The 60,854-nt window shown below is 33.2% G+C and overlaps 6 protein-coding genes across 15 annotated transcripts; 3 read left to right on the top strand and 3 right to left on the bottom strand.

The window, feature by feature from the left end:
• Positions 1-9,707: 9,707 nt before the first annotated feature.
• LOC105783166 (ankyrin repeat domain-containing protein 2A) lies at positions 9,708-13,456 on the top strand. Of its 2 annotated transcripts, none has more exons than XM_012608448.2 (9): positions 9,708-9,729; positions 10,005-10,049; positions 10,382-10,584; positions 11,255-11,467; positions 11,587-11,735; positions 11,836-12,004; positions 12,080-12,172; positions 12,845-12,984; positions 13,073-13,456. In XM_012608448.2, exons 2-9 carry the CDS (start codon positions 10,016-10,018, stop codon positions 13,170-13,172), a joined length of 1,101 nt encoding a protein of 366 aa, XP_012463902.1. In that variant the 5' UTR covers positions 9,708-9,729; positions 10,005-10,015; the 3' UTR covers positions 13,173-13,456. The 2 variants fall into 2 exon arrangements, with proteins under 2 accessions (XP_012463902.1, XP_012463900.1); XM_012608446.2 differs by lacking the exon at positions 9,708-9,729 and adding an exon at positions 9,730-9,850.
• Positions 13,457-15,661: 2,205 nt separating this feature from the next.
• LOC105782241 (phototropin-2) lies at positions 15,662-23,710 on the top strand. Of its 7 annotated transcripts, XR_001129758.2 has the most exons (25): positions 15,667-15,948; positions 16,185-16,767; positions 17,159-17,341; positions 17,436-17,527; positions 17,599-17,875; positions 18,000-18,234; positions 18,422-18,492; positions 18,753-18,859; positions 18,953-19,002; positions 19,086-19,190; positions 19,272-19,331; positions 19,768-19,857; positions 19,962-20,038; positions 20,368-20,452; positions 20,805-20,885; positions 21,219-21,322; positions 21,618-21,667; positions 21,785-21,891; positions 21,997-22,116; positions 22,234-22,285; positions 22,395-22,507; positions 22,788-22,928; positions 23,057-23,178; positions 23,336-23,421; positions 23,500-23,710. XR_001129758.2 is itself a non-coding variant. In XM_052626259.1 (24 exons), exons 2-23 carry the CDS (start codon positions 16,217-16,219, stop codon positions 23,174-23,176), a joined length of 2,871 nt encoding a protein of 956 aa, XP_052482219.1. In that variant the 5' UTR covers positions 15,666-15,948; positions 16,206-16,216; the 3' UTR covers positions 23,177-23,178; positions 23,336-23,710. The 7 variants fall into 7 exon arrangements, 6 of the variants coding, with proteins under 6 accessions (XP_052482220.1, XP_052482219.1, XP_012462301.1 ...); XM_052626259.1 differs by having other exon boundaries at positions 15,666-15,948; positions 16,206-16,767; positions 23,336-23,710; XM_012606847.2 differs by having other exon boundaries at positions 23,336-23,710.
• A 1,160-nt stretch (positions 23,711-24,870) lies between these two features.
• Positions 24,871-26,203, bottom strand: LOC105782243 (pentatricopeptide repeat-containing protein At4g38150). 2 transcript variants are annotated; one of them, XM_012606857.2, is made up of 2 exons: positions 25,318-26,203; positions 24,871-25,215 (listed from the first exon to the last, which is right to left on the bottom strand). In XM_012606857.2, exons 1-2 carry the CDS (start codon positions 26,018-26,020, stop codon positions 24,995-24,997), a joined length of 924 nt encoding a protein of 307 aa, XP_012462311.1. In that variant the 5' UTR covers positions 26,021-26,203; the 3' UTR covers positions 24,871-24,994. The 2 variants fall into 2 exon arrangements, with proteins under 2 accessions (XP_012462311.1, XP_012462310.1); XM_012606856.2 differs by having other exon boundaries at positions 24,871-26,203.
• A 152-nt stretch (positions 26,204-26,355) lies between these two features.
• LOC105782244 (transcription termination factor MTERF6, chloroplastic/mitochondrial) lies at positions 26,356-29,262 on the top strand. 2 transcript variants are annotated; one of them, XM_012606859.2, is made up of 3 exons: positions 26,356-26,544; positions 26,977-27,978; positions 28,785-29,262. In XM_012606859.2, exon 2 carries the CDS (start codon positions 26,979-26,981, stop codon positions 27,975-27,977), a length of 999 nt encoding a protein of 332 aa, XP_012462313.1. In that variant the 5' UTR covers positions 26,356-26,544; positions 26,977-26,978; the 3' UTR covers position 27,978; positions 28,785-29,262. The 2 variants fall into 2 exon arrangements, with proteins under 2 accessions (XP_012462313.1, XP_012462314.1); XM_012606860.2 differs by lacking the exon at positions 28,785-29,262 and having other exon boundaries at positions 26,356-26,538; positions 26,977-28,137.
• LOC105782242 (protein FAR1-RELATED SEQUENCE 5) lies at positions 28,748-32,413 on the bottom strand. Its single transcript, XM_012606855.2, has 2 exons — positions 29,825-32,413; positions 28,748-29,196 (listed from the first exon to the last, which is right to left on the bottom strand). The coding sequence occupies exons 1-2, from the start codon at positions 32,033-32,035 to the stop codon at positions 29,023-29,025; spliced, it is 2,385 nt and encodes a 794-aa protein (XP_012462309.1). The 5' UTR covers positions 32,036-32,413; the 3' UTR covers positions 28,748-29,022.
• Positions 32,414-53,990: 21,577 nt separating this feature from the next.
• Positions 53,991-57,000, bottom strand: LOC105783325 (3-hydroxy-3-methylglutaryl-coenzyme A reductase 2). The gene is made up of 4 exons (XM_012608713.2): positions 55,749-57,000; positions 55,468-55,649; positions 54,988-55,334; positions 53,991-54,469 (listed from the first exon to the last, which is right to left on the bottom strand). The coding sequence occupies exons 1-4, from the start codon at positions 56,861-56,863 to the stop codon at positions 54,227-54,229; spliced, it is 1,887 nt and encodes a 628-aa protein (XP_012464167.1). The 5' UTR covers positions 56,864-57,000; the 3' UTR covers positions 53,991-54,226.
• Between the last annotated feature and the right edge of the window lie 3,854 nt (positions 57,001-60,854).

The following is a 60,854-nucleotide window of genomic DNA, read 5'->3' as shown; positions in this document are numbered from 1 at the left end:
AAATATTAATTTATATCAAGATTGGGTGGAAATTGAGGAAAATAGAAAATTATCAAAATATCCTTGAATTTTGGTATTTCTGCAATTTAGCCTGGTAAGTTCGTATGAACTATATTCTGTATAATTTTAAGTAAAGTGAATGTTATTTGGTGATGAATATTATATAATTATGTGTTTTATTATTGGAATTGAATTATTATTGGTAATATGTATAAGTATTAGATGCATTGAAATGATTATCGGAAGCTCGATTGGGTTGGAAGCTTGTCGGAGATATATCACACTCTATCCATTGGTTCTATCGGTAATTTTGGATGACTTGATTCTGGTTATAATGGCATGTATAAGTTAAATTGGCCAATGTTAGCTCATTAATGTTTTGATTTTGATTGGTTATAAATATGAATGCTTGATGAAATGAAATGTCTGTAAATTAATTTGTAAACTCTGGTAATGCTCTATAACCCTATTCTGGTGATTGATACGGGTTAGGGGTGTTACAATATCCTTGTTTGTTCGAACCAAGTAAATTTCGAGGACGAAATTTCTTTAAGAGGGAAGAGTTGTCACACCCTAAAATATAGGGTTTAATTGAAATAATTAACTAAGAAATGAATTAGACTTGTTGGTTAAGTAGTTAGTGTACTTCCTAGAGGTCTTAGGTTCAAGTCACTCATCTCCTATTTATTTTCTTTTTAGTTTCAACAAATTAGGATAAAAACCACACTAAAATATATATTGTTAGGAGTAGAAACTAAACAAAAAATAGGCCTAAGCCTAATGGTTATATGTTTACTTCTCCCTCATTGCATACCCTAGTTCAAGCTGCCCAAATTCTCTTTTATTTTCTGTAGCAAGGTAAATTACCATGCAACACCCTAAAGTTTGAAAACCCTAGCTATTTAGCCCTTTTCCTAATTACATTAAAGTCTTATTTTCTTTTCTAAACCAAACAGAATTGTACTTTCTTTTCCCTATTTCTTCGCCCTTTTCTTTTTCATCTTCTTATTTGCATAACATTTTTTTCCATTGCTGGAATTATTTTTGCCTTTCGAATTAAAATCAATTCCGTACAAATCATATTTCCTACCAGTTGTCAATTTCGCCATTGATAACATCTATTTCTTTTCTTCAAAGGTTCGGTAAGTACATTCATTTCAATTTGTAAAACTCGTAAATTCCACAATAACACTGATCCACAGTAATATTTTAATTTGATTACTAACTATTGTGATTCTTGTCAAAATCTTCTATTAATCTTGACTGACTCTTGATACCCAATGTTAACTCGTGTATAAATATCATTTGAAAGACCAATTTTAATTGCATCAGATCAAATGTAATCATGAGGGGACGTCGTTTAGGCCTTCGAAGAAAAGTATGTTTTCTTTTACAAGTGAATCAGGGCAAACCGTGTTTAGGAATAGAATCATATAGTCTCCTGCAAGGGCATGTGGACCACAAAGATGGACCACACAGCCCCTCACACAGCCATGTGCCTTGGAAACCCTAGGCTATTTCGAATCTCACATGACCAGGAACCCTCCACACGGTCATATCTCCCCTGTAGGTTAATTTTTACATTTTCGATATAGCGAGGGTCTGTTACACGGCCATGTGACCCTTGCTTTATAGTTTTGCCCATAACATTATGATTTGGTCAGTTTAGTCCTCCGAACTATTTTTGAAGTTTTATTTCTCTCAAATAAACCCCTGATAATATGAGTAATGGAATTCATGATTAGAATGTATGAAGTATTATTGCATATGCATGATATGTGAATAATATATGCATGTTGCATCTGTATTAAGGATTGTATGATCAACATGCCATATGTTACCGTTAAACCAAACGCATGATAAAACATGTCTCTTGCTACTGAATTGATTTATGATAAGCATATTAATTGCAACCATATTAAACTATTATAAACATATTAATTGTTATCTTATTGATTTGTTATAAGCATATTAATTGCTACCGAATTGATCTGCTATAAGCATGTCACATTGCATTGCATAGGATGGGAAGATATGTACGAAGGAAGATTGGCAGTTTATCTACAAATTTGTTGTGTATCCACAGCTAGAGGCAGATTCTATCTGCAGGATATTTGCTATGTTTTCACAGCTAGAGACAGATTTTATTTGCGAGATTTTTTGTGCATCTACAGCCAGACGCAAATTCTATCTGCGGGATTTTTTTTTCTATCCACAGTCATTGGCAGATTATCTACAAACCATTAATGGTTAAACCACAACCCTGTGTGTAGGTGTTTGGAGTTCAGGGGAACTCCCACTGTGGTGTGTAGCGAAGTTGGGTAGGACCTTTATTTTGATATATTGAAATTGCATTGCCATACACAAATACGTGCATACAAAAACAATGAACACTGAATTGATAATTATGGTGCTCACTCTATGTTTTGTTATTTAGTATGTTTTATCGACTATTTGTTTTCTTGTGATGGAACTCACACTAAGCTTCATAGTTCACTCCCTTTTTTATTTCCGTCTCTACAAATAACCACTAGGTTAGGACGCGGACAGGGCATTCGAAGGGTCTTGGCTCAGAACATTTTTTATTCATTATTTAATTAAAGTATTTTAGGTTTATAATCTGCATTTTTAGTGATTCGGAGACTGTACTAATTTATTATTGAACTGTGGCATGGGACTTGGCATTTGGGTTTTTTTATATAGCACACATGACATTTAATTTGATTTTAGGATATCTACATATGGATATAAATTAATTATGCATGAACTCCTATTTTTATTAAAACTAAATTAGATATCACTTTTTCCTCTGTTAGAATTTAAATAAAGTTTATGTAACGAATAAATCAAAAATTAACTAAGTTAAATAAAAAATTAACTAAGTTTTCTTTAAAAATTTGTGTAACGAATGGTTAAATTTGGTTGTTTTGTAAAACTTCAAAAGTACTAGGCCATTTCAGTGGCCGATGTAATCTCCCGAATTCGGGCTTAACATCTAGACCAGATTACGGAGGTTACATTTAGATTAGTTAAAATTTATAGAGATAAATTTTATCTTTTTGAAGTTTTTTTAAGTGTAAGTATTTAAAAAAATTAAATCACAATAATTAACGAAGAAAAACATCCATCATACTCTCACAAAAAGTTAATGTCTTTTATAATGATCACTGATCTGAGAAGTTGAACGTAACCCACATAACAATGTTGTAATGATATAGCAATTTAGCAATAGCAATAGAAAGGCCATTCATGTTCATAGTTTTTTTTAAAGGTAAATTCATTAATTCATTCAATGAATGGAACCATACAATTCAGAGAGAGAGAAAATAATAAAATTTCATCGTAGATGGTGAAGGACAAGCTCTATCAACACAACAAAGGCTTTAGCCTCAACATCAATAGAATATTATGACACGTTGACAAATGGCTTTGTCACAACTCAAGCACGACATATCTGGAGTGATTGCAAGCACTTAATACGATAATGAGATCAACCCTAGATGGTCCAAAGCGGTGACCCAAAATCGACAAAAGAATCGAGTATTCACCAAACTAGAGAGGACGACAACGAATCATCCCTAAAATCACTTGTAAAACTAAAATTACATGCATAAGCAAGACTAAAAAATGTGTTACAAAAGCAGATAAAAACTTCTAAAACTGAAGACTTATTAAACAAAGAAAAAATAAATAAATAAATTATAAAACTTAAGACAACACGGGTCCAAATCGACACGTGAAATCATTTATTATTTTGAAATACTCTCAAACCAGAAACAAATTAAGAATTTGACGAAGAGCCACCCACTTTCCAAGAAAAACTACTGGTGGCCGGTGGAGTTTTAGTGAACAACAAGCGTCGTCATTTGTCCATCACAACTTATGAAGACAATAAAGATATCCACAAAATAGATATGCAAATTGAAAAGAGAGAAGGCGTGTGTAGTACTAAGAAGAAGAAAGAAAGAAAGGGTTTATGGGAGAGAAAAAGGCGAGTGATAGCCAGCCCGGAGGCTGACACCGCCGCTAAGCAAAACAAAAGATAATAAGCAAATGACTTGGCGGAAAAAAAGAGAAACTTTTTTAGGTTTTTTCTTTTGTTCATGTTCATAGTTAAATGCTAAATGTTAAGCATATTGTTTTAATAATATTTAGTGAATTTAATGTTTTAATAATTGAATTATTGGTTTTTGTTCAACCAATTCGATTATCAATTCAACAATAATTAAATTTTAAAAAAATATTTAAAATCTTATTAATGGATTTAAAGATCGGTTTTCTGTCTTGATTCTCGATTTTTTATCAAATAATAATTTTAATATATAAAATTGATTTATATTGACTGTATCCTGGTCAGTATATCTATACTAGTTTTTAATCTCGTGTGATGCATGGTTAAGTTGTATATATTAATTTTTATATTTTATATTTATTTGCTAACTTTTTTTACAAAATTTGTAACATTTTCAATAATATCATGATTGAGAAAATAAAAAATAAAATAAATGTTTAATTTTAAAATTATGATAATTTGTATTATCATAGATATCAATTAAGAAAAAATTAATATTTAAAATAAAATTTAATTAATTACAATATTATTTAAAATAATATTTATTTAAAAATATATTTAATATTATTCATTGCAAAGTTTATTTACCAATTCCTACTTATGATGTGTATTTATTTACTTAATTATAATTAATTATTTAAATTAAGTTAAATATTTTAAATTAATTCATATTATTTTAATAAAATTATTAAATATTATTTTAATAAAAATAATTAATACAACATTTAATCTTTTATATAAATGCCATTACATTACATTTTCAGTATTGACTTACTATTTAAGTTTAACATTATTAGAATAATATTTAATGAAAAATTGAACACAATTTAAAATTTTAAATGTCAAAAATAAGAATTAAAAATATTTAATAAATTAATAATATTTTTCAATGTAATTATATATATATATGATAGAAAAATAAAGATATGGAAAACAATTAAAGATAAAAGTTTGTTGAGTAAATCTATTAATGCAATTGAAAGCTAATTTGAAAGACAACAAACAATAAGTCTGTTGAGTAATTTTACGTGTGTCCCATTAAAGGAAACATTCGGGTATTTATACATATTATCACTGTTCATGGTTTGACTCCACTGTTCATGACTTAACCCCACTATTCATAGGACTAACACTTTGAGTAGGCCTCGAGCATGTTGGACATATGTATCGTTCCAAGTCGCATGTTGGAGTTTGCGATCCCTTTTATGCTAACTCCTTGGATACTCCATTCAACTCCTACAAGCCGATACCACAAGCTCCCCAACTGTCCTCTCATTGTACGTCTCGTGTGCATCCATCTGGTAGGGTCTGGCCAAGTCACGGGTTGGCGACCCGAAGCTTATCTAGGTCTTGGGCCGGTGACTATTATTGTATGACAAAGTCATAAAACATAAGAACTTAATGTGACATAATTGTTAGATTACGGCATTTTAATCTCTTTCATAAGATATAAGTTACGTCTAGTCTCGTTTATACACTTGTATGAACATTGTACATATTCTTTACGATAGAAATTGAGTAGAGCTTTTGTGTCTCCGATATTCAAGCTCAATTTGGTTGTATTTATAACATCCAATTTGTGGTATGAATTTTAAAAAGCTATTCCATTACCGCGACAAACACACAATATTAATATAATTTTTCCATGCAATTGTTGTTTTTTCATATTTGACCTTAGTCTTGCATTATCAATAAAACAAAGTAGAATCAATATAATAAGAATGTGATGAATTTACAATAGAAGTAAAATAACCATCTTTAAATCATGTATATTGAACACAAAAGACTCAAAATAATAAGTTAAAATTATTTTTGAATATTATAAGTTATAGATCCACGTTTTATTACACCAAGTTATATTTTAATTATTGACTCAAATGTAATTTAATTAAACGGAATTTATGGAAATATGAATTATAAAGTTAATATATTTTTAAATGTTGAGGTCAAACAAAAGTGACAAAATAGATAAGTGTTCTTTTTTAAAATTAGTTACGTAATATATGCCTTCTTAATTAAATATATTATGATTGGATTATGTGTAAAACATATAAAAGACGAATAAATTATTATTATAAAAATTATTTTTATATGGTATTGAATTGATTCAAAAGATAATTTAATAATTTAGTTAGAAATTTTAAATAATAAAAGTTTATAAAAGTTACTTGTTTACAACGAAATTATCAAAAAGAAAGAAATTGTAGTATAAATACAGATTTTGTTGCATAAATATTTTTTAAATCAATTTATAATAATGTGAAAATGTTATATATAAAAATAATATAATAGCATTAACTAATTTATATTGTACAGACATTAAATGCAATTTAATGGGTATGTATTTCTTTAACCACATGTTACTTAAAATATATGTTATTAATTTATTAAAATGCCTAAAAGAGTGATAAAAAATTATCAGTATATCGAAATTTTCACGTTTGCACTCAAATTCTATGATAATTGTTTATCTCCTGCGATGTATTAATTTATTATATTTATTATTTTGAAATATATTTGAAATTTGTAATGTTTGAAAAATAATATGTTATTTCACACAAAAAAATATGTTAAAATTGTAACCAAAATCATATATTTCAGCACTGCACCACGCTTATTGTTAAATATAAATGAGTCAATATTTTAAAATCCTTGTTTTATAAACATGTAAAATATTAATATGCCCCCCTGATAGCAACAAGTGCACCCTTGCCGGCACGAATGGGACAGACATCAGCTTCTAAGGAAGGCAATCTTTGGTTGATCTCCTCTAACCTAGGTCCAGCCTTTTCAAGAGCAAATTTTAAGGTTCTCGATTTCTCTAAGCTAAGCTTCAATGAATTTCTAGGAGCTATCAATTTATCAATACAAAAATTGTTCTTGCACTCGTTACCAGATGCAAATTGATCTATTTTAACCCTCGAAGAAAAATCTTAATCAAGGATTACTTGCAACTTCTTCTTCTTCTTCTTCTTCTTTTCTCTGTCATTGTGTTCTTCTCTTCTCTTTTTTTATGGTAATTTTTCAAAACCCAACTATTGTTTCTTTTTAAACAGGAGATGATATGGGTTTTATGGTAAACTTTTGTATTCTATTCTCATAAAAAAATTAAAAATATATTTTCATCCCAGCTGGACATCTAAGTTGGCATTTAAAACTCATTTGGACTATCACGTAGGACTACCGTTAGGGAGGTAATGGAGCTTAACGACAGAGTGACTACTTCATAACAAAACGACAACGTAGATAATTAAAATGTAACATTTCAAACATAAATGACAAAAATATAATCTAAAGTAAATAAAAGCGACTATTTTTATAGTTTACTTTTTATTTTATTTTTTTAATATGTTCAAATGTTACGAAATCCTATAAATTTCAATGTAACCTTCGGTTTTGAATTTTAATTATGCTCAAAAATTTCAATATGTTTATGTTTGGTTTAAACAAAATGGAAATCTTTATGTAATTGCCTCTTTTGTATTTAATTCTATATAAAATTGAAGAAAAAAATCGTGAAAATTATGTGGGTCCGTTGAGCTTATGTGGCAAATAACCAATAATGCCACTTGTCAATCAGAGAAGTGGTCTAAAATTGAAATTTTTCATGTTAAAAACTATGCTATAATATATATATATATTAGATACCTATATATAGAAGGACCTTCCTGGTTTGACACGTGCCCAATCATTCATGATTTTTTTATATTATGTTAAGAATAGTTAAATTATAGTTATGGTCTCTATTTTTAGGTTATAATTTTTCCTTTCTTTTTTTCTCATTTAATTAAAATGGTTAAATTTTAGTTTTGGTCTGTCTAATATGTTTAAATTTAATATTTGATCTTTATATTTTGATTTTAATATAAATCAATCCCTATATTTTATATTGTTATTAATTAGTCTAAATAGTTAATAATTATATATAAAAGAAGGTCTTTCTTCTTACATTCGGCGCATCAAACCATGTTCTCTTTTATTATTATTATTATTATTATTATTATTATTATTATTATTTACTAAAATGGTTAAATTTTAATTTGGTCTCTCTAATATATTTAAATTTGAAATTTATTCCATATACTTTAATTTTAATATCATTTGGTGTATATATTTTATAATATTATTAATTAATCCAAATAGTTAATATTATTAACTTTTGATTAAAACATTATATGGTAATATGTAATTTGAATATTATAATATTTTTAATATTATATTTTTATAAGATAATAGTCAAATTTCAATTTTGGCCTCTAGGGTATGCTGAAATTTGAGATTTAATGTATATACTTTAATTTTTGACATAATTTAATACATCTACTTTCATAATGTAATTAGCTAGTCCAAATAGTTTATATTGTTAACTATTTCAATCGAAATACTAACACCATTTGTTTTAAATAGTATAATTTTCAATAGGAAATTTTTTTCTATAATGATGATTCGGATGAGAGCTTTCAAGGAAAAATTCTAATAAGTATTTTCAACGTTATCTTTACATGACTGTCAAGTGGTTTTTTAATTTCAAAATGTTACATCGATAATTTAATAGAAGAATTTCAACAATGGTAACAATTAGACCTAAATATTTAAATTTGAAAAGTAGAGGACTATAAAAGTAGATAGACTAAATTTCAAATGTACGAAGTGTATAGAGAGTTAGAGCATATTTTAACCTTTAAATTTACTCGATAATTTAATATAAATAAATAATTAACGCAACACGAAGCGTGAGCTAACAACCATACTAGTTAAAGAATTATTTTCATGTACATTAATATATGTTTTAAACAAATTGTAAGTAATTGTCGAACTTCATTTTACATATACTTCTCTAATAATTATATATATTTATAATTTAAAAAATTAAATAAATCCCATGTTTTAAAATAAATCTCAATTTTATTACTTAAACTATTTATAATCATTTTAAAATAGATCTAAACTAGAGGTGTTCATAGGTCGGGTTAGGTCTATGCAACGTATCTAGACAAATTTTTTAAGTTCAGACCCGACCTAAAATATGAGTTTGCTTTTTTGTTCAAGCCCGACTCAATTTAATAAAGGTAAACTCAAGCCCAACCTGCCCCAGAACCCTAAACCCCTTACATATTTGATTTTTTTTTAAATTAGCTTTTATTTAAAAATATTTTTAAAAAATATAATACATTAAATGCACTAAAAAAAGTTAAAATAAAAGTTTTCTAACAAATTAAAAATACATTAAAACATATTTACATTAAAAAACACTACCATAAATATAATAAATGTTTTATTGTATTAAATATAAGTTTTAAATTATATATTTTGGGTTGGGTTATTTAGTTGGATATTTTTTAGGCTCTACGTAACTGATTTAATTATTATTAAATTAGTGATATAATATAAATATAATATATATGTATAATTATTATTTAACTTATATAATTAATATAAATTTTCATAACCTAATATATTTCAGGTGGAGTTGAGTTGAGATCAAAATAATCTTGTACAAGACTCGAATCATATAAAAAACGTACTTTAAATTTTACTTAAATCTACTTTTTAAACCTTATATCTTTATTCATATCTTTCCATATTTCGAACCAGCCTTGGGACTTGACCAGGTGTCCATGACCAGCTAAAATCCGAGCCGAAGCATTACCACTTAGGTCTAATTTTTGCTTTAGTTATTATTTGAGTTTGGCTATATAAATTAAGCCCTTTGGTCCTTGGGTTCCTCATACTGCTGCTGTGCCTTACTTCATCTCAGAAAACAAAGAAAAGAAAAGGGTTTTCCTCGATTTTCTACTTATCTTTTTCATTTTTTCTTCATTTTAATTTTGAATTTAGGGAAAAAATGGCCACTTTCATCGAATTTCCAATCTAATTTCCCATTAATATTTTTTATTTTAAATTCTCGTTTCTAAATTTATTTTTTTTTCAGTCATTTCAACCATGGCTTCCAATTCGAAGAAGCCCGCTACTGCTGGTAAGCATAATCTCAGATTCCTATTCTTTACCGGTATTTGGAATTTGTTTCTGAGATCTACCTGAGCTCCTTATTCTTAATTTCTCAATCGTCGCTTGAATGAATTCACTGTTTTAGGTTATTTGTGCTTATTCATTTTTTATTACTTAGTTTAGGTCTTGAATTGATCTGATTTTTGAGATCCTATGTTGGGTTATAGCAATTGTGTTAGGATTTGAGTAATTTCAATTTGGTTGGGGTTAATGTGGATGAATCCAGATATGGGCTTGGTTTTGAAGTTAGTGAATTGATAAATTGATTATTATTTATGTTTTTTCTCCTGTATTTGTTAGATGAGAAATCGGCTTTGGAAACGGAGAGCAAAAGTTCAAAGCCTGAAACATCCACCACCGAGAAGAAAACTTCAACACCTGAGCCTTCAACTGGGGGTTCACAGCCAGCACAAGCAGGGGCCTTCCCTCCCAACGCTATGCCTGGTCCTGGGTTTGTCCCACCCAATCCATTTGATTTCTCAGCCATGAGTGGCCTTCTTAATGTAAACTTCTTGCCTTTTTATTTTGATTATTGTTTGGAACATGTGAACTTACTGATTCGGTCATCTTTTGATTGTCATAGCTCATCTTTTGCTACCTGCAGTGTTCTCAAGGCGGGTTTTTACCTTAGCACTAGACAACAGAAGCGCCTTAGAAACTTCCAGGCGAGGCCTATTCAATTAGGCGCATGCCTGGTGTGTCTAGGCGTGCTTTATTTGTCAGGCCATAGGCATAAAAGAGCATGCTTTATTTTTCACTTTTTCCATTAGATATACCCTTATTAGTAAGAAATGGATAGTATCAAAATCTGTATTTTCCTATATTTGAGTATTCAATGGCAGACATAGACCATAAGTAAATCATGCATATCGACCAATAGAAAAAAATTGCATGTTTGTAGATAAACTGGATTGCATTTTAGAGTTTATTACATATCTTAAACTATATACATATATATGTATATATGTACACACATACAAGAACTCAGACATGTACATATTGTGGTTTAGTTGGCTAGGTTTTTTGTGCCTTGTGCCCTTGACAACACTGGTAGTAGAACATTTAAGGCTTATGGTTAGTCTCTTTAATTGACTATTTCAGCGGTGAATGAAATTGCTGAGAACTGACAGTCAAATTTATATCTTATGGAAGTTAACCATCTTGGTTTGTTAGGATCCAAGCATCAAGGAACTAGCTGAGCAGATAGCCAAAGATCCTTCATTTAATCAAATGGCAGAGCAGCTCACTAAAACGTTTCAAGGGGCAGCAGCTGAAGAGACCACACCGCAGTTTGATCCACAGCAGTATTATTCTACTATGCAACAGGTTATGCAGAATCCCCAGTTTATGACCATGGCTGAGCGCCTTGGTAATGCATTAATGCAGGTATATGTGGGCCCAGTAGCTAATTTCAGTGGATTCATGATTCCTGTGGTCCTATTTTCTTATATTACATTACATGCATCACTTCTGGTAGATGAAATTTTAGTTTTGTCTTTCTTCAGGATCCAGCTATGTCTACCATGCTTGACAGTTTGGCTAATCCTCAACAAAAGGACCAGATTGAGGAAAGGATGGCACGTATTAAAGAAGATCCATCTTTGAAGCCTATTTTGGAAGAAATAGAAAGTGGTGGTCCCGCAGCAATGATGAGGTCAGTGATAAAAGCTTGTTGGGGCATAACATTTTCTTCTTTAGATTTTACATTCTATTATTTCTTCAGTAAATTAATCAAGAAAGGTTTTATCGTCCAGGTATTGGAATGATAAAGACGTCCTGCAGAAGTTGGGTGAAGCAATGGGTCTTGCAGTTACAGGAGATGCAGCCACTTCTGCTGGTAATTCTGCGGCAGATGAAGAGGATGAAGCAGGAAATGAGGATGAGTCAATTGTACATCATTGTGCTAGTGTTGGTGATGTTGAGGTATGGCAGAATGAATGTTTCGTACATGTGTTCTTCCCCTTTGACAGATAATCTTGAATGTTTTCATGGTTTTAGGGTCTGAAAACTGCACTATCCTCTGGTGCTGACAAGGATGAAGAAGATTCAGAGGGAAGGACAGCATTACATTTTGCATGTGGGTATGGCGAGGTAATAAACAATTTTAAATCTGAATCAGTCCTCTCTCTTTCTCTCTATGCAGTTGCATTATCTGACAAATGAATTAGTTTCATCTTACAAGGACAAAGTTGGTGTGGAAAGTCATTTAGTTTTAATCTATAACTGTCTACAAATATCCAACACCACCACAGTTGTTAATGCACTAAGGGCCTCTTAATAGCCTGGTTGAGTGTAAGATTTAGGACGCACAAATATTGAACCTGATAACAGACTGCCATAGCAGTTTGGGATGTAGTATTACTTGTATTAAAACATCCTTTTGTTTGTAGTGTCTCATCTTGGGATCTTTGCGACAGGGAAAACATTTCTATTGCTAGTACATATCCAGACACAAAAAAATCAGGCTTTGTTATTATTATCTGATCTTAGCGTATCATGTAATCTGTTGGCTACTAAGCAATGCTTGTTTCTTGTTTTAACAGTACTTATTGCCATGTAGTGGGCGTGTTTATTACATTTCCTTTAATAAATGATAGGTTTATTTCTTCTGAGAGACATTGGTTCTACCAAATCAGGACAATGAAGTGAATAACAGAACAAGAAAAAAAAAGATATAATCTAGCAGTTCACATGAGTTTGTCTGAGATTAAATTATTGGTTTCTTCGGCAAGCTTTAGGTTACGATTTTTGGTTTTATTTCAGGTGAAATGCACTCAAATCCTTCTTGAAGCTGGGGCAAAAGTGGATGCTCTGGACAAGAATAAGAACACTGCCCTCCATTATGCAGCTGGCTATGGAAGGAAAGACTGTGTGGCCCTTCTACTCGAGAATGGTGCTGCTGTGTAAGTAACGAAGTGTCTTGGTTTAACATCGATACCAACCTGACCTCTTATGAGTTCATAACTATATTTTCTTTCATATTGACTGCAGCACTCTCCAAAACATGGACGGCAAGACTCCCATCGAAGTTGCCAAGCTCAACAACCAGCACGAGGTACTAAAATTACTGGAGAAGGATGCGTTCCTTTGAAGCGTGAAGTGGTGGGGATGCGAATGGTATGTGTATGTTTGGGTCTTAGCATGTTTGTTATAGGCATCTGATTTTATTACCCAGCTATTGGACAAATTTGGTTGTAATCATGGCTGAACGGCATGATATGCTGTCTTTGCTTTTGCCTGGTTGCCTACGTTTTGCAAATTTTATTTAGTGGGTTTTTTTAAGAAAAAGAATCATTTCCTGAAATAGTTTCTGCATGGGAAATAATGGGAGTATGTGGACCAGAGAAATTTTATTTAAGAATTCTTTTTGAGTCCTGTAGGCGTTCAGTTGATTTGATTTTACTTCTCACAATTCCAAAATCCAATTTGATTTTAACTTTTCAAATCCGAAACAATTTAAATTGATGATTTTACTCCCAATTAACACCTCTGATTTATGTTTTTCAAAAACAAATTTGTGATGACCTTTGAAATTTGCATCAATATTTGTGCAATCCAAACACACTGGTGGGAGATTTCCTACAATATAAAACTTCATTTAGCAGTTTGCAATTCCTTTTTTCTTTATTTAATAGATAATTAAAAACATGTAAACACTTTTTAAGTGAAAGTTAAAAAAAATTTCCCTTGAAATATGTATAGTGAAGTTTATATTTGACACTAAATCATTTTAAATTATTATAAAATAAAAATATAATTACACTATTCTTTTTATGAATGCATAAAGTGATGCTTCAAAATTATTTAAATAAATCATACATTATTTTATCGTCAATAAAGTTTTCATTGTAAGTTATTAAATGTGTTTACAAAATTAAGTTTTTGAAAGTATCAATTTTAACACTTCGGTTAATTTATTTTTAATTTTTACTTAAAATAATAAATAAATTTATAAGTGATATAATTAGTTAATTTATTAAAATATTTAAACAAAATTTTAAATTGAAAAATATTATAATTTTAAATATTATTAAAATATATAAAACAATATAACAATACATCTTTAATTTTTTTAGGTATAATAATAAATCTTTATGGTAGTGTCTTAACAGTCATTTTCACTTCACCACGACTCTTGCGTTTACTTTTATCATTAATTTTAATTCTATCGTTACAATAATTAATCTCATTGTTATCTCTATTTTTAATCTTGCTGAGCTAATTTTATCGTCTATTCAAATGGAGCCTTAATGCTTTCAAGAGATTTAAGTTTACATTGAGTTTGAATTTTAGGTTTATGAATTGTATTTAAATAAAATTATTGTATTTATTTATAAATTTCTATTTTTTATTTCACAAATGATTAAAATGCATCATATATGTTACCAAAAAATATTGCATAATTTATTCATTTATTTTTATTTTATATCAATACGTGGCAATTCTTATTAGAGGGAAATATTTTTCTAGCGGAAGTAACGTCTTACAAATTAAATTATATTAACGATTAAAAATAATATTTATCTATACAATAGTGATTTAAACTTTATACCTTCTATCTTTTAGGACTTACATTGATTACCTTGATAGCTTTAGTTTTATTGAAATGTTTTACCGGACTACCAAGATTTTAAGTAGATGGATTTCTCTATAGGTTTTATAAATCGAGTCAATTCAAGTGAATCAAATTAGCTCTATTTAATTAATTAATCTCCATGTAACGTTTTGTGCACAATGGTCATGGACTTTAATTTGCGACCCATGACATAAATACTAATATAAGAGAGTGAGTATAGTTTAGGTGGCAATTTTTTCAATTAAGGCTTTTTGAAAATATAAATAAAGGGACAATTTTAAAAGCTATAAAAAATACAAGGATTTTGAAACATATTTTAACCTAAAAATTAACATGAAAACGATGATGATAGAGTTGTTCATAGGTCAGGTCGGGTCCTAACAAAATTTTAAGTTTGGGCTCGATGCGGCCCGAAAAATGGGCCTAATTTTTTGCCAAAGCCTGGATAAAAATGTTACAACTCGTCATCAACCAAACCTGACCGCCCATATTATTTTTTTTAATTTTTATTTTTTTATATAAAAATTTAAAAAAATATATAATACATCAAATACACTAAATATATTAAAATAAATATTTCTTAACAAATAGAAAATAAATTAAAAAATATTTATACTTAAATAATACTAAATTAAGTGCAATTTAATAAGTAAATATCTTTAAAATAGTAACAACTGTCTTATTTTTTTACTCAATTAACTTTTCAAGCCTATATTTTTATTCAAAATCTCATTTTTCAGGCAGAGGTCGTTCAGGGTGATGATGATGACGGGGTATAAAATGTGGATACTAAAAAAAACCATACCAATGTTTCATGCTGTGGTCCTAGATCTTGATATATTCATTTGGCTGTTTCATTTGATACCTACTAAAAACAAAATACAATTTTGCTCTTATTTGGCCCCAAAGGAACATAACAAAATTTCAGATAGTGAAAGTGAAAGTGAAATTTATCTTCATCAAGTTTCAACAATATGGGGTTGTTTGCATTGCAGCCTCACAAAATCTTGATTTACTGATTTCTTGCTAAAGTGATGATAAAAAATCTTCTTCCCTCAAGAAAACGAGACAAATTTTGGATAAAATTGATGGGAATTTGACAAATTTTGATCCTTTTGTAATAAATAGCCAATATGTAAATATCTGAAGGCCAATGGAGCTTGGAAATTCGTCTATATGAAAACATTATCCTGCTATCATATGGAACAGAAACCAGAACCAGAAACTTAAGAACCGATGTTTCAGTGAAGGGATTAGAGCGGTGTATCCACTGCCATTAAAGTTGCTACAGGTTTGAACTCGTTTAAAAGTAGGTAAAATTCTATGTACAGTTTCTATTGGTAGCTGTTTAATTCTATGTACATAGGGGTGCTTTTCTAGCACTGAATTTTAGTATGGGAGACGTTTGACTGTTTAATTCTATGTACATAGGGATACTTTTCTAGCGCTGAATTTTTGTATGGGAGATGTTTGATATAATGTTTGCTTGGACATGGTGATCAATTTTTACTTGGTTAATATTTGCAGTCTTACCTACATTCATTGTAGAGAAGTTGGAAATGGAGAAAAGAATGGCCATGGAGCTGCCGGGGTCATCTGTATCGGGTGCTCGAAATGTTGGACAATCTAGTGAACAAGCTTTGGAAGGAGAGGCAGCCAATAGTTGTGAGATTGTAAGCTTTGACGATGAGTCCATTGAAAAGTTGAATGGGGCTACCACTGCAGGGAAAGATTCGAATGGACAGTCCCCAACCGAAGCTAGCATAGTTGAAAGGACTGCAGAATGGGGTATTGCAGTAGAATCAGACGTTGGAGAAGGTAGTTTCAGAGTGATTGGTAAAGTAAAGCCAACTGGAGAAGGAAATCAGAGCAAAAACTCGTTAGGCAAATTTTCAGTGGACTCGACAAGGACATCAGGGGAGTCGGATTATGGATTGGGTCGAGGGGCCTTTCCTAGGGTGTCACAGGAGCTGAAGGATGCTTTAGAAACCCTGCAGCAAACTTTTGCTGTATCTGATGCTACCAAACCAGACTGCCCTATAGTGTATGCTAGCAGCGGATTTTTCACCATGACTGGTTATTCATCAAAGGAGACCGTAGGACGAAACTGGTAAGTTCAAGCTTTTAAATATGTAGAGGGGCAGTAGGGAGCTGTTCTAAAGGAATTGCAATCATTCTGCAGCTCAAAATTATTGCAATTTTCCATTGCTTGTCATACACGATAGTATGGAGCTTTAAACTTGTGTCTGAATTCAATCGGTAAAATACCCCATTCCCATTTGAATGGACAATTCTTTCCTTCATTGTGCTATTTGTACCTTGCAAACACCCATTCCTAGAGCAGGACCAATGAGACATTATGGTTTTCAACTGCAATAACTCTCTTGACATCCTATATATTGTATCGTAATCAATATATCCCCATATATATTGTTCTACTGTTTAATAAAGCTGTTTCTTTCCGATTACTACGAATTTGAGTGTTTGAGGATGTCATGCAGCCGGTTTCTACAAGGACCAGAAACAGACAGGAAAGAGGTTGCCAAGATTAGAGATGCAGTTAAAAATGGAAGAAGCTATTGTGGTAGGCTACTCAACTACAAGAAGGATGGAACTCCTTTCTGGAATCTTCTCACTCTCAATCCCATTAAAGATGATCAAGGGAAAACCATCAAATTCATTGGGTTGGTTTCCCTTTGCTTCTTTGTCTTTCATAATTAATTCATGCAATATTCAGAAAATGTATGCATAGCTATTCAATATTACTGTGTTGTGCAGAATGCAGGTGGAGGTCAGCAAATACACTGAAGGTGTCAATGAAAAGGCGCTGCGGCCTAATGGACTGCCCCAATCTTTAATTCGTTATGATGGTAAATTATTTGTAGTATTTTAAAGCATGTGTTCAATTCTAGTATGTAATATATCCTACATTTTCAAACAGCTCGTCAGAAGGAAAAGGCTTTAGATTCCATCACAGAGGTGGTTCATACTTTGAAACATCCTCAATCTCACATTCGAACAATAAGTAACGATGCCATTAGCAAGATTGAAGATCAGCATAAATTCAACCTTGATTTTCTTCTGCCTCAATCTGCCGAAACCAAAAACATTAGGACCCCTGGAAGATACACTCCCCAATCAGACATCAGCAGTACTACTACCCCAATGCACGAAACTAGCAAGAAAACTAGAAAATCAGAACGCTTTTCATTGATGGGGTGAGTCCTTTTGGTTAAGTTTTCATTAATTTGCTACTCAAAACACATTTAACAATAAGCTCAATTTCGACTGCAAAATGAGAGCATTTTGTTCCTTATCTGAAACATGATATCTTCCCCCCAGCTTTAAAGGCAGGCCTTTCAGCTTTGCAGCCAAGCATGAAAAACAACCACTTGTTGAACTGGAGGAGTTAATGACCAAAGACATTGAACGCATTGACAGTTTGGAACATGGTGAAAGGGAAACGGACATACGCCAAGGGATGGATCTAGCAACCACATTGGAACGTATTGAAAAGAATTTTGTGATCACAGATCCTAGACTCCCTGATAATCCGATTGTAAGGAAGAGCTTTCAAGTATTGTTCTTCTCACACAAAACATAAACTTTTTACACTAATAGAAAGTTCAGATTACAGCTTTCTTTTCCTTGAAAAGTGTACCCGTCTATGCTTTATTTGATACTTTACAAAGTTTTGCCAAATCATCCAAGTGCTTGCCAGAGAATGTATCTGAAAATTCACTGTAACGTTCAAATGTATGCAGATATTTGCATCTGATAGCTTTCTTGAATTGACTGAATATACAAGGGAGGAAATCTTGGGAAGGAACTGTAGGTATGTAAATTTTACTTCATATTTCAAAGTTATGGCTGCTATTCTGCAGTGTGGGTTATTTTCGCTATCAATATTCGTCATTAATATTCATCACAATTGACCATCAACCAATCATGGTATCTGTTACATTATAACACTGTTAAAAATGCATCTGCTGCTTCTATTTATGATTTCAATATCTAACTACTTCAATCAACTTTCTATGAGGTTTTCCAGATGATCATATACAACCAGCATAACTTTTTTTTTTTTTTGGACAGGTTTCTTCAAGGACCAGAAACTGATCAAGAAACTGTGTCGAAGATACGAGAAGCAATTACTGAACAGAGGGAAATCACAGTTCAGTTGATCAACTACACAAGAAGTGGTTGGTATTATGAAATAAAAGACAAAAAGAAAGAATATGCATGCTGACAGAAACATTATTTTCACTGAATTGTTACAAAATTATGAATTTCAGGCAAGAAATTCTGGAATTTATTTCACTTGCAACCTATGCGAGACCAAAAGGTACTTTAGAATTAACATTTTCATGAGATTATCCTGCAGCACATACTCCTTTTGACTACCCTTTTTCATAAATTCCTTTACAGGGTGAGCTTCAATATTTCATTGGTGTCCAACTTGATGGAAGTGATCATATTGTGCCTCTAAGAAGTCGCCTCTCTGATAACACAGAGCAACAAAGTGCTAAGTTGGTTTGTAACCTTTCCCTATCTCAATTCTAGTGAATATCAATTCATTTGATGTGTTGACAGTAACATCTCTTTTTATATCAGATCAAAGCCACTGCAGAAAATGTGGATGAAGCTGTTCGAGAACTTCCTGATGCCAATTTGGTAAGGTATTCTTTCTTTCTCTTAGGATTATTGATACATAGCAATGCCTTAAATCACTGATATGAGATAATAAAGTTGTTCAAGGTTTCTTGAATGCCTAATAATTTTTGTATGCATCTTATGATTTAATTTAAGCTAGGATTTATACAATCACCTTTAAAAAGAACATTATATTAATATTGGAATTTCAGTATTTGCAACCTTTTCGCTTATCCAAAACTGCAGTCTTTTATGCCAAAAAAAAGCACTTGCCGTTGAATTTGAGAACACAATTAGATCAGGTTACAATGATATGGTCGACCAAAGGACTTGATTTTTCAACTCTCCATTGTCTATGATTGCCTTTTAGCTCATTGTTATAACTTATAACCAAAGTATCATAGTTTATTTCTAGAAACCAAGGGATCTTAGTTGATCTGAACTTTATATTGTTCAGAGACCAGAAGATTTGTGGGCAGTCCATTCTCAGCCTGTCTTCCCACGGCCTCACAGAAGAGATACTTCTTCTTGGCTAGCAATTCAGAAGGTAACGTTTTCCAACCTGAGATTTATGTAGCGTATTTAGAATGGATGCATCCCAATGCCTCTCCCCCTCCTTTTCTAACTTGATCTTTTGGGGGCTTTTCTTAGATCACTTCTCGTGGTGAAAAAATTGGTTTGCATCATTTTAAGCCCATAAAACCCTTGGGCCGAGGTGATACCGGCAGGTATATTGCTATCCGAACTCTTTCCTTTTTTTTAAGTATCTATTGTATTTGATACATATTTGGACATGATTATAAGATACTTAAACATATATAAAAAAATTGAAAACATCCGAATCCAACAGTCATCTCTAAATCCGAGTAATATAGTCCGTCAATAAAACGAACTCATGCTTCCATGCCACTGTTTATTTTTTACTGTCTCACTTTTCACAAATGGTTTGCAGGTGCCAAGTTATTGCTTCTGTAATATTTTTGACCAATTAAAATCATTATGATATTATGAATTATTGGCTCCTTTTGATATCTAAATCATTTGGTGTTTCTTGCAGCGTTCATCTGGTGGAACTGAAAGGTACAGGAGAGTTATTTGCTATGAAGGCAATGGATAAGTCAGTAATGTTGAATCGTAACAAGGTCTGCTAATTGCTTAAATAGTTTTAATCAAAATGCAGGAGTTTACTTTTATGTGATTTCATTTGACCTACGAATTGCTATATACCTGCCTTAACTAACTCACTCTTCTCTTCTATTTACATTATGGATTACCGGATTATGTATATGAATTATAAGCTATGTCAGTCAGACTGAGTGTCAGGGTAAAATGTATGTTCAATTTTTCTAAATGTTCCCATGTATTTGGAGGGTTTAAATCTCCATAATCATATTTGAAAGGTCGATTATAAGCATTTGAATTTGTGATAGATATGCATTCCGATACTTCGAGTAGACATTTTGAGTCGGTGCCTTGACTTATTTCCCTTTACAGGTCCATCGAGCATGCGTTGAAAGGGAAATCATCTCGCTTCTTGATCATCCATTCCTTCCCTCACTATACTCTTCATTTCAGGTTTTTCTCATTTTCACCCTTTGTTCCTCCAATAACTTAATACAATGCTTTTACTAAAAAAAAAAACATTTATGAAATGCTTAAGTGAATACATAGGAGTCAGCTTATCTAGAATTGATTGATCAGTAGCTGCTATTATATTAAAGTAGCCATCTATAAGTTCATAGTCATAATTATATGTTCCTATTAACCATTTTATAATTGCTAATAATGGTATTTAACATGCTAACTGCTACGTTGATGCTAGAATCAAATCTTTCTTTCTAGTTTGGAACCTTGAATTATTGCTCAAAACAAATTGAAGTGCGTACTAATGTCTTCTTATCTCCTCAGATTCCCACACATGTTTGTTTGATAACAGACTTTTGCCCTGGTGGAGAGTTGTTTAACCTGCTCGATAAGCAACCTCTGAAATTTTTCAAGGAAGAATCTGCAAGGTAATGATCGCAACATAAACATAAAAATTTCCCTAACCATCACAACTTAAAAAGTGAGTATTTGGATAGCTTGGCTATAATATTTGATCACTTCACACTATAATTAGTTTGGGTCAGGAAATTTGATTTCACCGCCGGGTTCTTTTCTGACGATGGATTGATTCCTAGCAGTTTTCCTAGTGAATGTTCCTTTTCAAGTTTTAAATCTGAATTACTAAATGTCTAAATTATTATGGATATCTGAACAGATATTTCTTGTGCCTGCTATTCTTACCACTATGTCATTTGTTTCCAGGTTCTATGCAGCTGAGGTTGTCATTGTTTTAGAATATCTTCATTGTCTAGGTATCTTAATAAACTGAAAACAGATATATTTCCCTTTATTAAAACTTTTTTTCTCCTTCCATCTTTATGAACTCAAGTTGCAAGAATATGCTTTCATCTTTTTATGGTTTATAACAGGAATAATATATAGAGACCTGAAGCCAGAAAATATTTTACTTCAGAAGGATGGCCACATTGTATTAACAGACTTTGATTTATCTTTTATGACATCTAGTAAATCCCAAGTATGTCAAAATACAATTTTTTGATGTTTTACTTGATATTTGAGAAGACTGTTGATAAATAATGATAATTTTTTTCTTGAGATAAAAGTTTAAAATGATTTACAGGTTTTAAAGTATCCCGTGCCTAAGAGAAGAAGATCCAGGAGTCAACCACTTCCAACATTTATTGCAGAGCCATCTACACAGTCGAATTCATTTGTTGGAACTGAAGAATACATTGCTCCAGTATAATGACTCTATTCAATCCATGCCTAATGTTCATCAGTTCAATTGCATTCATTACAGATGCAACAAAGTAACATGTTTCCTTTACTGTAATCTGTTTGGATACCTATGTTTCAGGAAATTATTACTGGTGCGGGACACAGTAGTAGCATTGATTGGTGGGCTCTTGGTAAGTAGATGGTGATACTGTGTAGTTTTTTTCTTTGGTTCTATAGCATTGTTTATATTCTGTTAAGATGAGTTGAGATGACATACCTGGATTTATATTTGGAATTTAGGTATTTTGCTGTATGAGATGCTCTATGGCCGAACGCCTTTCCGAGGTAAAAACAGGCAGAAGACTTTCTCCAACATCTTGAACAAAGAACTCACCTTCCCAAGTAGCATTCCAGTACGTTTCTAATCCATCAATGACAAATAATTTACAACAGAAGATGACATAACTTCCACCATCTTTCCAAACATGACATGATAGAATTGCTCAGCATAATGATAGCGGAACTTATAATCCTTAGGGATTTTTAAACTACAATCAAGATGGTCTACTTCATGCAAATTTTAACTATTTAGATTCTCCATATGTTTTTATTGTTTTCTAGATCATCAGATGAAGTACAAGAACCAGCTTGTGTAATGTGATCATTTACCTCTGCTGCTGAAATGAAATGCAGGTTAGTCTTGCAGCTAGGCAGTTGATTAATGCATTGTTGAACCGAGACCCCTCCAGCCGTTTAGGGTCAAGAGCTGGTGCTGCTGAAATTAAACAACACCCTTTCTTCCACGGCATTAATTGGTCTCTTATACGCTGCACGGTAATAAAACTTCTACATTAGAGAACTGAAACCAAATCCAAATGGTCAGAAGTTGTTTTTAACTCTTTGGAAGCTACTTTGTCGCTGCTTCTTCTGATACATTGTAGTGGTTGCTGTTTTACTTGCAGAGCCCACCACCATTGGAGGTACCTCTTCAATTAATCAAGAAAGATACTACAAACACCAAAGATGTGAAGTGGGAAGATGATGGAATGCTTGTTAACTCTAATGACATGGATGTTTTCTAAAGGTTCATTAAAGAGTCTCTAAGCTCTAAAAACCATCAACATGCATTGTCATGCGTATTATGTAGCAATCTTCACAGTAGATTAACCTTGCCTGCAATATTTTCGGAAAGAATGATCCATAGATTCTACTCTTCTTACTCGTGTTCATTGACTAAACAGGTATAAGCTCTTACAATGGGGCATTGCACTACATCAGCAAACAAGATGCTTCCCAAGTGCCCAAGTGCTATTCAAGATGAAGCTAGGTAGGTAGCAGTACACTTGCTGATTACTAAAGATCGATAAATAGTCCCTATTAACATATAGACTGTTCCGGCTTGGAGACAAAAGTGATAGGTTGATCGATGCCATATCTTGAAGTCAGTTTACTTGGAGCCTCATGGCAAAACACTTCATATTGAAGCTTTCAGCATGAGTTTGACTTGGAACCAGAAGTTGTATACTGAATAAATAAAGTTTGACTAGACACCAGAGGATGTATACTGAATAAATGAAGTGCTGTGGAATTTCGCTTAATGAAAAAGAAATTGTTCATATGAGTTGCAATCAACCCCTTTTTCACTCTCTTTTACCCAAATCTTATACTCTTCACCAAAAAACGATGCATTAGCTTCCTATCTGATCATATTCAAGACCCGTACAGTTAAACATGAGAATCGATTAAAGAAAACAACATTAAACCATCTGCTAATAGCTAATTAACCATGAATCCTCAGAAAGTTCTTGTCATTTAAAAATATATATATGCTAATAGCTAAGCCATCTTCCATAGCTCCTGTTACCTCTAGCATTGCTGTCATTCTTGGCATTCTATCCACAAAACCTTAACATATGATATTGCAGAATAACGTAGATATTTGTTTAAAAAATGAATAATATGAGAAATTAGTTCACCTGAAATTATCAACAAAGATATTGAGGAATGCCCATTTGAAGACAGGAAGCTTGACTGAAAAAATTATGACTTGTGGCCAATAGTCAAGTGGTCAGTGGTCTATTGGTAGAGTGTAGGACTCTTGGTTCCCGTGGCAAGGGATCAAACCTTGACAACCTCGAATATCGTAAACAGAAACAATAACTTGTGAAAAACAAATTTCATCTAATTAGATCAACAGCACTTGCAAAAACTGTACCAGATGCCTATGCAGGTATAAGGTAGAAGTGCTATCATGAAGGAAGATAAGGACCAACAAATAGGATCTCCGTCCGCAATGGCCTCCATAGCTTAAACAGTGAACATAATTCCAAAGTGAATGTCCTTACTTAGACATTCCTATCAATGGAACAACTGATATGAAATGAAAAATCTACATAGAGATTTTCGATTCAAAAGAATCTGGCAAATTGCATCTGGAGAATGGTTCCATCTTTGTCAACTTCATTACATGCTAAAATAGCCAAAAACAAATCATGATGATTTCCATGTTCCCCTTTCCTTTTGTTTTCTCTTCTTGCAGTTTAAGGCTAACTCATTTATCAAATCATTTTGCCACATATATTCTAATCTAATTTTAGTAATGACACAACATAGCATCAGTTTTGTGTAGGAGCTACTCAAATAAGAAAAAAAAATGGCACCACCGCTAATTGTATTGATCTATCATGCACGTAACAGTTCAAAAACATACCAACCAACACATTCAGGCAGCAAAATACAAACATGAGAAGTTGTATAAAGAAAAGAAGAGGTAACATCCATTCATAAATTCTAAGAATCTTCCATATAATAGATGTAATTAAATAACAGTAAGCCAAGAAAAAAGGGGCAGGACAAAGAGACTTACAAATTTTAGAAGCCTAACAAAAAAAAAAAAAAACTTAGAATGCTTTCTGAGAGGTTTTCTTCCCAAATATTGCTTCCCAAACCAAAGGTGAAAAAGGAGCCCTCTTATCCAGAAACTGTCTAACAGCTTTATCATTAACCAGAAATCCCTTTTGTTTTAAGGTTCCAATAACATTCACTGCTTCTTCCACACCCTTCTCCTTGCACAATCCATCAACCAAGCCCACAAATGTGGTGACATTTGGAGAATGTCCAGCTTCAACCATTTCCAAACAAAACTCAATGGCATCATCCAAGTGCTTACATTTATACAATCCTTGAATCAAAACAGTATAACTAAAAGCATTGGGGATCACACCTTTTGATTGCATCTTCCTGAAAATTCTCTTTGCATCCTCAAGCTTGTGTGCTTTGCAGAAGCCATCAACAACAGCTGTGTATATTACAACTTCCGGGATTGTACCCTTTTCCCTCATTAATCCAAAAAGCTTCATTGCTTCTTGGATAAGCCCATCTTTACATAGACCATCAAGCATGGCTACAGCATTGGGGATAAGACCTGTCTCTTTCATTTTCTTGAAAATCTCATCAGCATCCTCTGGTGGGGAAAGCTTTTCTTCATGCTCTTTTCTATGCATTGCTTCTGACTCAGAGGGTACTCTTTCTCTCTTGTTTTCAAGCCCAAGCTTGAATTTTTCCAAGAAGTTAACATCAGATTGAGAATCTTCTCTCTTCTTTGTAGGATCAGAAGCAAATTTGGCATTGGGGGATTGAAACGAGGAACGATTACGATCAAAGCTGGCTCCTTCGGTTTCTCTAAAAGACGGATTGAAAGGCCTTCGACCCCTTAAGGGTCGTTTGGGAATATGTTCGGTAGCCCCATCATCATCCTCATTGCTCCTGATGGATTCATTTTCAGTGATGGGTCGTTTTATATCGCTGAAAAAGCGCGTTTGCAAGACACATGACGAAGGTGCTGCCCTTGAAACGGGGTGATGGGGCTTCAAAGTTAAAACCTTCATCAGCTTCGTTAAAACCCGCCGAGCTTGTGATGATTCCATATTGCAGCACTGGTTTCTAGTACCAAAGGCTGTTCTTTTTCTTCTTCAATGCAAGGAAAACTGCTATGGGTTTCACAGGGAATGTTAGGGTTTTGAGCCCCCAAAAAGTACCAAAGGCTGTTTTTTTCTACAATTCAAAGAAACAACAATGGGTTTGACAGGGAACGAGGGTTTAAGCTTAGGGAAGTTAGGTTTTTTTAGCCCAAAAGAAAACAAAGGGGAAAAGTTTAGACCTTTAGGGGTAAAACAGTACTTTAAATACAAGCATGAAGGGTAATAGCGGTAATATGGGGAGCAAAAGTGAGCAACTTCTTGTTTTTCTTTCAGCGGTAAACTAAGACCCCATTAGCGAAGGGGCACTGGATATTAAGATAAGGTTTTATAAAATACCCAGAGTCAGAGCTCAATGCTCCTTTTCCACGCCATTAGCTTATGAAGCTCTAATGCACCCACAACCTAGTCACTTGCAGAGAGCACTTGGGTTTTGCCTTTGTTTTTCGCTATTTCAGTTTCAATAGGTAAAGGTAATGTTGCATCTTTCAATCAACCTCAGAAACCCACTGTAAAATTGTCTGTGTTTCTTTCTTTCTTTCTTTCTTTTTCTGTATTTTGTTTAGAACACTCTCTTGGGAAACCTTTGCTTTGTTGCTTGGTGTCATTCACTTGATGAAATTCTATTATCAATTGTTTGTTTCTTGCAGCCCCTTGAATCCATCTTCTTTTTTTACTGTTATTTAGTAATTTATCTTTGTAAGAATCTTCCTTCAAGAGGCACCATTTTTTTTCATTGCTTGCTTCTTTTGATGATAATTCCAGGGAAGCTAACTTGTGCTTTCCAGCTTCTTAACTATGGCTCCATTGCAACATAATTTACTTTTTTAGTCTTCAAGTGAATGTGAATTTATATGATTGTTTCTAGAGTTAATGTCATTTATCTGCTTGTGCCTTTGTAGCAGACATGGATGTTACTAGCTGTCAAAATGGTGGTAGCATCATGTGGTTCTTCAGAGACAAAGGTTTTGATGATAAAAGCATCAATGAAATGTTCAAGAAATGTAAGCGCCTTCAAGGCGTGCACAAGGAAAGAGCCTCCGAAAACTGGTCTTACCTGAAAAGCATTGGTATTCAAGAGAGAAAGCTACCTTCTGTTGTTTCCAAGTGCCCCAAAATCCTTGCCCTTGGTCTATATGAGAAGCTTGTCCCCATGGTAGAGTGCCTTGCTACGCTAGGAACCGAACGCCGCGAAGTTGCTTCTGCCATTGCTAGATTCCCTCAAATAGTCTCACACAGTGTGGAAGAGAAGCTTTGCCCACTCTTGGCTTTCTTTCAAGCATTGGGAGTCTCTGAAAGGCAACTAGGCAAAATGATATTGCTAAATCCTAGGCTTATCAGTTATAGCATTGAATCTAAACTCACAGATATTGTTAACTTCCTTGCCACACTTGGCCTTACCAGAGAATGGATGATCGGTAAAGTTCTGGCAAAATACCCGTTTATAATGGGTTATAGTGTCAACAAAAGGCTACGTCCTACAACCGAGTTCTTAAAATCGGTTGGTTTATCCAAGACAGATCTTCAAACAGTGACCATGAACTTTCCCGAAGTCTTGTGCCGTGATGTTGACAAGATTCTAAGACCAAACTTTGCATATCTTGAAAGAAGTGGATTTGAGGATAGACAGATAGCAGCTTTGGTGACTGGCTATCCCCCTATTCTAATCAAGAGCATCAAGAATTCCTTAGAACCTAGGATTAAGTTCTTGGTTGAGGTGATGGGGAGGCAAATCGATGAAGTAGCTAATTACCCTGACTTTTTCCGGCACGGTTTAAAGAAGCGAGTAGAGTTGCGGCACCGGCTTTTAAAAGAGAAGGATGTCAATTGTAGCTTAAGTGAAATGCTAGACTGCAATCACAAGAAGTTTCTATTGAAGTTTGGTTTGTTTGAAGGACTTGCCTGAGGTACTATAGCCATTAGCCACTTTCAAATTCTCTTTTGATTATCATTTTTCATATTGTAGCTTGATTGTCACCATTGGTACATGAAGTGAATTTTGAATATTTTTCTGAACTTTATCTATCAGAAATTAAGATCAGCAGCAATTGCAGCTTTTATTATAACATCTGACTTAATGCCCTATGAACTATGAAGCCTAAGTTCCAAATTCCTTTATAATTTTTTCAACATATTGAGCCAGTTGAGTTGATTTTGGGTGAGACCAATTGAGCCATTTTGAGTTTAGGGTCATTTAAGTTCGAGTCAGTTTAAGCTCAAGGTATCTATCCACATCTACAGTGGATAATAGTTTTAAAATCTGTAATCAAATATTATCTAAATATGCAATATTCAAATCAATACAATGGATCGGATATCTATAAAGATCCAAATTGCCATCCCTACCCCCAATGATGCAATGTTTTTACCTCCACTGTTACAGTTGGAAACCATAATTCTCAAACATGTTAGTTGAGTTGATTTTGGGTGAGATCAATTTGGATTCATACTCATTTTAAGTTTGCAATACTTTGAGTTCGAATAAATTTCAATTTTGAACCATTTGGATTTTATAATCATGTTTCAAGTCGAGTCACAGTTGCGTCTTAATCATTTTAGGTTGGGCTGAATGACTTTTATAGTGAAATTGAATTTGGTCAAATTTGGATTAATCATATCGGTTTTCTGAGTTCGGTTCAAAATTTAGAAGTTTAATCATTTTGATGCATGAAGCAGTTACCCAGAAATCTTACAGACTATATTATTGACACAGGGTCACCAACTCTCAACACGGTTCTACAGAAAGAAACTCAAATTGACAAACTGTGCACCTAAATGGCTAAAACACATCGATTATACTATACATGGCCACCAGACTGAGGCCTTTCCTAATTGTTCTATCAGCATTCAAAGGTGAAGGAAAGCCTAGGGTCGGATTGAAGACAAAGACTTGAAATACAAAATCAGATGAGATTAAAATCGAAACTATATAGGAGAAATGTTTTGCAGCATCACAGGCCATCCTTCATGCTGATCTTTATATTTTGCACTTTAATTGACAGCTGCAGCTTATGATCTTCAATGTCTTTTAAAACAGAAAGCAGATTCGACCTGTAAACTTCACATTTTCGACTCGCATAGTCCAGCTCATTTGTAAGTTCTCGGATCTTCTTGTCCATGTCATCCTGAAAAACAGCAAAGCACCCAACGTTATATCGAATATGGAATGAGCATGATCTATAATGCAAAAACAGTGCCTCTATAAAACAAAAGCATGAGGGACAGCAAAACGAGTCATATCAAAGCCACAAAGCTAACAACATAGCTTACAAATTCATCAAGCATATATTTCATTTCACTTCAAAGAAAAATGATATATTAGCAATATGATGAAGAGCAAAGACATAATTGTCAAAAACAATAACAGATGGATTAAACCTAGAGGTACTTGCTACAGAAAATGAGAGAATCTCTGTTCTAGTTTCAAGTGCTGAAGCCGCTGAGGTAACTGTATGCCTTTTATCTGTTCCCACTGACACTACAATTCGGGTGTGCCCTTTAAGTTGATGATGCAATCAAAACCTTTACAAGTGTACAACATAATTTCTAGAGCTACCTATATGTTAAATGATATATCCATGGAGAAAGTTTGAACAGAAAAAAATCTTAGTGGTAAGTCTTAATACGATAAAAACAATTTCAAACGCAAACAGTAGGCCAGGTACTGAAGGAAAGGACTCATGTACATAGCTTTTCCATTCAATACATTATATGTAGACCAAGCAACGGGAATAATAGAATAATAGTTCTGACCTCAGATAATGGTTGACAGGGCATTTTGTGATTAGTGGTATTTGCCCGACTAGCATCACGTGCAGAGTCCCCCCTGATCCGCCCGTTAACCAGTGTAGCCCTGCCCTCATTCTTTGTTGCAAGTGCAACTCTTTTGGCAGCCTGTTGGAGAGCATCTATTGCCACATTGCAAGTGTCTAAAGACTTTGATCCTTCATCAACAAGTTTGAAGGTCTCATGGCGTAGGGTATTATACCGGACTGTATGAGATTCAAGATAATTAGTATATACATCGCTAGAACGTTCTTCTAATATAACACTACTCCTTGCATTTTTCGTCCATCGTTTCAAAATATAATGAGATGGGAGCGTAAGGACATTGGTTACTCTGAAAACTGCCAATACATGTCTACATAGAAGACCAGAAAACTCAAACATCTGGCAGCTACAAGCGGCCTTCATTTCTAAAACATTGAACTTAACATAGTAGGATTTATGATCCTCTCCGAACTTTGCCACCTGATATGTTATAACATCATCATCATCGTCTGATTTTGATGCCATGAATGTCAGAGTCCCAACTAACTCCTCCTGAAATCTCGTAAACAGTTTTCTGGTATAAAGCTCTGACGCCTGTTTCTCCATTGGAGATGGGGTCTTCAGAGCAGGGGAAGTGTTCATTGTATCATAATCAGCTTTCACTTCTTTCTCATTTCGACTCTCCAGAGCTTTCTCATAGAGCTTAAAGAACTGATTTAGATTAGTTGAAGCATTCACAAAGCCATCAAAGTATGAGTTCATGCTATCACTTCGTTGAGTTATAGACATCTCAGCAAAAAAAGTGTCCCGCAGATATACAGGGATCCAGTGCCTGCGATCATTGTACATCATCTGAAGCCATTCATGATCCCTGAGTTCGTATCGATCTACAAGAGACAGCCAACAAGACTCAAACTCCTCAATCGACTCAGGCAAGTTAACACACTTATGGAAATCCGCCTCAAACGTCGGATGCTTAAGGAACACATGGGACAACTTCTCTTGGCATTTCTTGAAGATGTGCCATTTGCAGAAACGGTGCCGAGTCTCAGGGAAAACCTGTGTAATGGCTGATCGTATAACAGCATCATGATCAGTGGTGATAGACACCGGAGGGCGACCAGACATTGCCATAAGCCAAGTCTTGAACAGCCAAACAAACGATGCTTCCGATTCATTTATTAAGAAAGCACATCCAAACAAAATTGGCTGTCCATGGTGGTTTACCCCAGTGAAAGGTGCAAAAGGTAATCGATACCTGTTCGACCTATAGGTAGTATCAAAGGTAACAGTATCCCCAAAGTAAGTATAATTCATCCTAGACTTGGGGTCAGCCCAAAATACATTACTCGTCAAAGCTTGATCCTCGTCACCCTGAACAGCGAAAAAGAAATTCGGGTTCTCAGCTTGCATTTGCCTCAAATAGTCCAAGAGTAATTGAATATCTCCTTCCAAGCTCCTCTGCCGATTATTCCTCATATAGTTCCTACAATCCACTTCTGTAAACCCAACCTTACTAATTCCACCATATTCTTTTATTAAAGCAGACATAATCCTACGAGGTCCCATCCCAGCAGCTTGCAATGTATCAATCAAAGTCTTGGCAGGCCCAGATATTTGCCTATGAGACCTAAGACAATGAACTTGATCAGGTGGAACAAGCTCATGATTATGTTCTCGAACAAATCCAGACACAACCCATTTCCCAGAATCTTGCACTTTAACAGACAAGGAAGCCTTACACCCTACTCTAGTTATAGTACGAGGACGCTTAATCTCCCTATCCTTAGTTCTCTTCTCATTCAAATTCCTAAACCCTTCTTTAGCACAAACAAACTGTCTCTGAATAATCGCTCCGTCGCGCCTGGAACGGCGAGAAGAACTCACACGCGTACTAAAACCGACACGGCGAGCATACGAATTGTAGAAGGCCTTAGCGGCTTCTTCAGACTCGAATTCCATACCTTCATAAGGCTCGAGATCCAGTAGGTCACCTTCTGGAAGGTAAATTTCACCGCCGCCGGTTCCGAAGCCACCTCCATTGCTATTAGAAGCGAGAATTGAAGAGGGAGCGGGACTATCAGCCATGTCCTCATCAACGTCTAACCCTATATTGGCATCATCGTCGCCGTCGCGACCGCTGCTACCTCCTCCGCCTAAGCCTATATCGAATTCGAGAATCTCCGGGTCCATGTAATTGATTTTTTTAAGAAAAAATGGGAAAAAAAAATTTAATTTCGTGGAAGTGGGACTGAAGTGGTGAAAAAAGAAGCAAGCTTTGCCATGGAAGAATTAAAAAGGCAAAGGAGGAGGTAGGTTTTCTGGAGAAATGAGGGGAAACCCTAAATCGAGATTTTTTTTTTAAAAAAAATTGGGGATTTTATGAAGAAATGGATATTGAAGTTTTGAATTAAGAAAAAAGAAGGTAAAAATTATAAAGAAGGCAATGAAAATGCTGTGAAATAAAAAATGGAAAATGTCTGCAAATTGCCGCTAAAAGGTTAATAATAAGCAAAGGCCAAATGCTTCAACTCTTCACAAACATATGCTTCAAAAATATTTATGTGCCAAAGTTGAAGTTGATACGTAACAACTACAATCCCTTTTATCTAAAAATAACCTTAAAATCAACCCCTTTACTCCTCTCAACATCCATTATTCTAAATTGGAAAGGAATTTCAAGAAAACTATCAAATTGAATTTATTAACTATTCACTATGTCTCTACTTTCATTATTGTTTGAATAAGTTGAGTCCAACTATATTGTAACTATATTGTTCTAATTCGAGATAAATGCATTGTATTTAGAGAATAGTGCTTTCTATTCTCTTATACAACATAGAGGAAATAAATTATTTTTAAAATAGTTTCTATGAAATACCTTACCTTTACACCATGTTTGGTTGGGTATACTGGCATAGCCATTACACCCCTATTTCGTGGGCCCCATTTAATCCCACTTAATCCTTTATTTGGTTCGGTGTATTGGCTAATACGGGTCTATATTACGGACGTAATCCCCAAAATCTACCGATTTCTATTCTCTTCCTTTTGGTCAGTTTAGCTCATGTTTTAGTTTTATCCCCTGTTTTACCCTCTTGATCGACGCTTCCCCTTTTTGTCTTCTGTTTCTTCCTTCTAGCTTGGGGTTTCTGCAGATTTGCTCTCTCTGTCTCTCTAATATTTTTTACAACACAATTTACGCTTGGCCTTCTCAACCTTTTCTTTTATTTTTCTCTCTGTCACTCTTTCGTTTGCTCTCATTTGGTGGGTTTCCAAGTTTACTGCAACTGAAAGCTAAACCAAGGTTTGTAACTCTCTTTTGCTCTCAAACTGCTTTAATGTTTGCAGCTCTAAATTTGTCGCTGTTTTTTTCCCTGTTGATCCATTAGGTTCAAGAAATTGAGCTTTTTTCTGTTTCAGATTTGATTTTGAGTAGTTATTTTCCTTCTTTACGATGTCAAATTTTAAGTTTGATTGGTTTACTTTGATGGGTTTGTGTTATTGGATTAATTTCTATGGATTCCTGTATTTTAATTAGCTTAAGAGTTCCGAGTAGAGTTCTATTTCTTAAAGGTTGTTGTTGCTGGTGGAAACTGGAACTCGAAATTTTAAATCTTGGACATGAAAAGACGAATAGGAGTAAGCATATGTGTGTTGTAATTGGTCAACTTCTTTCTTGGTTTAGCAATCGTTTTATATCTAACATATAATTTCTCTTTTCAATATTCGATATGTAGATTAGGTTGTCGTTCAGTAAAGTTCACTTCATGATTTGTGCCTAATTTTTTATTTTGAGTTTGACCCTTTGAGTTTTCAATACTGCCTAATTTTTTTATTTCGGTGAGAATTTTCGGTCGGGGTACTGGTATTTTCTACTAGTTTAAACACAATTGCAGTGAGAACAACTTCAGTTTGAGGTTCTATAAGATAATAAAAAACCCAAATATTTGGATAGTTAAAGAATACATGAAACCGTAATATACATGGTTTTTTTCTGGATGGAATTTTCATAGCTTTTTGGGCTGGCATATATTGAATAAAAGGTTCTTTTCTGGCCGTGCTATGTCTATTTATTAGTTTAATGGTCAGTCATTGTGAAAGTGAGTCATTGGATTTAACATGTTTCAAAAAAAAAAACGAGTTGAGGTAGTTATCATGATGAACCATTTGTGCATGTATATTTATGAGATTTTGATGTCTGATTTCTTTCTACATGCATCTCTACACCTAGTGATTATAACTTCCTGCGAAAATTTTGTCACCATTTTGGTTGCCTAGATCTTTATCCTTTTATTAGTATAACTCATCTTCTACCTAAGTTGCTTAATAGAATTGTTCATGCTTCTTTCGGTGAGTCCCGTTACTTCTCTTTTAGAGTTTGATTTAATAGCGAGGCGACAATTTCCACTTCTTGGTTATATTTTGTTTGGTTCCTTTTTCATGTCTATGGTTATGGTTCCTATTGTTGTTGCATTTGTACAAAATATTATCCAGTCCAAGAAAGGATTCCCCTTAACTTCTTAAAATCCAAACATTAAATCTAGAAAGATTTGATATTGAATTGCATAAGCAATTGCTGTTATTGTTCTTGGATTTGTTCATACATTTTTGTCTCACAATTTATGCCAACAAGTATATACAACAAGTCTATTTAACAAGTCCTTCCAAACACATTTTTAATTGGTATTAAAGCCTAATAACAAAAGCTTTTGGTGTGATTTTCTATTTGGTGAGTTAAAATAAATTTTATGAAGGAAGGTAGCTCAACTTCAAAACTACTTATTTACAAAATAAACTATGCCTATTGGAAGATTGAGATGTGAACATTCATCAAGTCTATGGATAAAAGAGCTTGAAAATCATCTATTTAACTAGATGAGAGCCTCCTAAAACAATAAGCTTATATGGGTCACATATTGTAAAATCAAAAGCATAATGTATCACTAAAGAAGATAAGATTGTAAACTTGACATTCATACGAAATTATAGGATTTCTTGCACTAGTGATTACTTAGATGGGCGTTAGATATAATACAATGAATAAATTGTAAGGTGATTAAAATTGAAGGAATAAATTAGAAACATTTTATTAAAAATAAAACTAATTAAATGTGTATATTCATATACAACGCATTAATTAAAAATATTTTAAATAATTAAAATTAAAATATTATTTTAATAATATTACATATATATCGACTTTTGAACCATTATAAATTAAACTCAATCCAATCATGAGTAAATAAAATAAAAATTGGATCATTAGATATAATCAAGTAAACAACTTGATTAAAAACAAATATTCATTGTTATTATGATTGAAAGTGCTTTTAAAAATTGTTTAAAGAAAATGTGGTTTGTTAATGTTAAATTTGTAACATTGTTGATTAAAAACAAATATTCATTGTTATTATGATTGAAAGTGCTTTTAAAAATTGTTTAAAGAAAAATGTGGTTTGTTAATGTTAAATTTGTAACATTGTTGATTAAAAACAAATATTCATTGTTAATGTTAATGTTAAAGTTCTATTTTTTGCTTCGTTAAGATTCTAAATTTGTATTGTTCATTTTTCTTTGATAGTGTGATATTGCTTTCTATTGAAGCGGCTTGTTTGATTGCTTGCTCCACCCACAGTTGATCGTCTTCTTTTCACACAACCACTGTAAGTTCTTTGGCAATTAAATTATTTAATTTTATTTTACTGTTATTGAAATTATGATTGAAGAAATGTGACCCTTTTACTACAATTTGACAATATGGAACACATTAATATCTTGCAGTAATGGTTCGTCTGCCCTTAATTGCACAAAGTGTGAGGCGTAAAAGAATTGGTATTGCAATGAGGCTATGGTTGGAAATCTGTAGAATTGCGATTTGGTTCTTATTTACAATGGGTGCCAGCCTTAGCCTACATACTTATAGACCTAGGATTAGGTCCTATACCTTAGATTTTTATGCAAAACGGGATTATGTGAAAAGGCTTGTATATGCTAGTGATGAGACATGTATTGAACAAGTTAGGATGAATAGAACTGCCTTTTTTAAACTATGTGAGATGTTAGAATCGTTAGGGGGATTGAAATCGTCAAGAAACATGCTTATTGATGAGCAAGTGGCAATGTTTTTACATATCATCTCCCATCACCTGAAAAATCGAGTTATCAAGCATCACTTTAGTAGGTCCGGGGAAATTGTTAGCAGATCATTTCATAGTGTTTTAAACGCTGTCATACGCTTACAAGATGTGTTATTTAAAAAGGCAGAGCCAATTACAGCTAATTCTTCAGACACAAGGTGGAAATGGTTTAAGGTATTGGACTGAGTTTTATATATAGCTTGTACATAATTTAGTTGATTTAGATTTAAATTTAGGATCCTAACTGAAGGTTTTATAACATGTGAATTGCTTAGGTGCTCTTGATGGAACCCACATCAAGATTAGGGTTCCAACAGTTGATAAACCTAGATATTGAACGCGAAAAGGTGACATAGCAACAAATATGTTAGGTGTTTGTACACCTGAAATGCAATTTGTTTATGTTCTTCCTGGTTGGGAAGGTTCTGTTGCTGATGGACGAGTTCTTCGAGATGCTATTAGTAGGAGACATGGACTAAAGTTCCCCATGGTAAAGTGGATAGTTAGAGGACTTTGAATTATTCATTAAGATCAAACTTTTTTTGGGGAATTAATCATTTAAAATCTTTTTTTATAGGTTGTTATTATCTAGTTAATGCTGGATACACAAATTGTGAGGGATTTCTTGCACCTTTTAGAGGACAACGATATCATTTGAATGAGTGGCGTCAGGGTTATTAGCCTAGTACTCCGCAAGAATTTTTTAATATGAAACATGCCTCAGCATGTAATGTTATTGAAAGATGCTTCGGGCTATTAAAACTTAGATGGGGAATACTAAGGAGTCCATCATTCTATCCTGTAAGGGTGCACAATAGAATCATTATTGCATGTTGTTTGCTCCATAATTTTATTCGGACCCATATGAGTATTGATCCTATTGAAGCGGAGGTGGGAGAAGGATTATCTAGTAATGTGGTAGATGACAATGAACCGAATATCGTAAATAGTCATCCATCGGATGCTTGAGCTACTTGGAGGATAGAACTAGCCAACCAAATGTTCGATGAATGGCAAGCATCTAGAAATTAGTTAGGTTTAGGGAGAAAATGAGTTTGAGTAGATTTCTTTATGTTATTTTATGTATAGTGCTTTTAAAACTTTGGTGGCGTTTGAATTGCTTTTTCTATTGTACTAAACTTGTTGAATTATAATTTAATTTCTTTCCATTCAGCATGTGTTATAATTTTATACAGTGTTGAGCTTTTGATTCATGATATTGAACTTAATTATAATTTTATAAAGTGTTCACCTTTTGATTCATGATATTAATAGTGATTAATACAATTTGTTTTTTTCTTAAGATAATTATGTCAGGTGTTTCAGAATCAAATGTTTCTTCTCAAGCTTCTCGAGGAACCAAAAGGAAATGGGTTCTAGAAGAAGATGCAGCATTGGTTTCCTGCATGGTGGACTTGCACAATGTTGGAACATTTAATGCTGATACCGGGTTCAAAGCCGGTTATTTAAACGAGTTGGAAAAAATGCTAGAAAAGGCTTTACCTAATGCAATGTTGAAGGCTAGACCTAATATTGAATTGAGGATTAGGTTACTAAAAAATGGAGTGGTCAATCGTGTATGACATGCTTAATGGCCAAAACAATAGCGGTTTTGGTTGGGACGAGCATAGGCAGCTCGTTGTTGCTGAAGATGCGGTTTGGGACTCTTATTTAAAGGTAAGAATTATTTCAAGTCTTTATTATCTTATTTTTACCAAACTTATAACTAATATAATTTCCTCATTTTTTTAGAGTCACAAAGAAGCCGCTCAATTCAGACATCGTACTTTCCCTTACTACGACCAGCTTACTGCCATATATGCAAGAGATTGAGCGACTGAGAAAGATGCTCAAACAGTCGCTGATGTTCTTGAAAAAATAAATGCTGAAGGTGTACCTACTACAGATATGAATGAAGAAAGAAACTCATTCTATGACTGCGAAGCTGACGTCTCTTTAGATGACATGGATGTTTCTGCTACGGAGCCGTGACGAGATAGAGACCAAGGGGGTTCCTCATCTTCAAACAAGAAAAAGAAGAATTCTGATGCTCCTGATAATATTTCTTCTTCATTTAATGAGACTGCCACTTTATTGGCCGAAAACATGCGGGTCATTGGCGAACAAATCAGTAGGAGTATTGCCTCCGATGTGGTAGTTCAACAGAAGTCAGAAGAATTCCAAATCATCCAAGAGAAAGCTACAAATTTATATTCAACCTTATGGGAAATTGAAGGTTTAACCGTGGACGAGCGGTATCGAACTTTGAGTAAAATTCCAGATCATCCAACTCAAATGCTCGTTTTCTTTAGTTTACCTTCTGATGCGCGGTTGGAATGGGTCAGAAGATTTCTTTCTGACCATTAAAAATCAATGTTCAAACTTTTTGATGTTGTAAAACTATATAACATATGGATTATGATGTAGAATTTCATTTTCATCTAACCTTTTGTTAATATAAGTTAATTATGTTTATGCGAATATAATTCTCAAGTTACATTATGATTTTAGTAAATTCATATAAGAATATTTATTATTAAGAATTTTATGAAATTATATATCATTATTAAATTATATTTAATATTAATTATTTTAAATTATACAAATTCATATAAGAAAATTTATTATCAAGAATTTTATGAAATCATATATTATTATTAAATTATATTTAATATTAATTATTTTAAATTATAGAAATTCATATAAGAAAATTTATTAGTAATAATTATTTTAAATTTTATAAATCATATATTTTAATTACAATATATTTAATAATTATTATTTCAAATTATATTTTATAGTATCATATATTATGATTTTAGTAAATTCATATAAGAATATTGATTATTAAGAATTTTATTAAATTATATATCTTAATTAAAATATATTTAATAATAATTATGTTAAATTATATTTTATAGTATCATATATGATTTTAGTAAATTCATATAAGAATATTGATTATTAAGAATTTTATCAAATTATATATTTTAATTAAAATATATTTAATAATAATTATGTTAAAATATGATTAAATTATTTATTATTGATATTAATAATCTTATTAAAATTTAATTACAATAACAATAATCATTTACCTAAACAAATTTCTGCTAAAGGTATTCTAGTCATTTTAGTTTTTTCCCTTATGCTATTACACCTCCATTCCATTCAACCAAATACAAGAATACTATTACGCCTCTATTCCATTACATCCAACCAAATAATTGAATTGCTATTACGCCTCTATTCCATTACGCCTCTATTCCATTACGCCTCTATTCCATTACAGCGAACCAAACGTACTCTTATAATTTTATAATTTTTACGATTTTCAAAGCTACCAAATTTTTATATAATAATTAAAAATACTTTAATTATATTAATGTCGAAAAGTTGGAAGGATTCATTGGATTGAATTACTAAGGTTAGAGTATGGAAAGATTAAGAATGCCAAGTTGCGTAGGTGGTATTTAGGGTCATATTGTTTAAGTATTTGGGGATAAAAACATTTTGAAATAAAAATATTGCTAAATAAAATATTTTTGGGATTTTTTGTCCCAAAGCAAAATTAGAAAATTTTAACTTTTGCTTAAAAGTAATTTTAGCCCAAAAATATTTTTGAAAAGTAATTCTAAACTCACTTTTAATTGGAGTAACATCTCAAATTACAGAATTTGCATGTGATATAATGATGCATGCGATAAATATTTTTATAATGCTATTTTTCTTATAATTGCATGAGAATTGTATTGGTAATTATGGTATTTTAAAAAGACATTTCTTTCATGAAAGAAATGTTGTTTGGTTTTGGCTTTTTACATATATAAAATAAAAAGTACTAAAATGGTATACCACCCCGATTAATTACGGGAATGCTATGGACAAAAGGGTGGAGGGTGGTGAAGAGGCCCACTTCTTTTCTGACATATGTCAATCAACGTTTAATAAAAAAATATTAATATTATATAGGTGAAGGCCAGCTAGTAGGCGGCACCAAAACGGGTTAAATACGGACGGATACATACGAATACAAGCATATATATATATATATACGGTCTCTTTTTTGTGGTGCCTATGACATAGACAGCACCAGTGGTGTCCATGTCATAGTTGGCACTAGTAGTGCCCTTCCCATAGGCGACACCAATTGGTCTATTTAAATGTTTTGTGCAGATAAAATTTTAAGATTCAAAAGTAGTAAAATTTTAAGATTCAAGAGTAGCAAAAGAATTTTTTTTTTTTGTATAAGAAGAGTGAACAGACAGAGAAGAGTGAACAAAAGGTTAGTAGATAAGAAAATATTTTTTTTACAGTAATCTTTTTGCTATTCGAAATTGTATTGAGATTTTTTATTTCTTTTTTAACAGATTTAATATTGAAGATAGATAATCAAATTTTTGTATGCGTTTATTTCGACGGGGTAATTTTGACAACAACAGTTGGATGTATATTTGAATGTCACTAACAAATAGCAATGAGATTTAACAGAAATGTCTCCATTGATGATATGAAGGCAAGGATTAGTGCAAAAATTATTAGACGTTGTGTGAGAAGGATCACGAAACCTTTCTACAAGTTTCTAGTTTCGACAGATCCCATCAAATTCACCGAGATGGAACTTGTAGATGATGAAGACGTAAAGGCAATGGCCGCTCTTTATTATGGGAATCGGAGCAACCAAAATGCACTAATTCAGTTATTTGTTAAGTTAACTTTTGTGGAGTTAGTTAAAGATCTCATTCCATTAGGTGAAAAACATGGAGTTCAAGATCCATGTATGGTGGTTCCGATATCGTACATTGATAGTCAATCAATTGTACCCGGGATCAACATCGATCTTAATGATGCACCCGAGAATAATGCAGATGGTGATGATGGATATGATAGTAGTGATCCTTCTAATCACAAAGTCGATAGTGATAGTGATTTCGATGTGGACAAGGTTCCGGATGATATCAACGACGAAGGCGCGAATAACGATAAAAAAGTTAATGCGTCTTCAGTTGGGAACCCGATCCGACATATTGTGATACACAATAATCTTGAGGCACACATGTCACTCATAGACCTCAATGCGACGCATGCAGCCAAATTCTTAAAATACCCTAATATACTACCTGCTCACCAACCGGCCTTGGTTTCCGAACCTGAAGAGTTATTTGTGGGCCAAAAGTTCGAATCAAAGGAAAAGTGCATATTTGTATTAAGTGGTATAGCATGAATGTGTCGGTGGACTACAAAATCGACATATCTAAACCGATATTGTATATTGGAGAGTGTTGGAGGTCGACAAAAGGTTGCAATTGGCAGGTACGAGCCGCATTTATCCAGAAGTCGTAGATATGAAAGATACAAAAATTTGTTGGGCCTCACATATACACTTCAACACGTATGACAGAAGATCACCGAAAACTTGATTCCAAAACCATCTGCACATGTATCATGCCAATGGTAAAAGACATATCGACCATTAAAGTTTTGGTACTAATTATCGAAATGCAAGTACGATTCTAGTATCGAGTATTGTACCGAAAAGCATGGATAGCTAAACAGATGACAATGGAGTAGTTGTATGGATATTGAGATGTGTCGTACAATGAACTACAGAGGTGGATAGTCACTATGCAGGAGTATGTACCAGAGATTGTCATTGATTTGGAGACACGACCTTATTACAGCTCGGATGACCAACTACAACCGGAAAGAAGAATTTTTCACCAGATGTTCTGGACGTTTGATCCATGGGGTGCGGGTATTTCCCCACTACAAGTTTTTTGTGTAGGCATATGAGACCTGACTATACAAGAAATATACGCAGATCCTGCTTATTGTGGTTACTCAAGACGAGAACAAAAGCGTGCTCCCAATAGCATTTTTCATTGTAGACAGGGAGGACATGAAATCATGAGAATTATTCCTCAAGAACCTACAGAGGTATGTTGTTAGTGACGATAATATTTCATCATATCCGATAGAGGGAAGGGAATAATTACCGCTATTAGACGTTCTAGTATACCATAGAGATCTGTTTACTGCATCTGGCACATCGTATCTAACTTCCATCGAGAGTATAAGAATGCAGACTAGTGGAGACAAGTTGTGAAAATGAGTAAAATTTAGTTTCAATATATGTTTTAATGTTTTTATTTGAGACTGTAACTTATCTTTTCTTAATACATACATATCGTACACCCTAGAGTCACACCTTTTCCGGCAAAGGATGACTAGACTTAAGAGTGACATGGAAGATGAAACGAAGACTTCTTTCCAATAGTGGTTAGGTATCATGGAGTCGTGGCAATCGACTCAAAGTTTTGATGATGGGTTTTGATATAGTCATATGACCACTAGCCTAGCAGAGGCGGTTAACTCCGTGTTGAGGAAAACATAACATCTTCTGATTTAATCTATGTTCTGGGCTACATTCTACAAGTTGGCTACCTTGATGCCAAGAATGGGCCTGCAACAAGTCAACTAGATGGAGGCGGGACACGTGTTTGTCAAATATGTCAGGATTGCAATGGTTGCAAACTGTCGAAAGGCAAGGTTGATGAATGTAGAAATATATTCACGAGTATTTGAAACATTTTGAGTTACGGAGACCATTAGTCGTCGACCCAGTATCCTACCTAGGTCCTATGGAGTTGATTTCCGAAATAGCCGGTGTGATTGTAGGAGGTTCCAAACACTTCATTATCCCTGTACGTATGTTGTGGCAGTCTATACTCGCATCGTGATCAATGTTTGAATAGTTTATCGCTGAGGTGTACACTCTCGAGCACACGTTGTGTATCTGAAAAAATGAGTTCCCCGTCCTATTTGGCCTGTTTACACGGGAGGTACCTCCTACGACTTTCGAGCTTGTCCCAGATAAAGGGTTCCGTAGGAATCCATAAGGTCATCCGCAAGTGACCAGAATACATAATAAAATGGACATGAGGGAGAAAACCTACGAGAAACTTTGTGGTATGTGCAGAGTAGCTGGGCATAATTGGAGTAAATGCCCACATCAAACCTACCATATTGGACAATCGTTGCGATCGGGTAGGAAATGAGCTAATGTACTCCATTATGGAATTTGGATATATATTACATATTTTGTTCCAAGTTTGTTCAAATATGTCTTAGTTAACTTGCAATACTCGGTAAATGCTCGAACTTGGCCTTCAACCATGAAAACCCAAAACCCATAAATTTTTCCTCACTGGGCGAGTGTCTCAATAAGTTATAGCAAATGACGATCGGCTCAGAGATCGAACTTACGCCTGTAACTGCACTTGTAACATCCATAACCTGTTTCCGTCTCTGGAATAGGATTACGAAGTATAATTAGATACAATTCGAAACCTTCCATAACAATAGTATCTAATTCATTATATTAATTAACAATATTCATAAATAATTCGAAATGAAATAAGATACATTCACGGGACTTAAATCAAGCCTACGAGGCCCTAAAAATAGTTTAGAAACAATCAATGACTAATTCAGAATAAAACAGGAGGTTTGGGGACAAAATGAAAAAAAATTCAAAACAGGGGTCATATGGCCGTGTGTCCAGGCCGTGTGACAAAGTTCAAACCGTGTGGCTCCAGACATGGTCGTGTGGCCATCCTACACGCCCATGTGACCATCCCACACGCCCATGTGTGATCTCTCATGCCCGTATGCATGGGCCGTATAACTCTCTGACTTGGATCATACGGCCGTGTCGCAGCCCGTGTGCCTGCTCATGTGAACTCTGCACCTAACATGCTAAGGGCACACGCCCGTGTGGACTACCCGTGTGTGACACACGACCGTGTGATAACCCGTGTCCCAAGCCGTGTATACCCAAAAGTGACCAAAATCATGCTCATTTTTCATCCAATTACATAGGTACCTAAACCAATTCATGACACATTATCACAAGACTATAATCACACCTAAAAGCAACCAAAACATGCCAATTTCAACCACCTAAGACCAAACCAATGTGTCATACATGTAGATACAAAATAATGTTCATACTCAAACATTATCATTTCTTATCACCTACAAGTCATAACATACACACCAACTAATCTATCTTAATCTCATTATGTCATACTTAAACATAATACTTACCATTCACTGGACAAGACACTCAAGCTCAACTTTGAGTTTAACAAGCATACCATATAAGGATTACCATTCCATAACATAAAACATACCTCAAAACACCACATATAGCTAGGAAACATTACAAACATAATCATTTGCCCTATTACATGCCATATAAAAAAAATGTTTACAAAATCTACCAAAAGAGTTCTCGGGATAGTGTGATTATGCGAGTTGATCCAATCTCCCCTCTACAAATGTAACCTATAAGAAAAGGAATAAGACACGAGTAAGCTTACGGAAGCTTACTAAGTTCGTTGAATAAACGATAATCTTACCGAATTACACATAACAAAACAATGTATATGATTTAAAAACTAAATTCCTGTCAATCACAGCCCACAACAGGTGAATATTGCACAATACAATAATTCAAATCATATTCCATTTTACTATTATTTCAACTTTCCAAAAACACTTATACTTGGATGGTTCACATCATCAAAATGCCATATGATAAATGATAGTAACCAGGTCATAGTTTCTAACAATATCTCATTTCAAGTAGTCGAAAGGGTAACACTCATTTGAGTTAACATTTATAACTTTAACCGGCTCACGATGCTACTCACACAAGTTGTAGAGAATCCGCAACACATGTAAAATCTCAAGTCATCACTACGGTCTGTATCACCGGTACATAATACCTGCTAATTTATCACCGGTTCAAAGCCTGCTAAACAAATCATCGACCCGAGGCCTGCTATTTCGGTACACCATGTACTCACTATACTCATTTATTATTCATTCTTTAAACATTCAATGGATAAATACAACATTAGATCAAATTCTAATAAAACATGTAATTTGTAAGAAATCGTTATAAACATAAAATAATAGTATGAACTTACATAACTAAATTGCAACACAACAAGGTATAGGGACTATTATGTAATTTTCTCTTTTTCAAGATTTTCAGCTTGTTCTTGATCAAATCGGATGACTAAAACTCAACTGCAGCTTCTTCCAAAGTTTCTAGGGTTTTCGGCATTAGAAATAAAAATGAAAAAGATGGAGTTGTTTTTTCTATTTGATTTTGTTGTAAATTTACTTGTTAATTAAATTATTATTATACCATTTATTATTTCATCCAAATTTCATCAATTATTAGCCCATTACCGTCCACTATGAAAAGAAATGGTTTAATTACCATCCAAATCCTTTAATTTACTTTTCTATAGCTATTTGATAACCTTAACTAATTACAATTTATTTTTCTACTTTTTGCGATTTAGTCCTTTTACTTAATTCATTATCCAAACGATAAAATTTCCTAACCAAATTTTAATACGACACTAATGACCTTGTAAATATTAAATAATTAATATTTATAGACTGACACATCCGAGTTGTGGTCTCAAAACCACTGAATAATGGGTTGTTACAACACTCTAGTCGATGGGGAGCCCGAGTTGCAGTGCAACATCCTGCAAAGTGACGGTGCACTCCTCACACGTCAAATGAAATGTATGGGTATTCGAGTGCCATCACTCGACCAAAAGGATATTAAGTCGTACCGCAAATCAAACGTCCGGATCAATGCCGCTAATCCAAATCCGACTGACTCTGGTGTTCATTCGACAAATATTAAATTACTGAAATAATTAATATAATCTAATTTAATTCCGTAAATAACAGGAGTAACAAATAACAATTTTGTTACCATCTCATTAACGATTTTTGATATGTGATCATCATTATTAATCAAAGAACTCATTTAGATACCTGCAATTAAAAAAAATGAATTCAATTAGTTTGTTGCAAAAACACAGTTTGGTAGGTAAATAATTTCTATTTGGGCCTTTTTATCCCAATAATAAGAGAAGCGATATTAAAATACGAAATGAGACAACTTAACAATTTGTTGAGAATAACAAATTTCGATAATTAATTTCTAAGGAATTCGTTTTCAATAATTATAAAAATTAATATTATACAATAAATAATACGATAAATATAATACAATAATAATATAATTACAATAAAAATATCTCATAAATTTCCATATTTTACCTACATAAAAATTATATTAGTTTACAATAATAATATAATTACAATAAATGAAATTATCTAAACATAAAAACATGCGAATCGAAAAGAAAATGAAACATATATGTTTAGTTTCTTTCAAACAACCTATAAAAATATATAAAACAAAATTAATCAACATCTCAATCAATCAAAAAATTGTCAAATAAATCAAAAACAAAAAATACATTCATAACAAATCATAATAAGCATTAAACTAAACAAATAATTTATAATAATTACTAACAAAATAACTTTAAAATAAATTTTAAAAAAACAACAAAATTACATTCATAACAAATCACAAAAACTTTAAACTAAACAAATAATTTATAATAATTACTAACAAAATGACTTTAAAATAAATTAAAAACAACATAAAAATTTATATTTATAACAAATCACAATAAACATTAAACTAAACAAATTACTAACAAAATAATTTATAATAATTCCTAATCTCCTCTATATAAAAATAATAATAATAACATACCTTTTGCTTTGTCTTCTCTACTCTCCTAACTTTTTTTGCTTCTCCTTTCTTTCTTTTTGGATGTTTTCCTTTTAATCTTCTCTACTAATTTTTTTTTCATTTTATCTTTCTTTCTTCTCCCTCTCTTTTTCTCTACTGCTTTCTTTTGTTTTTAACTACTTCTCTTCTTCTTCTCTACAAAGGGGAACTATGGTTATAAGATCCCCCAAATCTGCTCTCCCTCTCTCTTCCTGTGCATTGACAGGACCAAACACTGCACCACTGCATACGCCTGACCGACGAGACTTCTCGACTGACATCGGTATTGTCTGTTAGAGAGGCGTGACTAGTGCCGCCTATTGAAGTGGTACCACCCTTTTGGACCTATACATGTATTTTAAAAGTGGGTCTATACTAAACCTATATACATTTGGTGTCGCCAATCAATAAAGCACTACTAATAAAATAATATTTTTTTTGTTTAACAAGTTACTATTATTGTCAAAGAAGAATGGGTTGCACCACCCTCCACCCCCAAATGACCCATTCTCGTAAATAATCGAGCTGGAATTCTATTTTATTTTATAATATTTGGGTCTAAAAAAACCAAATTCTATGTAATTTTAAATGAATATTAAAGTTTAGTTTTAAAAAGAAAAAGAAAATTGCCGTTAAACCAACTGTAAAGGAGTTTTAAATTCAGTTTTTTTTTCTGAAACAAATATGTTTGATTTCATTGAAACATTGTGTTTCTTTTAGTGAAAATATATGATTATTTAGTGAGAGTTAATTAAGCACCGTTAAAAATAATATAGTAATCTTATGTTATTTAATTGATAATATAATTTTAAAAATTTGAGATATACAGTCTCCTGCTATAATAACATGTTACTATAATAGTTAAATTTTTGGAAGAATCGATTTTTATGTATGTTTTATTTTAATTCTTTATAACAACTTTTTACTTATAGTAATAACATCCATAATTATGAAGCATGTATTTTATTAAATTAATTCTCTATAGCAACACATGATCTAATTTTTTAAGTAAAATTATAATTATTATTTATTAAGTGAAACTGATCTCAATTAAAATATTATCAATAAAATGATTAAATTTCACATGAAAAAATTATTAACCATATTTTATTAAATGAAAATAATCTTCAATTAGTGGAATTAAATATATCAATTCAAGAAACTATTAAGTTCCCTAATTAAATATTCTACTATGAATTTGGAACATCATAATTTTAAAATTGAAAATTTGAATTTAGTAGTTCATGCTAAATTAATTAATTTAATTTGATAACGATTAATTTAATTTTCTAGATTTATGAACTTTATAATTAATCACGTAAAAGAATGTAAAATAAAATATGTATAAAATAAATAATACATGCACATGTTATACGTTTTTTATTTTGTTGATTTAATTCTTACATTCTTTCTTTCTTTTTAAATATAATTCTCACTTTCTTTATTTGATGAAAATTCACAATATAAATTATATTGTTAGCTTACAACGATTCTCTTTCTATAATAGCATTTTATTATAGGTGTATAACATCTACCTTTCTATAATAGACAAAATTTAGACAAACAAATAGTGTGTTATAGAGAATGTTGATTATATATTGTGTATGATAATGAATTTTGGTTGAGTTCAATACAAATTGAGGTTCATACGAGTCATAATAGGTTTAAAATTTTAAAAATCTTAAACTCTAATCCCTTTAATCGTTTTTATTAATGCTCTTAATTATCTTTTTGGCTAAATTTACAAATTGCATTTTAAATCTTATCATTTTTCTCGATTTGGTATCTAAATTTTTTAATTAAAAGTGATAGTTAAACTATTGGGCAAAATACAAGAAAAAACCCTTTTTTTTAAATTTACCGAAATGGGCCTATTTACTGGAATGGCCCATTTTCCCTGAAAGCGCGTCCACATCAGCGCGATGTCAGGGGACGTGGCAGAAAAACGCGTCCCTGAGGGCGTGCTTTACTTACGTGGACATAAATCTCTCCCTCAAGGGCGCGTTTTGTTGCCACGTAAGCGCTCCCCTGGGGACGAGTTTTGCCCGCGCGTGAACAGTAGCAACGGCTACTTTTTTGACCGTTGGTGACCCCCCAACGGTAAAAAAAAAAACTATAAAAATCCCCCCAACCTTCATTTTTTTTCACAACTAAATCCTTTCTCTCAATTTCTCTCTAATATTCTCTCAAATTCCTCTCAAATTCCTCTCAAATTCCTATTTAAAAGAGCTTCAAATTTTTAATTATTTTTAAAATAGTTTTAAATTTTATTTTTTTGAATTTTTTTTTAAATCGTAAAAATTTTTACCAATTTGGCAATGGCCGGGGAATTGATTCGTCTTAATGACAAGCATATATCCGTGGAACAAATGAAAATGGTAAGTGTTAAATTTAATTTTTAAATATTATTTAGGATTTTTTTATTTATGCACTTTTAAATAATTATTATTTTATTATTTGTTATAAAAGTCTGTAGATCGGATATTGCAATGTTATATCCGCAATATGCATGGTCCTCCATCACCGTTGGTAGAGAATTACCTGCGGGAGGCGGGTTTTTGGCTCGTGGCGACGGTAGGCCAGGGATGCAAGTTGACCCGAAACTCATCAGTTCATTGATTGAGAGGTGGAGACCCGATACACACACATTCCATCTTCCATGTGGATAGTGCACTATCACTTTGGAAGATGTCAATTTGCAATTAGGGTTGCCAGTGGACGGGTACGCAGTCACTGGGTCTGTTCAATCTGGTGATTGGGGAGCGGTATGCTACGAGCTGTTGGGCGCTATTCCGGAGAATGTTAACGGAGGTCGAATCGAGATGGGCTGGTTACGAGACACATTCCCGGATTCGGATGATGATTCAACCGAAATAGAAAGAATCAAATATGCTCGGGCATACATTCTTCAGATAATTAGAGGTTATCTGATACTAGACTTGTCACGGAACCTCGTGTATCTAAGATAGTTGGTGAATTTAGCCGGGGGTCTGCTGTATTAGCAACATTGTATCGGGAGATGTGCGGGGCGACGCAACTGAATAAAGCAAAAATTAGAGGTTGCTTGTCACTACTGCAGTCATGGGCATGGTTTCGCTTTCCATTTTTACGTCTTCAAGTGGACCACCCGTATACATTTCCACTTATAACGAGGTAAATTTTATATTAGATTTTACAATTATTACGTAGATTTAAAATATAATCGAATGCTAAAAATTTATTTAATTAGGTGGAACCATCCAGCAAGTTATGCTCGATTACCTACCTCTCTTGAAGATATACGGCTTCTATTTGGACCGACGGTCGGAAGCACAAGTAAGTATTAAATAAAATATATATTTCCATAATGAGATAGTCGATTGGTATTTAGTATTTAGTACATAACTAATATTTCCATCATGGTCATATAGTTTGAATGGACATCATACGAGGATCCGACAATTCGGACAGTAATTTCGGATGAGTACTTGCAAAATCCAAACGGTTGGCATGTGAAAGTCTCATTGGTCAACTTTGCGACTGTGGAGATGCACCAGTAGGACAGAGTATTACAGAAATTTGGATTCGGACAACCGATTCCCGTGTCAGCTGAGGTGTTGATGATCATCACAAAATCGACCTACGGTAATTGCATACAAATGGGCCGAGATTTTGGTTACACTACATCCAGATGTGGGAAGATCGATATGACTATATACCTACTCGGGAACCGATCATCGTTTCAGAGTTAGCGTGCGTGCCAGAATACATATCATGGTTTAGGATCCATGGTTTATGATCCAACGCATCATCTGTAGACAGATCAACATTATGCATGTGGACTGGAGGTGAGTATGCTCTGAATCATGGATTTTCTTCTTCATCTGAACTCCTTTCAGCATCTTCAGGTTCTGTTGGAATAGGCTCTGGTTCAGAAAATAAGCCAACTTCTGCACCATCGGGCCCGGGCTCTTGAGGTGGATCCACATCGGATTCATCTTCTAACCTAGCATCATCTGCAACATACGAGGTCCCCTAACCGTTGGACGTCGTAGGGAGTACATCATCTCTTCTTCTAGGCATTTCATAAAGTCCCCAATTGGATGTAGATTGCCAACCACTAGAACTTGATGTCGTTCCCCAGTACGTATTTCCAGCACATACATCGAGCCACCGACGTACATGTCCCATCCACCGACAGAGTGTCTTGCAAGGGATGTGCATTCCACACCGCTACCAAACATGGGTTGTTCCGTGTTTTGTAACCCGCAACCGAGTGTCGGCCGGGGGTCATGTATACCTCTCGAACACCAGTCGCAAGTACATCATTTAGCGATGTAAATTATACATATAACTCAGTATAAGGTCTCCACTAGCAAGATGGGTCTGCACCATTGCCTCCAAGCTACGAGCACCTTTTATGTCGAACGAGTCATATGTCACCGAATCAACAGAAGAACAAAATCGATACGTAATAGACAGAACTTTCATTGGTGTTGTTCCGAAAATTTTACGCCTAATTCTTTTACGAAGTTCTGTCAAATCTATGTTCTGGTTAAAAACCAGTCGCACTGTATTCTCCGATAAAAAAACAACACCGTTCTCGGTGTGGCAAACCTCACCATCATAGTAAATAACAGCACTAATACATCCACTCATCTTTAATTTCTAACCTTCTTAGCCTCTCTAAATTGTTTTTGCTGTAACTTATGCAATCTGAGAACATTTTTTGCCTAATTTATAGCCTCAGCCCAAACATGCTACTCTAGCAAAAGCGCGTCCACGTGGGAGCGATTTCAAAAATTCTTCTAATAAAGCATCCTGCTTGAAGCGTTTTTTATACTATTTGCTCAGAAACGTCAACTTGAAATTATTTTTTCAGGACCTACTATAGAAAAAGCGCGTCCACGTGGGAGCGATTTTAAAAATTCTTCTGATAAAGCATCTTGCTTGAAGCGTTTTTTATACTATTTGCTCAGAAACGTCAACTCGAAATTATTTTTTCAGGACCTACTGTAGCAAAAGCGCGTCCACGTAGGAGCGATTTCAGAAATTCTTCTGATAAAGCATCCTGCTTGAAGCGTTTTTATACTATTTGCTCAAAAACGTCAACTCGAAATTATTTTTTCAGGACCTACTGTATCAAAAACGCGTCCACGTGGGAGCGATTTCCTTAATAAATTTTTAATTAAATTAATCACGTAACCCTAAAACCTAATTTAATTGATTTTTTCTTAAAAAACCATAAACACGAAACCTAATCCAATTTTAAAAAAATTATAATTAATTTAATTAAAAAACCCTAAACCCTAATCCCTTATTCATTTAATTTTTCTCTAAAACCCTAAAATCCTAAAAACCCTAACCCCTAACCTTAACCCTAAAAACCCAAAACCTAACGTGGGAGAAACGGGCAAAACGCGCCCTTGAAGGAGCGATTGATGTTCACGTAGGCAAAGCGCGCCCTTAGGGATGCGTTTTTCTGCCACGTCCCCTGACATCGCGCTGACGTGGACGCGCTTTCGGGGAAAAAGGTCATTCCGGTAAATAATAAAATACCAGGCCCATTTCGGTAAATTTAAAAAAAATGGGCTTTTAATGGTGTTTTGCCCTAAACTATTATTTTAAATCTTATCATTTTTCTCGATTTGGTACCTAAAGTTTTTAATTAAAAGTGATAGTTAAACTATTCCACCGTTACTCAAATCATTCAAAATCTTAACACCATGAGAAAAAACCATTGACCAATTAACCGTGCCACAACTATCATTTATTTTACATTGATAATTATATTAATATTAAAAATAGAACATATTTTCTCTCCCCTCCCCTTTAGAGTTGTTCATGGGTCAAGAAAAAAATTTAGGTTCGTTTTTTTAGTTTTGGGCCCAACCTTGCTTGAAAAGTGAGCCTAAAATTTTTACTCAAGCTCATCCCAGATAAAAATGCTAAAAATTGAGTCTGGCCCGACCTGTCCGTATTAATTTTTTATGTAAAATTAAATTTAAAAAATATAATACATTAAATACACCAAAAAAAATAAATGCTTCTCAACAAATGGAAAAAAATTAAAAAATATATACTTAAATAACCCTAAGATAAGTGTAACTTAACAAACAAATACCACTAAAATAGTAGCAAAATTAATAATAAAACAAGAGTTATACAATATTCAAACAATAACAACAAAATAATAGCAATATACTAACGGAATGATAGCAAAACAATGAAAAAATAGTAACAAAACCGTAAAAAAAAAATTTGTAAATTCGAACCAGGCCAGGCTTGGGCCAAAAGAGCTTACCCGCCCAGCCTGTTTAGAAAACATTTTTTTTATCCAAACCTATTCTTCGAGTCTGTTTTTGCCCAAACCCTTTTACTTTTCAAACAGACTTTCAGACCGAACCGGACAAGTCTACTCTCCTCCCAACTCCCTCTCCCCCCTCTGGGCTCATTTCCAGCTTTCCAAAACATCTGAAACTCCATTCGATGTTTTCAACAAAAGAGACATTAATCTTGTTTCTAAAGATATGAAAGGTTTATGTTTCCCATTGAGTCTGCCGATGAGCTAATGTAAAAAGGAATCATGTGTCATAAAATAGTGCAATTGAACAATTGGCTATGTCAACTTCTATGTATGCTCTATATTCTATTGCAGAAATAAAAGGAGTAAGCTGAGATGTATTAAGATTTAGAATGATTTGAGTAATGATGGAATAATTTAAGTTACCACTTTAACAAAAGGCTTTAAATAGAAAACGTGGTCTAATTTAAAGTACAATTTCTAAATTAAGCATAGCTCTTATGGTTTTTTCTGAAATACAAAAGAAAAAAAGTTTAAAAATAATTTACGTCGTGCATTTAACGATAAAATATGTTTTCCTTATTCCTGACAATTTATTTTACTAAATAATTATAATATATTCCATTCCTATGATTTAAAAAAATTATAATTATGCCAACAATTTCAATAAAATAAATTATTAAAAACCAATTTTATAATAAGTACGATAAATATTTTCTTTCAGATTAAAATTTATTCAATAATGCTTATAGATAAGAAAATTCATTTTAATCCTAAAATTTGTATTTTTATTTCAAAATGATATAAAAATAAGAAAAAAATCATTTTTTAATGACTCAATTAAAGAGACGCCAACCCAAACAAAACTTGACAATATAGATTCACCCAAATCAGAAACCCACATATTATATATTTACTTCTAACTCTCGCCAATCCGTAAAAAAACATTTAAAGCATGTCCTGGAATCTTTTCTTGTCTCAAGTCATGGAAGAAGTCATAGTTTTCCTAAAGATATAATGCAAAATACATAGCAGACGAGATTATTTATAATATGTAAAAAAGAAAAAAACAATAATTAACGATTCTGTCATTTTTACACAATTATCAGATTACATGGCTCTTCTAATTTCTTTTTCTTGGATATCAAACAATAAGAAATAAACGAACAAAATACAAAACGAATAAAGAAAATTACAAAGAGATGGTCAGATTCCATACATACATAGCATGGGATTTGCAACAACACTACAATAATATACCTTTAACAATGTTTCATCTAGGAAGAAAGGTTGGACACATCCTTACTTGATCTATTGTATTTCATATGGCTCTTAACCAGCTGACCCGCTGCAAGAGCAGACATGAGTGACAGCTCCCCCGCGAGGACGGCACCAGCTACAATGGTTGCAAGCATCCTTGAGTTTGCTCCAGCTACTTCTTTGCTTGCACCCTTAACGCCGAGCAGGTTCAAACAGGCTGACTGAGATGCAAGCTGAGTTCCACCACCAACGGTGCCAACCTAAAAGGTAAATCGGACAACGACAACAACAATCAGACACTGGCATAAATACTCGAGTAGTATTTTCAGTAGCACATCAATGCTGACCAGAACTTGAAATTTTGACTAGTTGAACCCGAGTTTGAATCTTACCCAACCTGATTTGGTCATAAAAGTCAAAAAAGCAAAATCCGTCCAACCCAAACCTAAAATGACTCAAACTCACATCTTTAACTCAAGATGATCAGAATAAGTAACCTAAAATGATCCATAAAGACCAGGACCCGAAATGATTTAACCCGAAAACCCAAGCTTTGAGCCCAAATAGCATGAACCCAAAACAACCCGAGTACTAAAAAACCTAAACCTGAAATTGGCTCAAACCAAAATGACTTAAAAAAATTTTAAAGCTCAAATTGACATGATCCAACCCACTTAACCGGCACCATTCTAAATTTGAAACACCTCTTAATCTGCCAGAAGAGTTTGATATTGAAAACCATTGTTTTTGATAACCAGAAAGGAACACAATCAATTACCTCAACAGAAGGCATTGTGACAGAGATGTGAAGGTCCTTTCCATCATTAACAGCTTCCATCATAGTGATGCAATGAGAGCTCTCAACATTTTGAGCCGGGTCTTGGCCAGTAGCTATGTAGATTGCAGTCACGATGTTACTTGCATGGGCATTAAATCCACCCAAAGCTCCGGCCATGGCAGAACCAGTAAGGTTCTTAAGCATGTTGAGCTCCACAAGAGATTCCACACTAGTCTTCAAGACCTTCCTCACCACATCACCCTCAATGATGGCCTCGCAGACAACAGACTTGCCTCGTCCTTCAATCCAGTTTACAGCAGCTGGCTTTTTGTCAGAGCAGAAATTTCCTTCATCAAGCACAAATCCATAAATTTCAGTTATCCAGCCTCAAACAAAAAAATAAATACGTCTAATTATGATTTGTGAGTCATCTACCACGCTAAAGTTATTTTATCAAAATAAATATTAAATTTCAGTTACCGGAAATGCCGATGACATCCATGTCAGGGAAATCCGTTTGAAGGAAATCTAAAACGTTTTGAACTCCCTTGGAAACCATGTTCATCCCCATAGCATCACCAGTACTGCAAGTGAATCTCAAATATAGATTCTTCCCAGCAATTGCACATTTTATACTTTGAAGCCTACCAAATCTACTTGATCTGCAACCACCCAGAAACTCAAATTTCTCAATAAACCAGCACAGTATTAGCTTGAAATTTGAATCATTCAATCCGGAATTTAAAAGAAAACGAACAAACCTGTTAAAAACAACAGCCAAAGTATCGAAATTCTCAGGATCTTCCAAATAAAACTTCAGTTCAGCTGCCCTTTTCGCGGTGCTGAACCTTACAACAGGAGCTCTAGTCATTCCATCTTTCAATAGAATACTTGCAGCTCCACCAGACAAATGAATAGCCTTACAGCCCCTGTTAGTACTAGCCACCAAGCACCCCTCTGTGGTTGCCATAGGAACCGAGTACTCTCTTCCATTAAGCAACAATGGCCCAGCAATTCCCACGGGAATCTGCACGTACCCAACCGGCATCTCACAACACTGCCCTAAAATCGACTCGTAATCAAATCCATCCAATGGCAAACCCGATAACGATCTCCCAGTTAATCTCTGCAGCGCCTCACGCCTGATCGCAGCCGCTCTTTTGCAATCACCTAATTTCGTTTCTAAAGAATATGAAGGGAGTGTTCCAGCCACAACGGATTTAATAATTTCCTCGTCTTCCTCGGTTGTAACTATAACAGTCTTTTCATGGAACAGTTTCTGAGAAGTTACAATCGGTGGTCGAGGAGGCAGTGAACGAAGCGAGCAATCAACAGCTTGACCGCAAGAGACTTTACGTGCATCTTCCTCGGTTGTAACTCTAACAGGCTTTTCATCGAACAGTCTCTGGGCAGTTACATTCCGTACCATATGAGGCAACGAAGGGACCGAACAATCAAGAGCTTGGCCGCAAGGGACTGTACGGGCATCTTCCTCACGAAGCAACACTTCATTTCCCTCTTCATCGTCCTCACCACTCCAAACATCACCCGATGGCCGGATAATCAAAGACTGAACAAAGTCGATCCCGAAGAACCCCAAAAGATAAATCAACGATGCGACCAAAGCGAAAACCGCGACGATCTCGGGAAAGGTGACGGCGTGGAGAGGGATTGAAGCTCGGATCTTTTCGCGCCAACGGGATAGAAGAAAATAAACCACGGAGAAGAAGAGCGTGAAGAACACCGCATTCGTTAGGTACAAAGGAAGAGGCAACGCGTCGGAGGCTTTGCCGGTGGTATCTTCCACTAAAGAGACCCTCTTACTTGGCTTGAGAACAATAACGGGTTTAACCGCTGAACGCCGGCTGGATTCCATATCGGGCGGCGGTGGAAACGGAAGCTGGCGGCAGCGACGACGGCAGAGAAGAAAGAGGAAAAGAAAGAGTGGGAGACAATTCCGGTTCGTCTCCGGAACGGTTTTCGAGGCGGTTTGAGTGGGCGAGCGAGAGTTTAGGGAAAAGGAAGTATTTATAGGGTTGTTGAGTGAGTACACGTGTGAAACAATCAAATAAAGATAAAATTTTGGTTTTGGTCCCAATATTATATCAAATTTTTATTTAGTCCTGTAGTTTAATTTGATATAATTTAGTCTCCATTCTTATAATATTTCTTTTTGGTACATGGCAAAGAGAAACTAATGAAAGCTTTCAAAGCACATATTGTATATTTCGTTGTTGCTCTTCTTAATATGTGATTGTCCTCTAATTGCGGACTAGTGATAACGAATTAGATGAGGTTTTGGACATCTTGGAATAATGGTTGATGTTGATCTGTTTCTTGTCTCTGCCATAAGAAGAAATGTTGTGAGACTTGAGGGGCAAAAAAAATAGGGGGGAACATAAGAACTCTAGCGTAAAGTTTGCTAACAAACATGAAGCTTCAAATGGACACTAGTTAGAATCCTTTAGAGCTATGAACAATCATCGTTTCTCTAGTCGTATCTTTTTGTCGATTTTTAGTAATGCTTTTTCAAAGATCTATGCCAATATCTTTAACCAAATAGTTGAACACCCTAAACTATTATTTTAATCAATCAATAAGCCTTGATTTAATACGACTTAATTAATCAATTCAACACTTAAAACGATATAGGACTAAAAATATAATCAATATTATACTCTTTTTTCCACCATCTTTCATGTTATTTTATAATTTATGTTTGGAGTTCGTGGGTGCCCTTCCCAACAATATTGTCTTCGAGTTTAAACTTTATTTCTTTCATTGAGAGTACAATATGTTTTACCACTGCATCCAACTATCTATACTATACATTAATGTTTGGTTTGGCATGAGTATTATTTATTTACCATGTTTTTGCATATGAGTTAGCAGTAAATAAATTTCAATCGGTAATTTTTAACCACTCACGGAACTTGTTTTGGTAATTTATTCACATAATTCTTTATTTTGTCTAATTATTGTAATTAATATGTAATGAAATAAGTTTTTTAAGTGTTTGATTGAGTTAATATAACTAATCAATCGATTCCATCCCGCTTGAGAAATTACACAAAAACTCGTTGTTTTCACATAGTAACAAATATTTTTAGAATGTGTTTTTTATATATTTTATATAAAATCTATAGAAATGTATACATATGATGGGATTTAAACCTATAACATCATTATCTTTAATCATTTCAACCAAAATTTTATTTAGTTTTTATATTATTTATTTATACATTTGTAACATAATTTTTTGGCCCGCGTCTACCGTAATCTAGTTTTTTTTGGTATTTTCTTTATGTTCGTTTAATGATCCATATTTGGGGTTCGTCGTTACTTCTCTTAACAATGTCGTTTCTAATATTCAAACGATAGATAGAGAGTGCAATATACATTGCCATTGCACCCAACACTTATGTTATAATGTATGGGAAGAAGAGACAATTGATAGTAACAAAAGAGTCATTTCATTGTTTGATTGGTTAAACATGCAATTTGATAAAATTTAATATTTATTTTATGTACTTAAAATGCTATTAAATTTTTGTTATTTATTTAAAATTTTAATTCAACCGTTAATGTTGTTGGTACTTTTATTAAAATTTATCAATTTGGTATATTGATTACATTGCACTCATATGATATGGTACATGATTGGCAAAAATAAAATATTACGGTGAATTTTTTTTATTATAAAACTACTACCGATGATAATGATTGACTATGATTTTTAAATAAAAAAGTAAAAGGATTGGATTTCTTTTAACTTTTAAAGTACAAAATTAAATCTCAAAATTTGTAGAAATACAATAGTAACAACATGCTTTAACCCATTTAGTTTGCTTTTGGAGCTTTTGTGTGATTTTTAATAGTATAATCGTGTTAATGTCACAAGTCAACTAAACATTCAATCGTTTAATATTTCATATAAATTAATTTAAATATAAAATAAATCTAAAATTATATTCACACACAATCAGATTTAAATTTATGAGTAGCCTCTAAAGTTTCAACTTTACCATTTCAATCAAAATTTTAATTTTTTACATAAATTTTTAATAAAATATTTTTTTATATAATTTATTTTCACCCTCATCGTGGATAAAGAAAACACCGAAAGCGCAAGCAAGGGCCTTGGCCTTGCCCCTAGATGATAAAATTTCTTTTTATTCTATTTAAAAGCATTAAAACTATAAATTAATACAATGGTAAATTTTCACTTTATCTCCTCCCAAATTGAAAAAAAAACTTTAATCCCTATGAAAATTTTGAAATAGTAAGTTAATATAATAAAATTACACTCTAACCTCCTTAAAATTTATAATTCAATTAAAAGACCTCCTAAATAATTTTTCGACTTCATCCCTCAATATGTGCACCAGCCATAATTTAATTTTAATTTTAATTAAACTTGTATGCTATTTTTACACTAACCTAATTTAATTTTAAAAGTATTTAAAATTTTAAAAATAAATTAAAGCTTATAAAATCTTCAACCCTTAAAAAGATTATATTTATTAAGATTGGTTATAAAATTCATCCAAACCTAAGTTCTTTTAAGGAATAAATTATTTTGGTATCATCCTAAAAAATATAGTTTTAGGCATCAATAAAATAGTGTCACGTCATTAAATTTGAAAAATAACAAAGTATTATTATACACTCATTTATATTTAATATCTTCTCCAACTTAATTTAACTTTAATTAAATTACTTAAAATAATTAATTTTTTAAATTATAAACAAACATATTTTCTTATTTTACAAATTTTAATCTTTTTTTTTTAAAATAGTAATTTTATGTAATTTTTCTATGTCATTGACACATAATATTGGTAATTATTTTATCCTAAATCCCGAACCCAAAATCCCGAACCTTAAACCCAAATCCTAAACTTTGAACCCTAAACCTCGAGATTCAGGGTTTGGATTCGAGATTTAAAGTTCAATGTTCGGGTTTGGGTTTGAGGTCCAAGGGTCCAGGGTTCAGGGTTACGGGTTACGAGTTTGGGGTTTATGGTTCAAGGGTTTTGGGCTACAAGTTTGGGATTTGAGTTTAAAGTTTAGGGTTTGGGATTGTAGATTTAGTGTTTAGAGTTTTGGGATTGAGGTTCAAGGTAAAAAAAATTACCAAATTTTCATGACAATGACATGGAAAAAATTATTGAAATGTTATGAAATGATTGGAAAGAGACCATGAATAATGTGGTGAGAATGGTCCATAAAATAATTTCTCTATGAATGAGTGTATAATAATTTCATGTCTTTAAAATTTGGTGATGTGACAAAATTTTATTGGTACCTAAAACTTTAGTTTTAAGATAATCCTAATGTAAGTTATTCCTTCTTTTAAATTTATAAAACAAATATTACAATTTCTTTTTCGTATAAATTACAAATAAAGGGGTAATTTTTAGATGCGAGAATTAATCACTATTATTTTATGTAAATTTTATAATTAAAATTAAGATAATTACAATAATTAAAATATTAGATTTGTTAATGCGTCATTGTGATATGATATCAGATGATGTATTTAAATAAGATTAATAAATGAATAAAATTAATGTATATAACAAATATGTATGCCATGCCAAATTTGTGAAACAGATAATGGTCCCTTAATTAAAATGGAATAAACTACCTTGAGAACTCATTTTATTCAAAAAGCACATCACATCTGATAAGGATGGCCACATGTAACGTTTTTATGTTGGTGTAGGACAATAAAAATAAATTTATGAGAAATTAATGAAGATTTTTTTAAGGTTTTATTTGGACTCATTTATATTACGATATGTAAAAGAGTTATTGACAAATGAGCTTCGAGAATACATTGAAACCCGTTGATTGTCTACGTT

This window comes from Gossypium raimondii, chromosome 13 (genome assembly GCF_025698545.1).
Source record: "Gossypium raimondii isolate GPD5lz chromosome 13, ASM2569854v1, whole genome shotgun sequence".
Taxonomy (NCBI): Eukaryota; Viridiplantae; Streptophyta; class Magnoliopsida; order Malvales; family Malvaceae; genus Gossypium; species Gossypium raimondii.
Note: the sequence above shows the minus strand (reverse complement) of the source record. Positions and strands in the feature narration are given on the sequence as shown.

Excerpts from the sequence above, each read along its gene's own strand:
- LOC105783166 (XM_012608448.2), top strand. The coding sequence starts at position 10,016 with ATGGCTTCCAATTCGAAGAAGCCCGCTACTGCTG. Across the intron at positions 10,585-11,254 it reads CCATGAGTGGCCTTCTTAAT|GATCCAAGCATCAAGGAACT; the intron begins GTAAACTTCTTG and ends TTGGTTTGTTAG. Across the intron at positions 12,985-13,072 it reads CTCGAGAATGGTGCTGCTGT|CACTCTCCAAAACATGGACG; the intron begins GTAAGTAACGAA and ends TATTGACTGCAG.
- LOC105782241 (XM_052626259.1), top strand. The coding sequence starts at position 16,217 with ATGGAGAAAAGAATGGCCATGGAGCTGCCGGGGTCATCTGTATCGGGT. Across the intron at positions 18,493-18,752 it reads ATCTTGGGAAGGAACTGTAG|GTTTCTTCAAGGACCAGAAA; the intron begins GTATGTAAATTT and ends TTTTTTGGACAG. Across the intron at positions 19,858-19,961 it reads CTTGGCTAGCAATTCAGAAG|ATCACTTCTCGTGGTGAAAA; the intron begins GTAACGTTTTCC and ends GGCTTTTCTTAG.
- LOC105782243 (XM_012606856.2), bottom strand. The coding sequence starts at position 26,020 with ATGGAATCATCACAAGCTCGGCGGGTTTTAACGAAGCTGATGAAGGTT.
- LOC105782244 (XM_012606859.2), top strand. The coding sequence starts at position 26,979 with ATGGATGTTACTAGCTGTCAAAATGGTGGTAGCATCATGTGGTTCTTC.
- LOC105782242 (XM_012606855.2), bottom strand. The coding sequence starts at position 32,035 with ATGGACCCGGAGATTCTCGAATTCGATATAGGCTTAGGCGGAGGAGGT. Across the intron at positions 29,197-29,824 it reads CCTGTCAACCATTATCTGAG|GATGACATGGACAAGAAGAT; the intron begins GTCAGAACTATT and ends GCTGTTTTTCAG.
- LOC105783325 (XM_012608713.2), bottom strand. The coding sequence starts at position 56,863 with ATGGAATCCAGCCGGCGTTCAGCGGTTAAACCCGTTATTGTTCTCAAG. Across the intron at positions 55,650-55,748 it reads TTGGCTGTTGTTTTTAACAG|ATCAAGTAGATTTGGTAGGC; the intron begins GTTTGTTCGTTT and ends GGGTGGTTGCAG. Across the intron at positions 55,335-55,467 it reads GGATGTCATCGGCATTTCCG|GAAATTTCTGCTCTGACAAA; the intron begins GTAACTGAAATT and ends TGCTTGATGAAG.